We start from the raw sequence: 71,855 nt of genomic DNA, 5'->3' as shown, positions 1-71,855 counted from the left end.
TGATGGTCTCAGCCTGTGTGAACTGGTACCTCCCTCCCCCATCCCCAGAAAGCATGCTGTCTAGTAACTATCTCCCCCCACACTGTATTACCCCCCCCATTCAATCACTGTACCCCAGCAGCGCCCTATATAACCCCCAGCTAATAGGAAATGCTGATTTTAGCCATTATAGGGCAGATGGTAGGTGACTGCATACCCGCCCCCATCATGTCCGCTCAGAGAATTCTGCCTGAGAGAAGGTTGCTCCACATAGAAACCGCCAGACCGAAATTACCACCCGCCAGGAGGAAACATTCCAGACATTCATTGTGTCCACTAATCCCCTCCAATCCCCCCCCCCCCACTCTTCACCCCACCATTTCATTCCCCTGCAATATTTGTGCCACCTCTCTGTAATCCAGGAACATTCCTGAACCCCCTTTCCCTCTGATATTCAGAAACATTCCTGAACCCCCTTTCCCTCTGATATTCAGAAACATTCCTGAACCCCCTTTCCCTCTGATATTCAGAAACATTCCTGAACCCCCTTTCCCTCTGATATTCTAAAACATTCCTGAACCCCCTTCCCTCTGATATTCAGAAACATTCCTGAACCCCCTTTCCCTCTGATATTCAGAAACATTCCTGAACCCCCTTTTCCTCTGATATTCTAAAACATTCCTGAACCCCCTTTCCCTCTGATATTCAGAAACATTCCTGAACCCCCTTTTCCTCTGATATTCTAAAACATTCCTGAACCCCCTTTCCTTCTGATATTCTAAAACATTCCTGAACCCCCTTTCCCTCTGATATTCAGAAACATTTCTGAACCCCCTTTCCCTCTGATATTCTAAAACATTCCTGAACCCCCTTTCCCTCTGATAATCAGAAACATTCCTGAACCCCCTTTCCCTCTAATATTCTAAAACATTCCTGAACCCCCTTCCCTCTGATATTCAGAAACATTCCTGAACCCCCTTTCCCTCTGATATTCAGAAACATTCCTGAACCCCCTTTCCCTCTGATATTCAGAAACATTCCTGAACCCCCTTTCCCTCTGATATTCTAAAACATTCCTGAACCCCCTTCCCTCTGATATTCAGAAACATTCCTGAACCCCCTTTCCCTCTAATATTCTAAAACATTCCTGAACCCCCTTTCCCTCTGATATTCAGAAACATTCCTGAACCCCCTTTCCCTCTGATATTCTAAAACATTCCTGAACCCCCTTTCCTTCTGATATTCTAAAACATTCCTGAACCCCCTTTCCCTCTGATATTCAGAAACATTTCTGAACCCCCTTTCCCTCTGATAATCAGAAACATTCCTGAACCCCCTTTCCCTCATTTTCGGAAACATTCCTGAACCCCCTTTCCCTCTGATATTCAGAAACATTCCTGAACCCCCTTTCCCTCTGATATTCAGAAACATTGCTGAACCCCCTTTCCCTCTGATATTCGGAAACATCCCTGAACCCCCCTTTCCCTCCGATATTCAGAAACATTCCTGAACCCCCTTTTCCCTCTGATATTCAGAAACATTCCTGAACCCCCCTTTCCCTCCGATATTCAGAAACATTCCTGAACCCATTTTCCTCTGATATTCTAAAACATTCCTGAACCCCCTTTCCCTCTGATAATCAGAAACATTCCTGAACCCCCTTTCCCTCTGATATTCTAAAACATTGCTGAACTCCCTTCCCTCTGATATTCAGAAACATTCCTGAACCCCCTTTCCCTCTGATAATCAGAAACATTCCTGAACCCCCTTTCCCTCTGATATTCTAAAACATTGCTGAACTCCCTTCTCTCTGATATTCAGAAACATTCCTGAACCCCCTTTCCCTCCGATATTCAGAAACATTCCTGAACCCATTTTCCTCTGATATTCTAAAACATTCCTGAACCCCCTTTTCCCTCTGATATTCAGAAACATTGCTGAACCCCCTTTTCCCTCTGATAATCAGAAACATTCCTGAACCCCCTTCTCTCTGATATTCAGAAACATTCCTGAACCCCCTTTCCCTAATTTTCGGAAACATTCCTGAACCCCCTTTTCCCTCTGATAATCAGAAACATTCCTGAACCCCCTTCTCTCTGATATTCAGAAACATTCCTGAACCCCCTTCTCTCTGATATTCAGAAACATTCCTGAACCCCCTTTCCCTCATTTTCGGAAACATTCCTGAACCCCCTTTCCCTCTGATATTCGGGAACTTTCCTAAAGCCCCTTTCCCTCTGATATTTTGGAAGACTCCTGAACCCCCTTTCCCTCTGATATTCAGAAACATTCCTGAACCCCCTTTCCCTCTGATATTCAGAAACATTCCTGAACCCCCTTTCCCTCTGATATTCAGAAACATTCCTGAACCCCCCTTTCCCTCTGATAATCAGAAACATTCCTGAACCCCCTTTCCCTCTGATATTCAGAAACATTCCTGAACCCCCTTTCCCTCATTTTCGGAATCATTCCTGAACCCCCTTTTCCCTCTGATATTCGGGAACTTTCCTAAAGCCCCTTTCCCTCTGATATTTTGGAAGACTCCTGAACCCCCTTTCCCTCTGATATTCTGTAACATTCTTGAGGGGGGGGGGAGGCAACACACCCCAAGAACAAAACCAGGGGAACCCCGCTACAAACTGCCTTAAGACCTTCCATACAAAACTGCCAAAATAACACCGGAGACTTCAAATAAATTTCTCCAAAGACATTCAAGGAGCGATGAACCTTCTCCATAGGATTGGGATAGGAGGGCAGCGTTAGGTCCCAGGACACTCCGGGAGCCACGGACAGGCAGAAAGTTAACACCACAAACTGGTAGCGGCAATCCTCCCATACAAATCACACAACCGGCAGCAACAATCCTCCCATACAAATCACACAACCAGCAGCAACAATCCTCCCATACAAATCACACAACCGGCAGCAACAATCCTCCCATACAAATCACACAACCGGCAGCAACAATCCTCCCATACAAATCACACAACCGGCAGCAACAATCCTCCCATACAAATCACACAACCGGCAGCAACAATCCTCCCATACAAATCACACAACTGACAGCGGCAATCCTCCCATACAAATCACACAACCGGCAGCAACAATCCTCCCATACAAATCACACAACCGGCAGCAACAATCCTCCCATACAAATCACACAACTGACAGCGGCAATCCTCCCATACAAATCACACAACCGGCAGCAACAATCCTCCCATACAAATCACACAACCGGCAGCAACAATCCTCCCATACAAATCACACAACTGACAGCGGCAATCCTCCCATACAAATCACACAACCGGCAGCAACAATCCTCCCATACAAATCACACAACTGACAGCGGCAATCCTCCCATACAAATCACACAACCGGCAGCAACAATCCTCCCATACAAATCACACAACTGACAGCGGCAATCCTCCCATACAAATCACACAACCGGCAGCAACAATCCTCCCATACAAATCACACAACCGGCAGCAACAATCCTCCCATACAAATCACACAACTGACAGCGGCAATCCTCCCATACAAATCACACAACCGGCAGCAACAATCCTCCCATACAAATCACACAACTGGTAGCGGCAATCCTCCCATACAAATCACACAACCGGCAGCAACAATCCTCCCATACAAATCACACAACTGGTAGCGGCAATCCTCCCATACAAATCACACAACCGGCAGCAACAATCCTCCCATACAAATCACACAACTGGTAGCGGCAATCCTCCCATACAAATCACACAACCTGTTGGTGAAGAGGTAAAGTATGGAAGGGTTGGTAGGCATGCTTGATATGCACTGATGCCAGGAAATCACCTGATGAAGCAAAGCAATCACCCACTGGGTGAACGCCGTCCTGCATTTTTTTGTATTTCAGAAACTTTGGTAATACCTTTCTGGTCCAGAATAGACCTGACATCTCCGTTTGGCTTGGGAGATGAACATGGCCGGTCTTCACCGATCACAACTGGTGCACCCAGCAGGGCCTTGACTTTCCTCCATGGGAATCACTGCTCTGGACACATAGAGCACTCTGCCAGGGAGCGGACATAGAACGCTGTACCCAGTGCTGACTGGCAGGGTTACAGGCTGCCCCCGCTCTTGCATCCAGGTGTGGGCACAGTCCCTCTTGGCCTGCTAGTCGTAAAGGTAAATCTGGATAAAAAGCTCCTCTGCTCCATCAGGAGTGTGAAGAACAGGGCAGGGGCACAAGGTCCACAAGAGATCTTAAGAGACACACAGGGAGGCTTATCCATCACCTAGACCGGGGGAGGGGGTTCTCCAAACTCTCTAAACAAAGGGCCATTTTACTGTCCTTGAGACGTTAGAAGGGCCAGATTGTGGTCAGTTGGAATAGAAAAAGCGTAAGGCTTGGTGGTCAGCGGAAGTAAAATTACATAGCACCTGTGCGCAGTAGGAGGAGGAAAAGTGCCCCGTCCTTGGGCGTCAGTGGAAGCAATGGTACCCCGTCCTTGGGCGTCAGTGGAAGGAATAGTACCTGATGATACCCCACGTTGGGGCACTATTCCTCCCACTGACACCAAGGATGGGACATTATTCCTTCCACTGACACCAATGATGGGACACTATTCCTTCCACTGACACCAAGGATGGGACACTATTCCTCCCACTGATACCAAGGATGGGACACTATTCCTTCTGACACCCAAGGATGGGGCACTATTCCTCCCACTGACACCCAAGGATGGGGCACTATTCCTCCCACTGACACCCGACAATGGGGCCCTATTCCTCCCACTGACATCCAAGGATGGGGCACTATTCCTCCCACTGACACCCAGGATGGGACACTATTCCTCCCACTGACACCAATGATGGAAAACTTTTCCCCCTCACTGACACCAATGATGGAAAACTATTCCCCCCACTGACACCAATGATGGGACACTATTCCTCCCACTGACACCAATGATGGGGCACTATTCCTTCCACTGACACCCAAGGATGGGGCACTATTCCTCCCACTGACACCCAAGGGGAAGGGATAGTGCCCCATCAGGTGTCAGGGGAAGGGATAGTGCCCCATCAGGTGTCAGGGGAAGGAATAGTACCTATGACAGGAGTCACTTTGGTTGGGGGGCCCGTGGAACCCAGCTTGCCTTGGAGAGGTTGGGAAATCCATCTCTCAGCTCCACAGGTCCTAGCTGCAGTTCAAGGGCTCAGAAGAAGCCGTCTTTATTCCCCAGCCAAGGATCACAGATTAGATTCATTGACTTTTCATCAGAGGATGATATGAATAAGTCACCTGCCAAAGTGTTGGCACTGGGCCCAAGAGCCATCAGCCCGTGCCCTGGACTTTCAGCAAGTCCAGAGTCTAGGGATTTTATAGACTTTTCTGCTGATGAAGAACAACCTGGTTTAGCCTCTAGCAGAACAGCTGGCATCAGAGCCAAACATCACTGAGCTCTGCCCAACACCAACAGCAGCTTCAGCCTCCCTGAGAGAAGAGGCAGCCGGCCTTTCTCCTACACCACTGACAGGGACCTGGGATTTCCTGCCAGCAGCATCTGTGGAGTTACAAAAAACTTCTCCAGCTGAAGCGCTGATAACGGGACAGAGGGTCCAAGATGTCTGCCCCGCACCTGTGGCAGTTCCAGAGGCCCAGGGTGAGAAGGTGGCGGTCATTCCCCAGCAGCAGATCAGGATCCAGGGGGAGAAGGGAGAGTAGGTTGTCGTCCTCCCTCCCCAACAGTAAGAGCGGGGGAAATGGTCACTCCCCAATGGCAACTACACAGTGCAAAGAAGGTGATCATCCTTCCTCCCCAGGGAGAGATCCAGTCTGGGAGCAGAGAAAGACGGCCTCCTTCTCCAACAGGTAGCCGCAGCGGATTATGTGGAGTCCCCAGCAGAAGTGCTGGCACCAGGGCAGATTGCTACTTACCCCTGCCCAGCACCGGTAACAACTGAGGAATTCCAGGGAGTTGGGGCAGTCGGCTCCTCTCCCCAGCAACAAGCTGACATAGTGAAGCTTCCACAACCAGCTGAGGTGCTGGCAGCCGAACAGAGATTAGACGACTTCTGCCCCATACCCACTGACACAACCCCAAAAAGGTCTGGCATTGGGACAGGAGAATGTCAGCCTTTCTCTGCAAACACTGGGGGATTTTCATCTAGTAAAAGTGAATGGGACTGCAGTCTCCAACTGTATACAGCAGGGATTCCCAAACTACAGCCCTTCAGTTGTTCAGGAACTACAATTCCCATCACGCCTAGTCATGTCTGTAAATGTCAGAGTTTTACAATGCCTCATGGGATGTTTAGTTTTAAAACAGCTGCAGAGTCGTAGTTTGGGAATCCCTGCTATACACCAAGGATGCTGGGCAGTCAACCCAGATCCCCAACAGTATGACAAAGTGAGCCCAGCCACCCTGTCTTCGCTCCAACGGCTGAAAGGACTCCAGGGAGAAAGGCCAGTCCACGCTACACGCCGGGGGGGGGGGGGGGTATATTCTACAAGAGAGGCAGAGGTTTGCTAGGTGAGTAATTCTCTGTTCAGGAGAATTTGTTTGGGGTAGTGTATGGGTGTGGGCATTGGGAGACTGGAACTACAGTGAAAGTGCTATATGAATAAATCCGGCACACGAAAAGTCTTCTTCCATGTAAAATACTTTATTCCAACATGGATAGCGGTGACAACATGACAAATGCTGATGCGTTTCGGCTTTACGCCTTCCTCATAGCAAGGAACTTGGAAGAAGACTTTTCGTGTGCCGGCTTTATTCATATAACATTTGGTTTGGACGTTCAGCCTGAGCACCGACACTTAGCTTTTTATCTTCCCACAGTGCAGTGGAGCTAGGGTGAGTTACTGTTTATACAGTGAAAGTGCACTGTGGCAAGTGATTAAAGTGGAGTTCCGGGCAAAAACTTTTTTAGATAAAAATACCCCCAGGACAGTCAGGGCTAGTGCATTTAAGCAACGATAGCCTCTGAACTGTCCCTCGTTTAACTTACCTGTAAGAAGAAGAAATACTTACCTTGAAATTGTCCTGTCCAGCACTGCCATCTCAGGTGTGGGCAGCTAAAGCCGGGACGTCTTCTGCCGTAATGTCTGTGTCCCAAAATGCCCTGCTCGTCACTTCCAGTGCAGGCGCGTCATCCCGCAGCGGGTTTTGTGCATACCCAGAAGCTGTTCTAATCCATCGGCAGGGAATGACACGCCTGCACCGGAACTGACAAGGGACACCGGTGTAGGCGCATTGACTCCTGGTATTGATGCCACTCATCTCCCAGGAGTCAATGCAAAGGGAGAAGTGACATCAGGGGGCCGCGGCCGCAGAGGGAGGAAGTGGAAGGAAGGTAAGTTAATTTTCAGAAAAAATCAGGTAAGTGAAAAAAAAAAATAGTTATATATATATAACTATCCAATTCTTTTTCAGGATCGTTTAATCTAACGGAAGGTGCAAAGTGAAAAAATAGGGTGGAACTCCGCTTTAATAAGATGTTCTGTGTTTATACTTCGGATAATGTGTAATGTACTTTGTTTTAGCCTTGTTAACGGCGAGTCTGATCACCTAGGCTGGTTTAAGTGCTGAGTTAATTAGCATGTTATTATACATTGTCTAGGTGTGGATTCCCCTTCATCTATTGTTTCTGCTCAGATGGCTAGTTAATTGTATTTCTGTATACAATTTCATCTGCATATTATCAGGCTCACCTGACCTGGCGGGGTATATATTCTGTGTGCGTTTGTTCAATAAAGAGTTCCAGATCTCATACAAGCTATTCTCAGCTAGTCTTGTATATTGCGGCGATAATATTTGATATCTATGTTCAAGACTGGAGGAATCAGTATACTGTGGGTCAGTTCTGGCACAGTGCCCTTCTTGTTATAGTCAGGGGGTGGAATAGCGCTCAACTGCTTGTATTAGTAGAAGGAAAAATGTTTTGTATCAGTGAGAGGAATAGTGCCTCAAGGGCCAGAAAAAAGGCAAGCAAAGGGCCATAGTTTGGAGAAAACGGTTCTAAGGTATTGTGGCATTAAGGTCAAAATAGGATAACTAACACCTGAGTGGCTGCAATGTAGGGAAGGAAGGACACATAGGGTGAGGGTCCAGTAAAATCCCTCCAAGCTCTTAGCACAGTTGAGATACCTGGAAACCCAACAGCAAGAAACTTTAACCAAACAATGAACCAAGGCTGACACCACTTTGGTTCAGGCTAAGAATTGGTTGTGTTTTTCCTCATTTCCACATAGTACAGCCTGGTTTACGCAGGGTTTAGGTTATAGAAGGTCAGTGTGTGCAGCAAGATTTTACTAAACATTTGCTGAATTTTTAGCAAGCTTTGTTGAAGCTTCTAAAGCACTATTAGTTCAAGTTTGGGAATGTCCTAATAGCAGTGCTGACCATCTCTTTAGACAAGTTTCAGAACTACTTAATATTTGATGAAAGCCAGCTGAGGTGCACTAGCTGCTGGTTTTTAAGTGACATTTAGCCCTCTTCTAGAAGGGTTTGTGTGACATTCCATAACCGGGGACTGAAGGTTCCTTTAAGGCTTCAAAGCAGCTCAAAGCTTGCAGAAACTAATTCTGGGCCCTTTTGTGGCTATAAATTCATCAACAGAGTGTTAGACAACAAGCAGCACCTGACTCCAGGTACATCACCTACAAACAAACTGGCTGACCCGATTACACTTCATGGGGGCATGTATTAGAGAAGAGGAGCTCCAAGATCTCCAACCTCTTCAGGTGACCAGTGAGGAGGAGCTCCAAGATCTCCAACCTCTTCTGGTGACCAGTGAGGAGGAGCTCCAAGATCTCCAACCTCTTCTGGTGACCAGTGAGGAGGAGCTCCAAGATCTCCAACCTCTTCTGGTGACCAGTGAGGAGGAGCTCCAAGATCTCCAACCTCTTCTGGTGACCAGTGAGGAGGAGCTCCAAGATCTCCAACCTCTTCTGGTGACCAGTGAGGAGGAGCTCCAAGATCTCCAACCTCTTCTGGTGACCAGTGAGGAGGAGCTCCAAGATCTCCAACCTCTTCTGGTGACCAGTGAGGAGAAGCTCCAAGATCTCCAACCTCTTCTGGTGACCAGTGAGGAGAAGCTCCAAGATCTCCAATCTCTTCAGGTGACCAGTGAGGAGGAGCTCCAAGATCTCCAACCTCTTCTGGTGACCAGTGAGGAGGAGCTCCAAGATCTCCAACCTCTACAGGTGACCAGTGAGGAGGAGCTCCAAGATCTCCAACCTCTTCTGGTGACCAGTGAGGAGGAGCTCCAAGATCTCCAACCTCTTCTGGTGACCAGTGAGGAGGAGCTCCAAGATCTCCAACCTCTTCTGGTGACCAGTGAGGAGGAGCTCCAAGATCTCCAACCTCTTCAGGTGACCAGTGAGGAGGAGCTCCAAGATCTCCAACCTCTTCAGGTGACCAGTGAGGAGGAGCTCCAAGATCTCCAACCTCTTCAGGTGACCAGTGAGGAGGAGCTCCAAGATCTCCAACCTCTTCAGGTGACCAGTGAGGAGGAGCTCCAAGATCTCCAACCTCTTCTGGTGACCAGTGAGGAGGAGCTCCAAGATCTCCAACCTCTTCTGGTGACCAGTGAGGAGGAGCTCCAAGATCTCCAACCTCTTCAGGTGACCAGTGAGGAGGAGCTCCAAGATCTCCAACCTCTTCAGGTGACCAGTGAGGAGGAGCTCCAAGATCTCCAATCTCTTCAGGTGACCAGTGAGGAGGAGCTCCAAGATCTCCAACCTCTTCTGGTGACCAGTGAGGAGGAGCTCCAAGATCTCCAACCTCTTCTGGTGACCAGTGAGGAGGAGCTCCAAGATCTCCAACCTCTTCTGGTGACCAGTGAGGAGGAGCTCCAAGATGTCCAACCTCTTCTGGTGACCAGTGAGGAGGAGCTCCAAGATCTCCAACCTCTTCTGGTGACCAGTGAGGAGGAGCTCCAAGATCTCCAACCTCTTCTGGTGACCAGTGAGGAGGAGCTCCAAGATCTCCAACCTCTTCTGGTGACCAGTGAGGAGGAGCTCCAAGATCTCCAACCTCTTCAGGTGACCAGTGAGGAGGAGCTCCAAGATCTCCAACCTCTTCAGGTGACCAGTGAGGAGGAGCTCCAAGATCTCCAATCTCTTCAGGTGACCAGTGAGGAGGAGCTCGAAGATATCCAACCTCTTTAGTTCACCAATGAGGAAAAAACTCCCAAATCTACGAGCTCGCCAGCCAATCAGCAGGATCCCACTTTAGCTTTGACTGTTCCAGCTTCAAGGCAGCAAAGAAGGGGGACAGGACACCTTGCCCAGAATAAACCATCTCCCTTGCTACCTGCTAGTGCTCATCCTCCTAGTAAGACACACTTACTGGTTTTCAGATTAGCTCTAGTCAGCTATGATAGAGCAGGACTCAGTAAATCAAAGGGAACCTATCAGAATTATGAATCAGCAGCTTTTTCCTAGCCGAGTACAGAGCACTTCGCACACTTACAGCTTTTCTCCGTTTGCGGTCACAGAACTAAAGAGCTGCACCTACCTGACTTACAAGTCGATTACTAGTGCCAAAGCAATCGGCAATGCTGAGCAGGAACTTCACTGTCCTGGAACTATTCAAGGGCAGTGGCAGCCTCCATCAGAATGGCAAGTTTGCCTGATAACAGGTTCCCTTTAATGTGATACAATGAACAAGAGGCAGAATGAAGTCTGGCTGCGATTCTCAGCTCCTCCTCAAGGCTCATTGTGTGGGATAATCTTCACTTTTTAAAAGGCCAAGAAAAAAAAAAAAAAACAGCCGAGACACAGGAAGGCAATGGAGAAGTAAGGAGTGGGGTTGTCCTTTATGTTTACACACAACATATACAGAAACCAACTCCCCCCCCCCCTCCATCACAGACAGCATCAGCACATATGCATTTTCTTTCAGCCTGATTTATATACAAGTGTCACTTGTCTGGGGCAGCTCTTCTCTGCTTCTCCACCTCACAGACGATGTACTCGCTGTATAGATGGGGGTAGTAGAAGAGGCGGATGTACCACAAACATGGAGACAAGACATCTATCCTGAGAAGAGGGGAAAAGGTCTGTGTTCCCCATCGCAAACACATTCTGGATCTCATTTTCACTCATTCTTCATGGTGTAGGACAGGTTCTGGCATTGTCACCACGGTGGAGGCCTGAACAATGACAGTCACTGAGCTCTGAGGACGGCCTCCGTACCAATGGAGAATTTCTTGCCCGCTTTCACGTCAGTCGTAGGAACAGTTTAGTAAGGTGGATACAGAGAGCGCAGAAATCATTGGGCAAATCCGTTCCTCCACATAGTGTCCATGAAGATTCCCAGCAGCTTCTAGAAGAAATCTGAGGCCCGCGCTCTGGGGGTCACCGGACTCGGTGTTTTCAGGACGCCATGCTGCGGTCGCTGGTCGGGATTGAAGGCAACTCGGGATGAACCAGTTGGACTGACCAGAAGACTGCGATCCGTCCGCTTAAACTCTGAAAAAGAAAAAACAAAGAAGAATTAGTGACAAGACCCCATTTCAAACAACAGGTCACCTGACCAAACATGGTGAAGAGACCTCAACTCCTACAGGTCACCTGACCAAACATGGTGAAGAGACCTCAACTCCTACAGGTCATCTGACCAAACATGGTGAAGAGACCTCACCTGACCAAACATGGTGAAGAGACCTCACCTGACCAAACATGGTGAAGAGACCTCACCTGACCAAACATGGTGAAGAGACCTCACCTCCTACAGGTCACCTGACCAAACATGGTGAAGAGACCTCACCTCCTACAGGTCACCTGACCAAAACATGGTGACGAGACCTCACCTCCTACAGGACACCTGACCAAACATGGTGACGAGACCCCACCTTCTACAGGTCACCTGACCAAACATGGTGAAGAGACCTCACCTCCTACAGGTCACCTGACCAAACATGGTGACGAGACCCCACCTCCTACAGGTCACCTGACCAAACATGGTGACGAGACCCCACCTCCTACAGGTCACCTGACCAAACATGGTGAAGAGACCTCACCTCCTACAGGTCACCTGACCAAACATGGTGAAGAGACCTCACCTCCTACAGGTCACCTGACCAAACATGGTGAAGAGACCTCACCTCCTACAGGTCACCAGACCAAACATGGCAACATCATTTCATACAGGGCAGCAAACCAAAAGATGGCGGTGGGACCTTAAATCCGCTTAAACCAAACATGATAAAAGGATCCCATTTCAAACTGGTCATAGGACTAATCATCAAGCACCAATGTCGCCATACAGCCACAAAGTGTTAACTTTACCTCTGCAAGGTCCAGACCAGCGTGGGATGGAGGAACCCCCAATTCTTTCTCCAAGTGACCTAATTTTTGTTTTCTGTGCTACCCGTCTCTAGTCTCCACCCACCAGTCATACAGTTGGGCAAAAAAGTATTTAGTCAGCCACCAATTGTGGAAGTTCTCCTAAAGAAGAAGTTCAGGTCTGTGAGAGCCAGAAATCCTGATTGTTTGTAGGGGATTTGTATTTTACCGAGGAATTTACCAATTCATTCATTAGAAATCCTTCATGTGATTTCCTGGATTCCCCCCCCCCCCCATTACGTCTCTCATAGTTGAAGTGTTCCTATGATGAAAATTCCAGGCCTCTTACTTTGTAAGTGGGAGAACTTCCACAATTGGTTGCTGACTAAATACTTTTTTGCCCAACTGTATCTTCCACCTGTGTCTTGATAGGCTCCACCCACCACAGTCATACCCCTCCCACCTGATCATGCCCAGCCTTCCCAAATGTCAGCAGTGGGGCAATCTATAACTGCTGCAAGAAAGTACCACCAATACCAACCAATCAAATTCTCTCTAATCTAGTCTGCACTAGAAAGTGATAGTTGTATTCCTATTGGCTAAAACCAACATGTGACAACTGAATTAGTATCTGCTAATCATTGTAGTGACCTCCAACACCGACTGAGTTCCGGATTCTGCCTCACTTACCTGCTGTCATGTTCTTGTTCAGGCTAAAGGTGACTTTCTTCGAGTTGCAGTTTTGGCCTTTGCGGATCTGTGAAGGGAGAGAAGACGAGAGGTCACTCTTCTGGACTCAGATCATCCCTGAACGTAGATTTACTCCTCCTCACGGCGGACCCTGCCCAACCCCCCCCCCCCAAACAAATCTCACCGGCCTGGAGAACCTCCCCCTCCGCGTTTTACCTGCCTTCCTCCAGTTTTTGAGTTTTTCACATATAGAGGTTTTGGGGCCTCCGACTTGCGGAAAGCAACAAAGTCCGGGGCCGTGGAGGCGACTTTCGCTGGTGGGGTTACTGGTGGAGATACCGGAGGAGTAACTGAAGACGTCTCTGGTTTATTATTGACTATCTGCTGGAAGAAGGAAAAGTAAAGACTGTCAGAGGTTTTTCTCCTGGATCTGAAGAGATATTGTCAACCTGACCAGCAGCTTCCAGTAGAAGATGCGAGCCTCAGCCCTGACCAGCCCCTCCCAGTAGAAGATGCGAGCCTCAACCCTGATCAGCAGCTTCCAGTAGAACATGAGAGCCTCAGCCCTGACCAGCCCCTCCCAGTAGAAGATGCGAGCCTCAACCCTGACCAGCCCCTCCCAGTAGAAGATGCGAGCCTCAACCCTGACCAGCCCCTCCCAGTAGAAGATGCGAGCCTCAGCCCTGACCAGCCCCTCCTAGTAGAAGATGCGAGCCTCAACCCTGACCAGTCACTCCCAGTAGAAGATGCGAGCCTCAGCCCTGACCAGCCCCTCCCAGTAGAAGATGCGAGCCTCAGCCTTGACCAGCAGCTTCCAGTAGAAGATGCGAGCCTCAGCCCTGACCAGCCCCTCCCAGTAGAAGATGCGAGCCTCAGCCCTGACCAGCCCCTCCCAGTAGAAGATGCGAGCCTCAGCCCTGACCAGCCCCTCCCAGTAGAAGATGCGAGCCTCAGCCTTGACCAGCAGCTTCCAGTAGAAGATGCGAGCCTCAGCCTTGACCAGCAGCTTCCAGTAGAAGATGCGAGCCTCAGCCTTGACCAGCAGCTTCCAGTAGAAGATGCGAGCCTCAGCCCTGACCAGCCACTCCCAGTAGAAGATGCGAGCCTCAGCCCTGACCAGCCCCTCCCAGTAGAAGATGAGAGCCTCAGCCCTGACCAGCCCCTCCCAGTAGAAGATGCAAGCCTCAACCCTGACCAGCAGCTTCCAGTAGAACATGAGAGCCTCAGCCCTGACCAGCCCCTCCCAGTAGAAGATGCGAGCCTCAACCCTGACCAGCAGCTTCCAGTAGAAGATGCAAGCCTCAGCCCTGACCAGTCACTCCCAGTAGAAGATGCGAGCCTCAACCCTGACCAGCCCCTCCCAGTAGAAGATGCGAGCCTCAGCCTTGACCAGCAGCTTCCAGTAGAAGATGCAAGCCTCAGCCCTGACCAGTCACTCCCAGTAGAAGATGCGAGCCTCAACCCTGACCAGCCCCTCCCAGTAGAAGATGCGAGCCTCAGCCCTGACCAGCCCCTCCCAGTAGAAGATGCGAGCCTCAGCCCTGACCAGCCCCTCCCAGTAGAAGATGCGAGCCTCAGCCTTGACCAGCAGCTTCCAGTAGAAGATGCGAGCCTCAGCCCTGACCAGCCACTCCCAGTAGAAGATGCGAGCCTCAGCCCTGACCAGCCCCTCCCAGTAGAAGATGAGAGCCTCAGCCCTGACCAGCCCCTCCCAGTAGAAGATGCAAGCCTCAACCCTGACCAGCAGCTTCCAGTAGAACATGAGAGCCTCAGCCCTGACCAGCCCCTCCCAGTAGAAGATGCGAGCCTCAACCCTGACCAGCAGCTTCCAGTAGAAGATGCAAGCCTCAGCCCTGACCAGTCACTCCCAGTAGAAGATGCGAGCCTCAACCCTGACCAGCCCCTCCCAGTAGAAGATGCGAGCCTCAGCCCTGACCAGCCCCTCCCAGTAGAAGATGCGAGCCTCAGCCCTGACCAGCCCCTCCCAGTAGAAGATGCGAGCCTCAGCCTTGACCAGCAGCTTCCAGTAGAAGATAAGAGCCTCAGCCCTGACCAGCCCCTCCCAGTAGAAGATGCGAGCCTCAACCCTGACCAGCAGCTTCCAGCAGAAGATGCAAGCCTCAGCCCTGACCAGTCACTCCCAGTAGAAGATGCGAGCCTCAACCCTGACCAGCCCCTCCCAGTAGAAGATGCGAGCCTCAGCCCTGACCAGCCCCTCCCAGTAGAAGATGCGAGCCTCAGCCCTGACCAGCCCCTCCCAGTAGAAGATGCGAGCCTCAGCCTTGACCAGCAGCTTCCAGTAGAAGATGCGAGCCTCAGCCCTGACCAGCCACTCCCAGTAGAAGATGCGAGCCTCAGCCCTGACCAGCCCCTCCCAGTAGAAGATGAGAGCCTCAGCCCTGACCAGCCCCTCCCAGTAGAAGATGAGAGCCTCAGCCCTGACCAGCCACACCGAGTAGAAGATACGAGCCTCGGCCCTGACCAGCCACTCCCAGTAGAAGATGCGAGCCTCGGCCCTGACCAGTCACTCCCAGTAGAAAATGCGAGCCTCAGCCCTGACCAGTCACTCCCAGTAGAAAATGCGAGCCTCAGCCCTGACCAGTCACTCCCAGTAGAAAATGCGAGCCTCAGCCCTGACCAGTCACTCCCAGTAGAAGATGAGAGCCTCAGCCCTGACCAGCCCCTCCCAGTAGAAGAGGAGAGCCTCAGCCCTGACCAGCCCCTCCCAGTAGAAGATGAGAGCCTCAGCCCTGACCAGCCCCTCCCAGTAGAAGATGAGAGCCTCAGCCCTGACCAGCCCCTCCCAGTAGAAGATGAGAGCCTCAGCCCTGACCAGTCACTCCCAGTAGAAGATGCAAGCCTCAGCCCTGACCAGCCACTCCCAGTAGAAGATGCAAACCTCAGCCTTGACCAGCCCCTCCCAGTAGAAGATGCAAGCCTCAGCCTTGACCAGCCCCTCCCAGTAGAAGATGCAAGCCTCAGCCTTGACCAGCCCCTCCCAGTAGAAGATGCAAGCCTCAGCCCTGACCAGTCACTACCAGTAGAAGATGGAAGCCTCAGCCCTGACCAGTCACTACCAGTAGAAGATGCAAGCCTCAGCCTTGACCAGCCACTCCCAGTAGAAGATGCGAGCCTCAGCCTTGACAAGCCACTCCCAGTAGAAGATGCGAGCCTCAGCCCTGACCAGTCACTCCCAGTAGAAGATGCGAGCCTCAGCCCTGACCCAGCCACTCCCAGTAGAAGATGCGAGCCTCAGCCTTGACCAGTCACTCCCAGTAGAAGATGCGAGCCTCAGCCTTGACCAGCCACTCCCAGTAGAAGATGCAAACCTCAGCCCTGACCCAGCCACTCCCAGTAGAAGATGCCAGCCTCAGCCCTGACCAGCCACTCCCAGTAGAAGATGCAAACCCAGCCCTGATCCAGCCACTCCCAGTAGAAGATGCCAGCCTCAGCCCTGACCAGCCACTCCCAGTAGAAGATGCAAACCTTAGCCCTGACCGAGCCACTCCCAGTAGAAGATGTGAGCCTCAGCCTTGACCAGCCACTCCCAGTAGAAGATGCGAGCCTCAGCCCTGACCAGTCACTCCCAGTAGAAGATGAGAGCCTCAGCCCTGACCAGTCACTCCCAGTAGAAGATGAGAGCCTCAGCCCTGACCAGTCACTCCCAGTAGAAGATGCGAGCCTCAGCCCTGACCAGTCACTCCCAGTAGAAAATGCGAGCCTCAGCCCTGACCAGTCACTCCCAGTAGAAGATGCAAGCCTCAGCCCTGACCAGCCACTCCCAGTAGAAGATGAGAGCCTCAGCCCTGACCAGCCACTCCCAGTAGAAGATGCGAGCCTCAGCCGTGACCAGCCACTCTCAGTAGAAGATGCGAGCCTCAGCCGTGACCAGCCACTCCCAGTAGAAGATGCGAGCCTCAGCCGTGACCAGCCACTCTCAGTAGAAGATGCGAGCCTCAGCCATGACCAGCCACTCCCAGTAGAAGATGAGAGCCTCAGCCGTGACCAGCCACTCTCAGTAGAAGATGCGAGCCTCAGCCGTGACCAGCCACTCCTAGTAGAAGATGCGAGCCTCAGCCTCCACCAGCAACCGCAGGCCTCAGCCCCGACCAGCCGCTCCTAGTAGAAGATCCGAGCCTCAGTCACAACCAGCCCCTTCCAGTAGAAGATTCAAGCCTTAGCCCTGACCAGTCATTTACAGCAGCAACTGCAGGCCAGAGCCTCGACCCTCTGCCCTGAGCAGCCGCTTGCAGCAGTCACAGGCCTCAGCCCCGACCAGCTGCTTCCAGTAGAAGACGCAAGCCTCAGCCCCAATCAGCCATTTGCAGCAGCAGTCGCAGGCCTCAGCCTTGACAGCCGCTCCCAGAAGACGACCCGAGCCTCAGCCCCTCCAAATAGAAGACGCAAGCTTTAGCCCCAACCAGCCCCTCATAGTAGCAGACTGCAGCCCCGACCAGCCCCTCCTAGTAGAAGACCCGACCAGCAGTTTGCAGCAGCAACTGTAAGCCTCAGCCCTGACCAGCCGCTCCCATTAGAAGATGCAAGCCTCAGCCCCTCCAAGTAGAAGACACAAGCTTTAGCCCCAACCAGCCGCACACAGCAGCAGGCTGCAGCCTCCTCCTAGTAGAAGACCCAACCAGCAGTTTGCAGTAGCAACTGTAGGCCTCAGCCCTGACCAGCCCCTCCTAGAAGACCAGAGCTTCAGCTCGACTGGTCGCTTGCAGCAACCACAGGCCTCAGTCTAGACCAGCCGCTCCCAGTAGCAGATGCAGTCCTCCTCCCCCGTTCTCATTAGATGGGAATCTCAGCCCTAGCCAGTGGCTTTAAGCAGATCCAAATCTCAGTCCAGATAAGTTGTTCTAAGTAGATGCGAGCCTCAGCCTATGGAAGTCTCAGCCCAGATCAGCTGCCCTCAAACAATGCAAGTCTCCCTACTGACCCCAAAACACAGCGTGGAAGCCACCAGGACTGAATGCAACAAATACATACATTATATATATATATATATATATATATATATATATATATATATATATATATATACATATATATACATACACACACCTTCTGAGAGATTCCACATTCTCAGAGTTCTATACTACAGCCTGACCGGTCCCTAATACACACCTTACACATATTCCAGGGGCTTCAGGAGCACCTCCCCCTCTACTTTGATCAGCTGCTGATCTGTCCCCATACCTTTACTCCTATCACCATCTGCCCCTCTCCCCCAGGGTCCTGCTCTGCCCTCATATCCTTCTACCCAATCATCTCCTGCCCTGCCACCATGACCTTTACTTCTATCACCATCTGCCCCTCTCCCCCAGGGTCCTGCTCCGCCCCCATATCCTTCTACCCAATCATCTCCTGCCATGCCACAATACCCTTTACTCCTATCACCATCTGCCCCTCTCCCCCAGGGTCCTGCTCCACCCCCATATCCTTCTACTCAATCATCTCCTGCTCTGCCCATATACCCTTCACACCAATCACCATCTGCCCCTCTCTCCCAGGGTCCTGCTCCACCCCCATATCCTTCTACCCAATCATCTCCTGCCCTGCCCACATACCCTTTACTCCTATCACCATCTGCCCCTCTCCCCCAGGATCCTTGCTCCGCCCCACATCCTTCTACCCAATCAGCTTCTGCTCTTCCCCATTACCCTTGCCCCCTCATGTGTCCAGCTAGAACACTCATTGGTCAGTAAGAAGTCTTCTAAAAGCCCATTTAGCCCAAAGAGTGGCACATTTTTACTATTCTGGTTGGGTGGAGGTGGGGGTGGGTGGTGGTGGGGGGGTTGGTTGGTGGTGGAAGGGGTGGATTGGTTGGTGGTGGGGGTGGGTGGTTGGTTGGTTGGTGGTGGAAGGGGTGGATTGGTTGGTGGTGGAAGGGGTGGATTGGTTGGTGGTGGGGATGGGTGGTTGGTGGTGGGGTTTGCAGACACTTTTTGACTGTAAAGAACTACAAGGGGTGGTACTGTGGACCTGTTGGAGGTCACCATGGTGAGCCATGGCTTCAATGAATCGAGGACCTGACCTACAAGAATGCAGTTTGAAAGTTCTGATTTCACTTGCTGCATGCTTGACCCAGGAGAGTACTGGAGGCAGTCAGTCACTGCCAGCCTCTGCACTGGGTGTCCACTAAACCGATCAGGGTGGTACACCCCTAATCTCAGAATTGGGGTGACGCAGCATTGGGGCCCCTGCAGACATCGCCAATGATAAACATTGGAGCTCTTCCGAATATACGACCTTTATAAGCCCCCAACTGTACCAATATTTTCATTTTAGAGCTGACTCCCCATGGGGTGTCCCCTAACCCCTCCCCCCAAGGTGTGGACACTCACCCGACTCCTCCCGAGAGCCCGCCTCCGCCTCATCAGCGACACCCCTCGAAGAGGCAGAACACTAAGGCTGAGCCGCAGCAGCCGGCTTCTCCTCTTCTTCACACGGGCCTTAGCAGTTGGCGTGTCAGCGGTGTGGGCGGGGTCATCACATAGGGACCGAGCTGCCTTGGCGGGGCGCTCTTTGCTCTTGGTGTCCTCAGTTTTCTCAGTAGGGGGCGACTCTGCCCTCCCATTGAGCTGCGAGTGGTCCGTCTCCTTGGGGTGGGAAGCTTTCCTCTTCTTCTTCTTACATTTCTTCTTAGCTGGCGGTCCGTCTGCCTTTCCCGGCTCCTCCGAAGGATCTCCAGGTGCTGAACCCACCTGACGACGTTTCCTCTTCTTCTTCTCCGGCTCAGGAATGAAGCCGTGCTTCTCTGAAGAGAGATGGAGTGACCATTAATCGGGATCCGCCCATAGGGACCACCGGACAGTGAAAAGATGGCATGATCTCCTCCCCCCCAAGTCCCCTCTCCCTTTAAAATAGATTACTCCCAATTACCTGCAGACTTCCATCTCCACAAGATGCACTTACATCTCATTGCATCTCCCACCAGCATCCCCCCCACCACCACAACCATCTCCTCCCCACCACCACCATCCCCATCTCCTCCCCACCACCACCATCCCCATCTCCCACCACCACCACCACCCCCTCCCACCAACAGCATCCCCATCTCCTACCACCACAACCTCCCACCACCATCTCCCCCACCAACATATCCTCCCCACCATCTCCCACCCTATCCCCATCACCCCCTCCTATCTCCACCACCATCTCCCCCACAACCATCTACCCCACCACCATCATCATCCCCCTCTTCACCAACCATCTCCCACCACCAGCATCTCAACAATGGAAGGTATTTCATGTGTACACAATACTTGAACACTCCTGAAGAAGACTTAAAAAAAAAAAAAAAAAAAAAGGATTTGTAAAGGCAGAAGGTGCATTCTATGCATGAAGATAAATAGCCTTCTGTGTGCCCCTCCGCCCCAATACTTATCTGAGCCCCATCTTCATCCAGCGATGTCCATGAATGCCTCGGCTGTTCAGGATGCCTCTCCTTCCTGATTGGCTGAGACAGCAGCGGCACCATTGGTTCCCACTGCTGTCAAACTCAGTTAGCCAATGAGGAGGGGGGGGTGGGAAGGGCCGAACCACAGCTCCTGATCTTAACCATTGGGTTATACTTCCCTCTACAGGAGTAGGACACTAGGCAGGAAAAAGTCAGGCTACGCCTATGGGCGGTCCCAGGAGGTATACTCCCTCCCCCTGCTATAGGCACTCAGATTTGATACAAGCAGTGTCAGAATTATAACTCCACAGAGGGGCGGAGCTGTGTCCATCAATGGACATCAGAGAAATGGATTTTACGGGAAGTCAGAAATCCCATTTTCTCTTTCGTTCATTGATGGACACAGCTCCTGATCTTCATAGCCATCGGGACGTCCCAAAGCAGTGTTAAACATGAGGGGAGGGAACAGCAAAAAAATTCCCAAGGCTACACAGCAGCCAACCAGGCAACAGGAGCTCAACCAATACAAATGGAGTTCACCTGAAAAACAATACACCCTCAAAGAGGATCAGGCCCTTTCAACAGCAGCCTGCAAAACCTTGGGGGCAAAAGAAGGATCCTCAGATGCCAACACATCCACTTCATAGAACTTTGCGACAGTGTTCACCGACGACCAACCTGCGTCACTGACCCCTGATGGAAGGCCCGGGAGGCACTGAGTGCCAGGGTAGAGTGCACCTTGACAGGGGAAGGAGGAACCTGACCCTTGATGGAATTGGCCTGAATCACCGGCTGTCTGATCCATCTGGAAATGGTGGCAGAGGAAGCGGACAACCCTTTCTGAAGCCCATCCATGAGCACAAATAGGGAGTCTGATTTCCTGAAAGACTCCATAGCTGCCAGGTTCACCCTGATCACATCCAAGACAATTCCTTCAGATGTTTAGGCCTGGGGCACAGAGAAGGCAACACAAGGTCTTCATTCAAATGAAAATCAGAGACAACCTTTGGAAGTAACAACGGACAGGGACAAAGAACCACCAAGTAAGGTGAACGACAGGATAACACCGCCAATTCAGACACCCTGCGCACAGAGGCGATAGCCACCAAAAAGGCCACCTTCTGGGACAGCTTAAAGCGGAGTTCCACCCTGGGACAGTCAGGGCTAGTGCACAATGGATAGCCTCTGAACTGTCCCGGGTTGCACTTACCTTTTAGAAGAAATACTTACCTTGAAAATGTATTGTCCAGCGCTGCCATCCCAGGTGTGGGCAGCTTGAAGCCAGCGCGATCCTCTCTTCTTCGGTCCCACGATGCACTGCACCGGCCCCGTCACTTCCGGTGCCGCAGCGTCATCCCTGCACAGCTTCTGGGCATTCACAGAAGCTGTTTAAGCAAGGTATGATGGCGCCTGCACCGGTACTGACGTCGGGGCCGGTGCAGGCGCATTGATTCCTGGGAGCGATGACATTCAGCTCCCAGGAATCATTGCAAGTCAGAAAGTGACGAATCACCGTGGCCGCCGAGGGGAGGAAGAGGAAGTAAGGCAAGTATATTATCTTCTAAACCAGGTAAGTAAAAAAAAAAAAAATTGCGATTATCCATTTGTTTTTCTGGTGACCCGGAGCAAGAAGATGGAGGCAAGTATCATTTTAGGGTGGAACTCCGCTTTAAAGCAGGGGAATCTCCCGAAGATTCCCAAAAAGGAGACTTCTGGAGGACAGAGCATCAAACTGAAGCCCCAAGGCGGCAACAGAGATCACACTGGAGGGACCAAGTGCCTAACTCCCTAAAGAAATGTACGCACCAAGGAGTGGCCAAGGGCCGTTGAAATAAGACCACAAAATGCCGACACCGGACCCTTGATAGTACTTAAGGCCAGTTTCTGCTCAACCCACCGAGAAAGAGCAAGGATGAACCTCAAGAGACTCGCACCAGCAATGTACGACTTCCAAGTATGATGGTAGATCTTCCTAGAAGTAGATTTTTTTAGCTTTTATTAGTGTTGGAATCACCGACTCCGACAAACCTCTATCCATCAGCACCTGGCATTCAACAGCCATGCCATCAAAGCCAGCGACTGTAAAGCAGTGGGATCGGTCCTTAGGACAGCAGATCCTCCGAGAGGAAGCTTCCAAGGAACGTCGGTGACCAGCCGCACCAGATCAGCGTACCAAGCCCGGCCAGGCCAGTCCAGGGCCACTAAATGACCCGAATCCCTTCTGCCTCAATCCTACGTAGAAGTCTTGGCAGAAGCTTGAGAGGAGGGAAGGCATAAATCATACGATACTGACCCCATGGGGCCACTGATGAAACCCCTCCAGATGAAGGGACCACTCCCCTTGGTCCAACGCCTACCAACTAGGGTAATTCGCCAGCCAGTTTTCCACCCGGGGAATGTGTACGGCGGGGACGGCTGAAAGGAACCGTTCTGTCCACCTTAGAATACCGGCTACCTCCAGAGCCCCCAGGACACTTGTGCCCCCCGGTGACTAATATAAGCCACAGCTGTGGCATTGTCGGATTGAATGCGCACTGGAAATCCCTGAAGACAATCCGTCCAATGGTCCAGGCACAGTCTGATCACTCGGATTTCGAAGACATCGATCGGTAGTCTGGAGTCTTCCAGTGTCCAGAGCCCCTGAGCAGAATGTTTACTGAGGACGCCTCCCCAGCCGGACAGGCTGGCATCTGTGATGATCACTGTCCAATACGGGGGGGTAGATTTGCCCAGCAGAAGCTCCAGAGAACGAAGCCACCATATCAGGGACACCTTCGTTCCCCGACTAAGCCGGATCTGATGATTGTCCAGAGACTTGTCCCATTTGGCCAGAATCTCCCTTCGCAGTGACCTCGTATGGAACTGTGCAAACAGAACCACCGCCTCAAAAAAGGTAGACACCATCAGGCCCAGCACCTGCATGCAAGTCCGGAGGGATGACCATCTGCTGGACAGCAGGAGACAAACTGCAGCCTGCAATTTCTGGAGTTTGTCCAGAGGAAGGAGCACTCTGGCAAAGGCCGAATTGAGAGTCAGGCCCAGATAGTCCAGCTTTGTGGACGGAACCAGAGTAGACTTCTGAAAATTCAGAATCCAGCCAACACCTGCAGAGTTTGTATGGCGATTTCCAGGTTTTCCACAGAGCAGGAGACTCTGCTCACACAAGGAGATAATCCAAGAAGCCCAGTACCGCGATCCCCTGTTGGCGTTACAAAGCTAGCATCGGGGGCCAAAACTTCTGTGAAGATCCGAGGAGCAGAAGCGAGCCCAAAGGGTAATGCCACGAATTTCTTCGCTCCAAAGACTCCATGAGTCACCAGGGGGGACCCAACAAAAAGTGAAAAACACTGTAAAAAAAAAAAAGGGAAAACCCCCACCGGCGCTGGCAGCACCACCTGGTTGCCAGGCACAAAGCACCAAGCGATCCTTAGCAGAGGAGGGAGAGAACTCCACCAGACTCCCCACCCGCAGAAACCAGGCACTGCAACCACCAGGATAATCTACACTCCACGTGCGGCGGTCAGAAAGTGAAAGGATCCAGGAGTCAGCACCAGGGGCTCCCACCACTGAAATCACCGTCCACAGGGCTCCACTATCATGGCCACCGCTATTTTTAATGCGAAACTACACAAACATGGCCGCCGTGCATAGAGCACCACGAGGTTCCCATGGACCCAGGAGGGATCCAAAGGCCTCAAGGACAGGCCCAGGAGGTAGACCAGACCACCCACACAGCCAGAGCATAAATAGAGGGGGGGAGTAGGATGGGACAGAGGAAATGCCTGACGGGAAGGAGGGGAACCCGGTGGGTCCAACCATCCGGAGGGGGAAGGGGGCCAGCTACTCACCCTACCAGTAACCTGGCGGGCACCGCTCCAGAGAGAACCTTTTTACCATCGAAATGGGGGGCTGTCGACCAGGAGGAACGCTGCAAAACGTTTAACTCGCAGGCCAGCCCCCGTCCGGTGTCGCTATGTTGTGGCTGTGGTGCGGAGAGGAGGTCTGCATGTGTGCTCACTGGCCAGACTGGGGTGACCCCCGAATCTAGATCATCCAGCCCGTCCCCCAGTCCGGCAGGTGATTGGAGATCTCACAGGAAGAAACCAGGAGAAAAAAAGTTTGATCTAAAAAGAAAAAAAATTGCCAGGACCAGAGATCCCAGCAAGGAACAAGGGCCTTACTCCTGACTAGACAGGGGAGGGGGGGGGGGTGGAGTATACCACCTGGGACCGCCCATAGGCGTAGCCAGATACCTTTTCTGCCTGGTGTCCTACTCCTGTAAGGGGCAGTATAACCCAAAGGTTATGGAGATCAGAAGCTGTGTCCGTCAATGAACGAAAGAGAAAATGGCCTGGTCTTTAAAGGGGGGGGGGGGGGGGGGAATCTTCCAGGGCTAAAATGGTTAATAGGAGAAAAAAAAAAAAAAAAAAAAAAAAAAAAAAAAAAAAAAAGAAGAAGAAGAACTTTACAATCACTTCACTTTTCCCATTTTATCCACATTTTGGATATAAAGCATCACAAGAATATGTCCTACCCGGATTAATGTCCCTGAACCCACCAACCCATGTGGGATAAAACTGTCTGCATTCCGGCAGTGGTGATCACCAGAACAGGTTACAGTCAGCGGGGCGCCCCCTGCTGGTAGGGGAAGGTCACTACTTACCCATCATCAACCTCTCTTCAAACTTTTTCTGCCTTTTGCGGAATCTCCAACTACTGAACTCATCATCATCTTCATCCGTGGAGACCTCCTCCGGGAAGTCATCATGTGGGAATACACCTGGAGGGAGCCAGAGAACAAAATTAGCAAATATGAGGGTTGGTCCAGAGGAGGAGAAGAGGACTTGTACAAGGATTGGGGGGGGGGGGGTGGGGGAGGACATACACAAATGCAGACACTAGGGGAGCCGGAATGGGGAAGGTGATAGAGAAGGGGACAGATACCGGGGGGCGCGGCAGGGAAGGGGAACAGGCAAGGGGGGGGGGGGGGGGGTGTAAAAAGTTACACAAGTAAAAGACTGGGAGGCAGCTCTTACTGCAGATAATCCTGACGGGGGGGGGGGGGGGGGGGGGGGGGTGTGGCCAGGGTAATGGGACTGGCCATGGTTGGATTGAGGGGGGGGGGGGGGGGGGTGGAACAGAGCGCTCACTTACCTTCTGCAAGATCTTTAAACCTGGAAAATGACATAAAAAATATGATTAGGTCCTCCTGTGTAGGGAAATATCCCACAATCCCCCAGCACAGGCCACACCCACCTTTTCACCAGCCGGTAGAGACACTTGCGGTTGCGGGAAGGGATGTTTTGCCGACTTGCGAGGCCGAAGAGTCGATCCGAAACGGCTTGATAGTCAAACTGAGAGAAAAAACGGGCAATCTTATCACTGCCTGAAATAAGAACTGTCTGAGGTGCTGCAGAACTGACATTTACTCTCATGTTTAAACTGGAAACAAATGACACGAGGACCGGAGGCCTGAGATTGGCTCCTAAGGAGCAATACAGACAGTGCAGTGTTCAGGCAGAAATACACAGAGCAATGGGGGGAGGGGGTCACTGTGCTCCTCTCTGATATTGGGGACAATCTCTGTCCTCCATGTGAGCCGCCTCCAGCATATTGCATACATTGTGTGATCCTCACCCCCCCCCCCCCCCCCATACACAGGACCTCTCATCTGCACCAGAAACCCGTCAGAAGTAATGCGATTGGTTGTGTAAGAAGGCCCCACCTTCCCTGTATGGATATTCCTATACTGTAGGAGGGATCTCACCTGCAGGACGGGTCCAATGTCTTCCTCATCGTGAGTTGGATGTCCCACCGACCCGGAACCACCATCTGCCAGAGGAAACCCAGAGAGTGAACCAAACGGCGGTAGGCAGAGGGGGGAGGAGGGAAGAGGCAGTAGGCAGAGGGGGGAGGAGGGAAGAGGCGCCAAAGACAGACAAGGGGTTGCACAGCAGGGCCATGGAAGCCAGAGGAATAATGGCAAGATGAGGGAAGAAGAGAGCCACAGGAGTCAGAGGAAGAGGTGAACAGAGAGGGGGAGGTTGCAGGAGCCAAGGGAAAGGGGTAGAGGGGAGGGGAGAAAGGAGTAGAAGTCAGAAGAAGACAACAGAAGGGAGGAGGGGGAGGCAGTCAGAGAAGGCAATGGAGAGATACTCACCACCAGCCGTCTCCTCATTGGTCGGGTCATGTCCCAGTTCTTTCATGAGTTCCTCAATAGCAAAAGGAGCCTGATCCAGAATTATCTGAAATATCCCATTCACCACCGACTGCTGGAGGATTCCACTGCCAAACAAACAGAGTGCAAATAAGTCAGAGAACATCGAGAGAGGAGATAAGGCAAGAGGAGAGAATAGGAGATCGGCCACTGCCTCCTTGGGGTTAAAGAAGACAATGGGGGCAGGGCAGAGAGAAGGGCGCGGTGGGCAGTGGAAATAGAAGACCATCAAAAACTGTAAAAGGAGACAGACGGGACCATCTAGAGAGGAAAGAGACAGACGGGATCATCTAGAGAGGAAAGAGACAGACGGGACCATCTAGAGAGGAAAGAGACAGACGGGACCATCTAGAGAGGAAAGAGACAGACGGGACCATCTAGAGAGGAAAGAGACAGACGGGATCATCTAGAGAGGAAAGAGACAGACGGGACCATCTAGAGAGGAAAGAGACAGACGGGACCATCTAGAGAGGAAAGAGACAGACGGGACCATCTAGAGAGGAAAGAGACAGACGGGACCATCTAGAGAGGAAAGAGACAGACGGGACCATCTAGAGAGGAAAGAGACAGACGGGACCATCTAGAGAGGAAAGAGACAGACGGGACCATCTAGAGAGGAAAGAGACAGACGGGACCATCTAGAGAGGAAAGAGACAGACGGGACCTTCTAGAGAGGAAGGAGACAGACGGGACCTTCTAGAGAGGAAGGAGACAGACGGGACCATCTAGAGAGGAAGGAGACAGACGGGACCATCTAGAGAGGAAGGAGACAGACGGGACCATCTAGAGAGGAAAGAGACAGACGGGACCATCTAGAGAGGAAAGAGACAGACGGGACCATCTAGAGAGGAAAGAGACAGACGGGACCATCCAGAGAGGAAAGAGACAGACGGGACCATCCAGAGAGGAAGGAGACAGACGGGACCATCTAGAGAGGAAGGAGACAGACGGGACCTTCTAGAGAGGAAAGAGACAGACGGGACCTTCTAGAGAGGAAGGAGACAGACGGGACCTTCTAGAGAGGAAGGAGACAGACGGGACCTTCTAGAGAGGAAGAGACAGACGGGACCATCTAGAGAGGAAGGAGACAGACGGGACCTTCTAGTGAGGAAGGAGACAGACGGGACCTTCTAGAGAGGAAGGAGACAGAAGGGACCATCTAGAGAGGAAAGAGACAGACGGGACCTTCTAGAGAGGAAAGAGACAGACGGGACCTTCTAGAGAGGAAGGAGACAGACGGGACCTTCTAGAGAGGAAGGAGACAGACGGGACCTTCTAGAGAGGAAGGAGACAGACGGGACCTTCTAGAGAGGAAAGAGACAGACGGGACCTTCTAGAGAGGAAAGAGACAGACGGGACCTTCTAGAGAGGAAGGAGACAGACGGGACCTTCTAGAGAGGAAAGAGACAGACGGGACCATCTAGAGAGGAAGGAGACAGACGGGACCTTCTAGTGAGGAAGGAGACAGACGGGACCTTCTAGTGAGGAAGGAGACAGACGGGACCTTCTAGAGAGGAAGGAGACAGAAGGGACCATCTAGAGAGGAAAGAGACAGACGGGACCTTCTAGAGAGGAAAGAGACAGACGGGACCTTCTAGAGAGGAAGGAGACAGACGGGACCATCTAGAGAGGAAAGAGACAGACGGGACCATCTAGAGAGGAAAGAGACAGACGGGACCATCTAGAGAGGAAAGAGACAGACGGGACCATCTAGAGAGGAAAGAGACAGACGGGACCATCTAGAGAGGAAAGAGACAGACGGGACCATCTAGAGAGGAAAGAGACAGACGGGACCATCTAGAGAGGAAAGAGACAGACGGGACCATCTAGAGAGGAAAGAGACAGACGGGACCATCTAGAGAGGAAAGAGACAGACGGGACCTTCTAGAGAGGAAGGAGACAGACGGGACCTTCTAGAGAGGAAAGAGACAGACGGGACCTTCTAGAGAGGAAGGAGACAGACGGGACCATCTAGAGAGGAAAGAGACAGACGGGACCATCTAGAGAGGAAAGAGACAGACGGGACCATCTAGAGAGGAAAGAGACAGACGGGACCATCTAGAGAGGAAGGAGACAGACGGGACCTTCTAGAGAGGAAGGAGACAGACGGGACCTTCTAGAGAGGAAAGAGACAGACGGGACCTTCTAGAGAGGAAGGAGACAGACGGGACCTTCTAGAGAGGAAAGAGACAGACGGGACCATCTAGAGAGGAAGGAGACAGACGGGACCTTCTAGTGAGGAAGGAGACAGACGGGACCTTCTAGAGAGGAAGGAGACAGAAGGGACCATCTAGAGAGGAAAGAGACAGACGGGACCTTCTAGAGAGGAAGGAGACAGACGGGACCTTCTAGTGAGGAAGGAGACAGACGGGACCTTCTAGTGAGGAAGGAGACAGACGGGACCTTCTAGAGAGGAAGGAGACAGACGGGACCTTCTAGAGAGGAAGGAGACAGACGGGACCTTCTAGAGAGGAAGGAGAAAGGTGACAGACGGGACCATCTAGAGCAGGGGTGTCAAGCTCCATTTCATTGTGGGCTGCATCAGCATTATGGTTGCCCTCAAAGGGCCAGTTATATATGTAGGATTAAAAAAGAATAGTGCGCAAATGCAAAAGAAATTACTACCAAATCTGAAGACAATCCATAAATAAAAATGGGGGTTTGGTCCCACCATATGGCCATATCGTGCTCAAGCCCACTACTGCGTCAGAGTACCCCATTATCAGTGGGTCCTACACTATCCATGAAAAAGAGATGAATCCAGCCATTCTAACCCTTGGAGATAATACTCCTTGCTGGGAAAGATGTGCAAATGCACTACAGGGGACTCCTCCTATATCCACTTGATGGTGGACACTGATTGAGTACAGGTGTGTGTGTGGGGGGTGGGGAGGGTTGCTCAACCTCGATAGTCTGGTCAGACCGAATACATAATAAACAGGCAAAAAATTTGGGGGAGCATACCCATGTATTTCCAAAGCTGCTGCAGCTATGAACCAAAAGACATGTATATTAAAAAAGAATAGCGCGCAAATGCTCCCCCAAATTTTTTGCCTGTTTATTATGTATTCGGTCTGACCAGACTATCGAGGTTGAGCAACCCTCCCCACCCCCCCACACACACCTGTACTCTATCAGAGTCCACTATCAATAGATATAGGAGGAGTCCCCTGTAGTGCATTTGCACATTTTTCCCAGCAAGGAGTGTTATCTCCAAGGGTTAGAATGGCTGGATTCATCTCTTTTTCATGGATAGTGTAGGGCCCACTGATAATGGGGTACTTTGACGCAGTAGTGGGCTTGAGCACGATATGGCCATATGGTGGAACCAAACCCCCATTTTTATTTATGGATTGTCTTCAGATTTGGTAGTTATTTCTTTTGCATTTGCGCACTATTCTTTTTTAATATACATGTCTTTTGGTTCATAGCTGCAGCAGCTTTAGAAATACATGGGTATGCTCCCCCCAATTTTTTGCCTATATCTGTAGGATTAAATGTCCAGAGCACCCCATGTCCTGGGGGGGGAGGGGCAAAGAGGAGCCTATCTACAGCTGCATAGAGGAGTGCAGGATCTGGCAAAGGAGTTCTGTCCTCTCTGCTGTTGACTACAGAGACAAGGGGGGTGCTGCAGCTGCAGGAGAGATGCGAGGGCCACATGAAATGGCCTTGGGGGCCGCATTCGGCCCGTGGGCCTTGTGTTTGACACCTGTGATCTAGAGGAAGGACCGGCCGCCATTCACAGTGGCAAGCAGAGGATTAGTCCCCCACCTGCTGCGGCTCTACACCCCCTCCCCCAATCATACTCACTCCTTGCTCTTAGCGGCAATCTTGCAAAACGGTTCGATGAGTTTCAAGTTCACATCAGCCGTCAGCTACAAGACAGAAAGTCCATCAGACGATGACAAATAGAATGGCACAGCGCTACTGACACATAATTTACTGACACATAATTTACTGACACATAATTTACCACACGTGTGCAAAATAAGGAAAACTATGAAGTGCATGCAATGTATTAAAGTGCTAAAAAAATGTGCGACAAGGTGTAAAGGAAACACTCAAAGTGCACAAATTATTAAATGTCCACATAAAATGCATCAACAACTCATAAATATTTCTTCACTTCCAAAAAGGTGCAAAACTTGGCAAAAAAAAGTGCTTAAAAAGTGCTCAGTGCTCCCTCCACCACATAAAGATTCACTCATAAAAATCAGCACATAACACTGTGCGGGCGCTCCTCATGTGTCATGTATCGGTATTAGCAGCTGCCGGCCGAGTCCCGTCTACCTGAACATCTCCACCCCCCTACGTGTTACGTCCTACGTCCAACACGATGACTTCTTCAGTTCCTATACTGTAGGAGGGCTGAACTTCGTATTTTTACAACAAATGAATGGATTTTATGCAGAGATCCCCGGATATCTCCCTCTAGAGCTCGGCACGCACTTTATAGCTTTGCTTATTTTGCACATGTGGAAGGTAAGTTATGAAGAATAGCGCTGTACTGAAATTTGTGGACAAGCAGTGATCAGCAGAGGCTGGAATAGCGGTTACTTCTATTTATAGATCCCTTTTACTCTTAGAGATACATTTAGTTTGCGCAGATTGTGTATCTTTCCATTTTTTGATAAATAGAAGGGGCCCCACAGGTAACGGGCCCCCCCCCCCACAGGTAACGGGGCCCAGTCTTACCTCTGCAGAGCCAATCTTCGCCAACTCCTCCAAATAGATGTCTATGACATGGTGCTGGACTCCCCGCGATGCCTCTGTCTTCAGAACTTCCTCCACCAGAATGGACAGAAACTCCTCCACCATGCTGGAGACAACATCTACCATCAGATCAAGCCACCAACCCCTCCCCCAACTCAGCATATTACATCCCCTCCCCCACCACTCCCCAACTCAGCATATTACATCCCCTCCCCCACCACTCCCCCAAACTTCACTGGTGTGAGCCAATGCATCACCAGTTCTGGACTCCCAAATTCCCCTCTCCCTCCTCCACCATACACCCCCCCCCCCCATTTACCATATACAGATGTGCCTATATAAAACATATAAAGATCCACACAAAGCCGTGCAGATATAACCCCACCCCCACCAAACTCCCCATGTAAAGGTATACCTCACCCCCTTTCCTATGTACAAGTATACCTATATCCCATATGACCCCCCCCCTCCATAAAACACCTATATCCCATATAACCCCCCCCCCATGAACACCTATATCCCATATACCCAGCCCCAATGAACACCTATATCCCATATACCCAGCCCCAATGAACACCTATATCCCACATAACCCCCCCCCAATGAACACCTATATCCCATATACCACCCCCCCCCCCATGAACACCTATATCCCATATACCACCCCCCCCCCCATGAACACCTATATCCCATATACCACCCCCCCCCCCATGAACACCTATATCTCAAATAACCCCCCCCCCCCCCCCATGAACACCTATATCCCACAAAGGACACCCATACCCCCGGCACTCACCTCTCCTCCCAGTCCGCCTGTTGGACCAGTTGTGCTGATTGGTTCAGAACGAATCGGACCAACTGCAGGAGACAGAAAACAGACTATCAGTGATTGGGGGTAATATTTATCAGGGAGACAGGAATCCGTACCAATCCCAATCCGGGGTCAGGGCTGGACCATTGCGGGAGAGGGGAGATGGGAATCCGTACCAATCCCAATCCGGGGTCAGGACTGGACCATTACGGGAGATGGTACAGTACCAATCCCTGTGACGAGAGTCACTTTGGGCATGGGGGTTGTGGACCCCAAATTCCTTTAGAGAGGTTGGGGGGCACCATGCCCAGTCTTATGGGGCTCTCTTATGTTTAAATCACCCTGCATCTGTTATGGATGCAGGGTGACCAGGAGGGTGGCGAACACTGAAAATATGGTTTGGACTACTACAAATAGGTTGAATTGCTTCATATTTGTCAGCAAGGTCAATTGTTCCCTTGGCCATGAGGTTTCTGAGCAGGAAGTGCATTCCTATTATGGTCATCCCAGGAAGTTCTGAAGAGACGGTCGGTCAGAAAAGGACTTCCGTCTAACTTTTAACCCCTGGAGGGATTTCTATGATTTTTGGTTATGTTTGCAATTGAAGTATGGTGATTCTGAAAATGTAAGTTTTATTTGAATGTTATTCATATTTTAGAAGTTATGAAAATGTTGCTTACTGTCTGAGGTGGCTATTGTCAGGTGTGCTAATGACCTCACCTGTTGTCTGCTAAGGGGGGTATTGACACAGAGTAATGTGTATTGAGGGCTCGTTAGGGAACCATTGTTCTGTGTCTGACTATTATGTACATTGACTGCCCCCTGGGGCTTCTGTCTCCTTGCATTGGTCAAAGTTATCTGACCAATCACTACTGACTCATTTTCAAGCCCTCATTTGCATTGGTCAAAGCTATCTGACCAATCCCTGTTGACTAATTTCAAGCCCTCATTTGCATGGATATTACACTTTCTGTATAAAGTGTGCTGTGTTCTTCCAATAAATGGTCTTCCTGCTTGAACTTACATACAGCCTGCTTGGTGTTTTGTTCTAATGGATTCCGAACGGCACATAGCTGTAGTTCGGATCCCGGATCCTTGGTTGACCGAACCATCAGACGATGCGATCTGCAAGCTGACTGACTAGAAACAGAGGAGTGTCGGGAGAGCGGACAGAGCGAGCAAGGGTCTCGTCACATTGGTTGGCAGCGGTGGGATTTGCTCTCCAGTTACCAGGACACTCCAGACCACCACGGTCAATGACCAGCTATGCAGCATGCAGGAGAGCCACACTGAAAAACTTACTTGAGAGCTGCAGAGGGACCAGTGGGACAAAGAACAAGGCCACCCTGATCAGTGAGCTAGCCGAGATGGATCAGAGGGGTGGTGATGCAGGACCCTGGTCAGTTGAAGACTTGTTTCAGCAACGAGTTCGAGAGCGGTTGGCATTATATGGTGCTAACCCGTCAGAGACCGCCATACAGAATGCCATTAGAGACATCCAGCTGCAGGATGAGCGACAAGAGAAAGAACGAGAACGACAAGAGAAAGAACGAGAACGACAAGAGAGGGAACGAGAGCGGCAGCATGAGCAGAGAATGGCAGAAATACAGCAATTGGAGAAAACGCCTAAAGATGCAGCGTCCCCATATGAGGAGGAGTTTCTCTGGAGGTTGCAGCAACACTTGGTCCAACAGGATGAGCCTGGATCAGAGGAAGCCATACTGGACTGGAGAGATTTCACTCGAAAGGAAATGTGGTATGAGGCTTTAGAGGATGTGCAGTGGAGGCGGAGAGAGAACCTTCCCAGCGAAGAACAGCGGTTCCAGGTATACGTTGCCCTGCGGTTACCTTTCCTAGGAGAACAACCCCGGGATGAGTGGGTGACGGAGCTAAGGAACCTGATTTGGAAGGAGATGTGGCTGGATGAAGCTTACCGGGCACTAAAGTGGTATGCCACCAGCTACAACCACTGGATGGCTGATGACAATATGCCGGAAGGTGAGGACTATAGTGGCCCGGGCTTGCTGTGGAAGGCCTTTGAGGAGAGGGACTTTGGATGTCCAGCAGAGTTCCGGCGCTGGGAAATCCAGGACACCAGGGAAGCCCTACTGGGTTTCCCCAAAGCGAATGACCTGGGGTCAGACCTGATTAATCTGGTCAGAATGGAGTGGGAACTGGAGCAGGACTACCAACGCCTGCTCTGCTCCATTCCACCCCAATCTACCCTGCAAGCAGAGCCGGAGTCCTGGGTGGCAGAGCCAGACCCACAACCCTTCAGTTGGAGAGACAGTACAGACTGGGGGTACTGTGAAGACCCACCGATGGCAGGTGGAGATGGGACCGAGGTCTCTCTACCGGCCTTACAGGGAGGCTGGGCAGCCGGCCCAGGTCCCCAGCTACAGCAGGAGTTACCGGGAGCCGAAGGTGTCATCTTTCCTTCAGAGCAGCAGTGTACCTTCCAGGGAGAGGAGACAACTAATCCTTCTCTCCAACCACAGGGAGATAACAGCCCTGATCCCAATGGTGCAGATGGGACCGCAGTCTCTGCACCAGACCTACAGGGATGCTGGACGGCTGGTCCAGATCCCCAACCTGCCCCACAGGAATACCAGGAGGAGGAGGTAGGCGATCCCTCCTCTCTACAGCAGACCCCCAACCAGGTCCTGGGGGTAGTATTCGCCAACCCCAACCCAGCGGAAGGGCTGGCAACAAAGCAGAGCGCTGCTGGCCTCTACCCTCAACTTACAAAGGATGGATTTCCTGAGAAGGTGGATGATACTACAATCTCCACTTGTTTACCCCAGGAATGCTGGGCAGTCGGCCCAGATCCCCAACAGCATGAGGAAGTGAGCCCAGCCACCCTGTCCTCCCTCCAGCAGCTGAAAGGAATCCTGGGAGAAGGGCCAGTTCATGCTTTTCCCCCACAGAGGAGATGTTCTACAAGAGAGGCAGAGGTTGGCTGGGTGAGTGAAGTTCTGTCCCGGACAATTTGTTTGGGGTACTTTGTGGGTGCAGACATTGGAGGACTTGAACTATGGACTAACTTCGAAGTAAACCCGGTTAGGGTCTCCTTCTGTGTTAGTCTCCTGCCGAAGGGGGAGAAATGTGACGAGAGTCACTTTGGGCATGGGGGTTGTGGACCCCAAATTCCTTTAGAGAGGTTGGGGGGCACCATGCCCAGTCTTATGGGGCTCTCTTATGTTTAAATCACCCTGCATCTGTTATGGATGCAGGGTGACCAGGAGGGTGGCGAACACTGAAAATATGGTTTGGACTACTACAAATAGGTTGAATTGCTTCATATTTGTCAGCAAGGTCAATTGTTCCCTTGGCCATGAGGTTTCTGAGCAGGAAGTGCATTCCTATTATGGTCATCCCAGGAAGTTCTGAAGAGACGGTCGGTCAGAAAAGGACTTCCGTCTAACTTTTAACCCCTGGAGGGATTTCTATGATTTTTGGTTATGTTTGCAATTGAAGTATGGTGATTCTGAAAATGTAAGTTTTATTTGAATGTTATTCATATTTTAGAAGTTATGAAAATGTTGCTTACTGTCTGAGGTGGCTATTGTCAGGTGTGCTAATGACCACACCTGTTGTCTGCTAAGGGGGGTATTGACACAGAGTAATGTGTATTGAGGGCTCGTTAGGGAACCATTGTTCTGTGTCTGACTATTATGTACATTGACTGCCCCCTGGGGCTTCTGTCTCCTTGCATTGGTCAAAGTTATCTGACCAATCACTACTGACTCATTTTCAAGCCCTCATTTGCATTGGTCAAAGCTATCTGACCAATCCCTGTTGACTAATTTCAAGCCCTCATTTGCATGGATATTACACTTTCTGTATAAAGTGTGCTGTGTTCTTCCAATAAATGGTCTTCCTGCTTGAACTTACATACAGCCTGCTTGGTGTTTTGTTCTAATGGATTCCGAACGGCACATAGCTGTAGTTCGGATCCCGGATCCTTGGTTGACCGAACCATCAGACGATGCTATCTGCAAGCTGACTGACTAGAAACAGAGGAGTGTCGGGAGAGCGGACAGGGCGAGCAAGGGTCTCGTCACAATCCCAATCCGGGGTCAGGGCTGGACCATTGCAGGAGAGGGGAGATGGAGGTTGGTACTGTTCCTGGGGAAGGAGGAGACAGGGCTGTACTATTCTAGGAAAGGAGGTTGGTACAGTTCCTGGAGGAGGGAACAGGACTATCATTCTGGGAGAGGAGGTTGGTACTGTTCCTGGAGAAGGAGACAGGGCTGTACCATTCTAGGAGAGGAGGTTGGTACCGTTCCTGGGGAAGGAGGAGACAGGGCTGTACCATTCTGGGAGAGGAGGTTGGTATGGTTCCTGGAGGAGGGAATGGGACTGTACCATTCTGGGAGAGGAGGTTGGTATGGTTCCTGGAGGAGGGAATGGGACTGTACCATTCTGGGAGAGGAGGTTGGTACCGTTCCTGGAGGAGGAGGGAACAGGAATGTACCATTCTTGGAGAAAACGTGACATCATGGAATCACTGACAAAATCTAGTAAGGCCGAAAGTGAGGAGACCCAACATGGTGACATGGCACCCCGATAGAAGAGCCATCAACACCCCCAACACTGACACATCGTCTGCATTAATGTTATATAATCACCGAAGCGTTCACTACTCCCCCACCCCCTCCCTGCTACTATCCTTACCCAACCCGCTACCCTGCAGCTCCATTCCTCCCCCACCCCGCTCCCTGCTACTCTCCTTACCAAACCCGCTACCCTGCAGCTCCATTCCTCCCCCACCCCGCTCCCTGCTACTATCCTTACCAAACCTGCAGCTCCATTCCTCCCCACTCCCTGCTACTATCCTTACCAAACCTGCTACCCTGCAGCTCCATTCCTCCCCCACCCCACTCCCTGCTACTCTCCTTACCAAACCCGCTACCCTGCAGCTCCATTCCTCCCACACCCCGCTCCCTGCTACTATCCTTACCAAACCTGCTACCCTGCAGCTCCATTCCTCCCCCACCCCACTCCCTGCTACTCTCCTTACCAAACCCGCTACCCTGCAGCTCCATTCCTCCCACACCCCGCTCCCTGCTACTATCCTTACCAAACCTGCTACCCTGCAGTTCCATTCCTCCCCCACCCCCCTCCCTGCTACTCTTCTTACCAAACCCGCTACCCTGCAGCTCCATTCCTCCCCACTCCCTGCTACTCTCCTTACCAAACCCCCTACCCTGCAGCTCCATTCCTCCCCCACCCCACTCCCTGCTACTATCCTTACCAAATCCGCTACCCTGCAGCTCCATTCCTCCCCCACCCCCTTCCCTGCTACTATCCTTACCAAACCTGCTACCCTGCAGCTCCATTCCTCCCCCACCCCCCTCCCTGCTACTATCCTTACCCAACCCACTACCCTGCAGCACCATTCCTCCCCCACCCTGCTACTCTCCTTACCAAACCCACTACCTTGCTGCTCTCCATCCCCCCCCCCCCAACTCTTACCGTGTAAAACTTATCCAGGCGGAGGCGATCAATTCCATCCCACTCCCGGTTCAGGGTCTGCCAGAACGCTCGGAGGAAGAGATTTCCTGAGAGGGGAGAAGAGAGCGCTCAGGATAACAAAGATCCCGGGACTGTAGGGGGGGGGGGGGGCTGATGCAGGTCAGGACACACGACTGTGGGGGGATGCAGGTCAGGACACACACACTACTGTGGGGGGTTGTCAGGATTATTGGGGAGATTAAAGAAGAATGGAATTATATAAAAGCCATGTATATTCAGTTCTATATAGAGATTTTGAGCAGTGTGGCATCCATTTTGTTAGGGGTGATTGAAAGTTCATATGTTCTTTTGAACAAAAGGTCTCTAACAAAAGGGTCTAACAATGAACAACAGTTTAGTGTATTCTAATAGATTTAAACTAAGTTCTAAAGATACATTATAATCATGTGTGAGAAAATATTAGCAATAATTATGCGTGTGTGTAAAATATATACATATATATTTAGGAATGCTTTGTATACTATATTTTGGTTTTATATTCTTGCCAAGTAATAATCTTACTTAGGTGAAGCTAATTACTTCATTTTAGAAAGGTTTATGTAAGGTCTTGTAAAGTTTTATGACCGCCATAGATCTTCCATTCTTGCCAAAGAGTCTGAAGCGTTTGACAGGATTTTGGTAATTTAAGCTTTTTACCCAGCCTAAAGTCAAAGGGTTATCTGTGGGAAAATAATGCAATTATATGCTATATAGCAAATCTAATAGTAATACAACACTGCCCTCTGGCGATTGTTAATTTTTAGATTCAGGCAGGGCTTGACAAATTTTCCTGAAATCTAGGAGCCAGCTAAAAAAGTTAGGAGCCAGTTTTTTTTTTTTTTTTTTAACTAACAACCAAGCTTTATTTAATAAAACAGATACTAAATTTACACATAAATACGACTAGAACCCCACTCTCCTCTAGCGCAATTGTATGAAAACAGACTGTCTGTCTCTTTCCATCCAATGCCATCTGATCCGATCCACGGGATGGATAGAAAATAGAACCACCATCCGTCTGTTTTTGGCGGACAGGATCAGATGGCGGCAGATTACTGCTCCATAGAGGAGAATGAAGGGTCCGATCAGGTCTGCCTGAAATACTGACAGGCGGACCCGATCAGACAGCCCGTGTGAAAGGGGCCTTCGGCTGTGGCATGGCGATGAGGAAAAAAAAAAAAAAAAATTAAAAAGAAAAATTTAGTTTTTACATTTAAAAAATAAATTAAATTAATAATAACCACACTCCCTGTCAAAGGTAACTAACTGGACAGGGAGATGGTAATGCATTGTGAACAATCAGGCAGTGGAAACAGTAATTACAACAGTCATTACTCCCGGCCACCACAAGAGGGCGCCAGTTGCCCATTGGAAGCCTCTCATCTCAAGTAGGCCGAAAAGCCGTGTGTAACGTGAGAATTACCTACCCCGTGAGAATTACCTACCCCTCGTCATTTCCGGCCAGAAAGAGCTGAGCAGCGCAGCAGTGCGCATGCTCAGAGCCGCGGATACGTAATGGAAGAACAGAGGAGCTTACTAGTGCGCATGCGCACTAGTATGAAACTATCACGGTGTACCGTGAGAAAAACCTACCGACGCGGCACTTACCTAAAACAGCTGTGCGGCAATACGAATCATCTCCACTCCTGTCCCGGTCACTTCCCTGCTGTCGGCAAGTAAATATAAAAGCAGCTTTCGGCTCCGTGATTTATCTTTTCATACAGCCGCTGCCGCTTTTATATTTACTATCCGAGATCAGGGAAGTGACCGGGACAGGAGCGGAGATGATTCGTATTGCAGCCCAGCTGTTTTAATGTACCCGCTGCATTACATACAGTGCCGAGTACCGGAAGTGACAAGGGGTAGGTTTTTCTCACGGGTAGGTAATTCTCACGAAACACGGGGCCTCAATTTTCGGACGGCCCGGAAGTCCGTGCACTCCGTGCGCGGAAGTCCATTCAAAAGGGACAGGACACATTCTGCAGGGCACCCCAGGCGCCAGGTTGCTAATGCGATCTGGCGCCCGGGTTTTGTCAAGGCCTGGATTCAGGTATTAATCAGAAATCAGATCCTTTTAGTGATGTAGAATTTATCTGGTAATTAGATCCCCACCCACACTGCTGGGGGGCATAAAAGTTCTTGTCAGCTAGAGAGAGGAGGACTGAGAACTGGAGAAGGGAAGAGATCGTGAGAGGGATGGATGCTTTGAAGGGAAGAGATCGTGAGAGGGATGGATGCTTTGAAGGGAAGAGATCGTGAGAGGGATGGATGCTTTGAAGGGAAGAGATCGTGAGAGGGATGGATGCTTTGAAGGGAAGAGATCGTGAGAGGGATGGATGCTTTGAAGGGAAGAGATCGTGAGAGGGATGGATGCTTTGAAGGGAAGAGATCGTGAGAGGGATGGATGCTTTGAAGGGAAGAGATCGTGAGAGGGATGGATGCTTTGAAGGGAAGAGATCGCGAGAGGGATGGATGCTTTGAAGGGAAGAGATCGCGAGAGGGATGGATGCTTTGAAGGGAAGAGATCGCGAGAGGGATGGATGCTTTGAAGGGAAGAGATCGCGAGAGGGATGGATGCTTTGAAGGGAAGAGATCGCGAGAGGGATGGATGCTTTGAAGGGAAGAGATCGCGAGAGGGATGGATGCTTTGAAGGGAAGAGATCGCGAGAGGGATGGATGCTTTGAAGGGAAGAGATCGTGAGAGGGATGGATGCTTTGAAGGGAAGAGATCGTGAGAGGGATGGATGCTTTGAAGGGAAGAGATCGTGAGAGGGATGGATGCTTTGAAGGGAAGAGATCGTGAGAGGGATGGATGCTTTGAAGGGAAGAGATCGTGAGAGGGATGGATGCTTTGAAGGGAAGAGATCGTGAGAGGGATGGATGCTTTGAAGGGAAGAGATCGCGAGAGGGATGGATGCTTTGAAGGAAGCTCTGACACTGATGGGTGACATTTGATCCTGAAAGCCAGGACTGCGATATCTCATTCAACAGACTCTTCAGAGTTTGGTAAAGTATAACTTCTGTATTGCCTTATACATATAATCCTAATTGACCCATTCTCACACCTAATTTGTTAGCATCAAGATTTGAATTTGAATCAGTCTAACTGCAGTATGATTGGTTTAATTCTTATCTTGGGATCTGAAGCTAATCTTGGCTTTAAGCAAATGGTTCATTTATGATGATATTCTTTGTAGCAGATTAACTAAATAGAGACTTTCAATAAGTCTCAGTGCATGGTATAACAATTTATATCCATGTAACTTTATTTAAAATATTGGAATGATGAATATCTGTCACATATTGGTTGCCATCTTTTATGTCTTCATGGTAGACTGTTCATCTTTGATTATGATCATTTTATTATTCTGAAATAATATTCTTTGATTTTATTCTCATATTACCTGTGTGATATATTTTATTGCATTTTATGTTTATCACCAATTACATTGACATTTTTTTTTGCACTGATTTAATAAATATAAATATTTTTGCACAGAATTGTATTCTCCTTATCTTCAGTTTAGCGTCACTTAAAACGATCTTGCATTTTGTTGATTTATGGAAATAAATTGAGAATCTCCTGACTTACAGATCTTTGCTTATTTGCATAAATAGACTCTGTTATATCAGATATCAGAGCAGTATAAATATTCTGGTAGGGTGCCGGTCAGGACACACACGACTGTGGGGGGGGGGGGGGGGGGGGGGGGGTTGCAGGCAGGTCAGGGCACACACAACTGTTTGCAGGTCAGGACACACACACAACTGTTGGGGGGGGGGGGGGGTTTGCAGGTCAGGACACACACCACTGTTGGGGGGGGGGGGTTTGCAGGTCAGGACACACAACTGTGGGGGGGTGGGGGGTGGTGCAGGTCAGGACACACACGACTGTTGGGGGGGGGGGGGTGATAAAACATACGTGACTCTCTGGTGTGCAGGGAGTGGACGAGCTGGGAGATGTTTTTTGCCAATTCTTCCTGCAGCAAAGAGAAGGTAAGAAGGAGAGTTATATCCCCTCCCCCATCCAGAGCCACAAGACCCCCCTTGCCACAAGACTACCCCGCCCCCTCCCAGAGTGATGAGAAGACTCCCCCGCCCCCCTCCCAGAGTGATGAAAAGACCCCCGCCCCCCTCCCAGAGTGATGAAAAGACCCCCGCCCCCCTCCCAGAGTGATGAAAAGACCCCCGCCCCCCTCCCAGAGTGATGAAAAGACCCCCGCCCCCCTCCCAGAGTGATGAGAAGACCCCCGCCCCCCTCTCAGTGATGAGAAGACCCCCGCCCCCCTCTCAGTGATGAGAAGACCCCCGCCCCCCTCTCAGTGATGAGAAGACCCCCGCCCCCCTCTCAGTGATGAGAAGACCCCCGCCCCCCTCTCAGTGATGAGAAGACCCCCGCCCCCCTCTCAGTGATGAGAAGACCCCCGCCCCCCTCTCAGTGATGAGAAGACCCCCGCCCCCCTCTCAGTGATGAGAAGACCCCCGCCCCCCTCTCAGTGATGAGAAGACCCCCGCCCCATGCCAGAATAAGACTCCCGCCCCCTCCCAGAATGATGAGAAGACTCCCCGCCCCCTCCCAGAATGATGAGAAGACTCCCCGCCCCCTCCCAGAATGATAAGACTCCCGCCCCCTCCCAGAATGATGAGAAGACTCCCCGCCCCCTCCCAGAATGATGAGAAGACTCCCCGCCCCCTCCCAGAATGATGAGAAGACTCCCCGCCCCCTCCCAGAATGATGAGAAGACTCCCCGCCCCCTCCCAGAATGATGAGAAGACTCCCCGCCCCCTTTTTACCTGCTGCAGCGGTTTGTCCTGCATCCACATACAGTAGAAGAGACCCTTCCAGATCTTACAGAACTCCTCCCCCGAGAACTCCCCTGAGAACAAACAAAGTGTCAGCATAGGAAAATACATCCCTCCCCCCCCCCCCCCCCCCACACAACTATATTAACCCCCGCACAGCTTTATCTCCTATATAGAGAGGTAACTTTCTAAGTTATGTCCACTAATAATGATTTCTGTATTTTATTATCAGTGGGGGGGGGGGGGGGGGGGGGTCAGGTAGGCTAAATGGGGGCCCCGTGAATTACAGCAGCACCATAAACACCGGCTAGGCACACATTTAACCCTTTGATCATTGTTTCCCAGCCAGTGTCATTAGTACAGTGACAGTGCATATTATTAGCCCTGATCTCTGTATTGGGGTCTCCGCTCCCCACAAACTCTCCAATAGTTTTTTCTTTTATATTTTTATTGGAATTTTAATTTAAGAATTTCATCAATAATATTTCCAATTATTTGTTACTTCTGACTGATTGCTGTACATGGAACAACGGATAGGAGAATGAAGAAAATGACAGGAGTACAAAATAATAAAATAAAACAGCGCGTCCAATCCGCCTTCCCCCAATGGGAAGGATCTGTAAGCGGATTGGTTGCTGTGTCCAATCCGCCTTCCCCCAATGGGAAGGATCTGTAAGCGGATTGGTTGCTGTGTCCAATCCGCCTCCCCCAATGGGAAGGATCTGTAAGCGGATTGGTTGCTGTGTCCAATCCGCCTTCCCCCAATGGGAAGGATCTGTAAGCGGATTGGTTGCTGTGTCCAATCCGCCTTCCCCCAATGGGAAGGATCTGTAAGCGGATTGGTTGCCGTGTTCTGAGGGACATTGTATCCGATTGATCTTCAGTATAATGGAGATGACATTTCTTTAGGTAGAAGCTGTCGGGTTCTTCCACCCTAAATTTATACTTACCTCCATCTTCATGCCGGGGTCACCTGAAAAACAAACGGATAATCCCAATTTTTATTTATTTTTTACTTACCTGGTTTAGAAGAAAATATCCTCACCTCACTTCCCCTTCCTCCCCTCGGCGGCCACGGTGATTCGTCACTTCCTGGCTTTGCAATGATTCCTGGGAGCTGAACGTCATCCCTCCCAGGAATCAATGCGCCTGCCCCGCCCCCGACGTCAGTTCCGGTGCAGGCGCCATCATACCTTGCAAAACAGCTTCTGGGCATGCCCAGAAGCTGTGCATGGATAACGCTGCAGCACCGGAAGTGACGTCGGGGCCGGTGCAGTGCATTGTGGGACAGAAGAGGACACAGAAGAGGATCGCGCTGGCTTCAACCTGCCCACACCTGAGATGGCAGCGCTGGACAATACATTTCAAGGTAAATATTTCTTGTAAAAGGTAAGTGCGACCCGGGACAGATCAGAGGCATCCATTGTGGAAGTACTAAATGTTATTAAAAAAAAAAAAAACGTTCCCAGGGTGGAACTCCGCTTTAAGCCCCGGAGGATTTTGCTGCTCAAAGACCAGGGCCTATTTTGCGATTCGGCACTGCGTGATTTTAACGGACAATTGCGCGGTCGTGCGACGCTGTACCCAAACGAATTTGGCGTCCTTTTTTACCCACAAACAGAGCTTTCTTTTGGTGGTATTTGATCCCCTCTGCGATTTTTTGATCATGCGCTATAAACAAAAAAAAAAAAAAAAAGAGCGACAATTCTGCAAAAATAACAATATTTTTCACAATTTTTTATATGAAATTCCCCCCCAAAAAAATTTAAAAATCAAAATTTAACATTTTAGGGCAATTTGGTTTCTGCTACAAATGTTTGGTAAAAAATCACAATAAGTGTATTCTGATTGGTTTGTGCAAAAGTTATCGCGTTTACTAACTAAGGGAAAGATTTCTGTCATTTTTAACGAGTAATGGCGGCGATCTGCGATTTTTTTGCGGGACTGTGACATTGCGGCGGACAGATCGGACCCCTGACTGACATTTTGACACTTTTGGGGGTACCAGTGACATCACTACAGTAATCAGTGCTATACATATGCACTGTCACTGTACTAATGACACTGGCAGGGAAGGGGTTAATTTTATTAGAGATCCAGGGGTTAAAGCGGAGTTCCAGCCATTTCACTCACCTGTCCAATGGTCCAGCGATGCGGCCGCCGGAAGCCTCGATCCTCTCCCTCGGCGCCGGCATCACTGCTGTGGGCACCCGGCTGTTACAGTTTACGGCTTCACAGCCGGGTACCCACTGCGCATGCGCGAGTCGCGCCGTGATTGGCCGGCAATCTTCTGGGACCTCTGACGTGTCCCAGAAGATTGCAGGGAGGGAGGGGGAGAGGAGAACTTCCGTTCAGGGCGCCGCGGCGCTCCGAGCGGAAGTGGGAGCGGGTACCTGTCAAAACTAGGTACCCGCTCCCCCCCCCAAAAAATGACATGCCAAATGTGGCATGTCGGGGGGTCAGGACTCCCTAAAGCGGAAGTTCCATTTTTGGGTGGAACTCCGCTTTAAATGTGTCCCTAGGGGTGTGATTCTAACTGTGGGGGTGTGGCTTGTGATGTAACCACAGAGACATACGATCCTATATAGCAGGATCACATGATCTCTGCAGTTACACCAGGGAGAATGACAGTTGGTTGTGGTTACATCAGCCGCCTGCCTTTCTCCCTCTCCAGCGGGAGATCGCAGAGTGACCGGGGGACATCGGAGACGCCGGTCACACGCGTGGGGATGTAGGGGAACGAGAGGGGGCGGGAGCATGGCTCCAGAGGTGTGCGCTCGCCCCCCTCCCCCCCCCCAGAGGCTCGTGGGTGAGTGATGTACTGATGGGGGGGGGGGGGGGGGCTGACTGCTGCAGTATTTGTACCTGCAGTGGTCGGCAAGCGGTTAACCAAACTTGCGGTTTCTTATGAAATATGAGGAGAATCTCATGCTGTGATCGTAGATTCAGTCCGGTGACGGTGGATCGGTCGGGGGGAGTCGGTGGATCGGTTGGGAGATTCGGTGGATCGGTCGGGGGAGTCGGTGGATCGGTTGGGGGAGTCGGTGGATCGGTTGGGGGAGTCGGTGGAGTCGGTGGATCGGTCGGGGGAGTCGGTGGATCGGTTGGGGGGAGTCGGTGGATCGGTCGGGGGAGTCGGTGGATCGGTCGGGGGAGTCGGTGGATCGGTCGGGGGAGTCGGTGGATCGGTCGGGGGAGATTCGGTGGATCGGTCGGGGGAGATTCGGTGGATCGGTCGGGGGAGTCGGTGGATCGGTCGGGGGAGTCGGTGGATCGGTCGGGGGAGTCGGTGGATCGGTCGGGGGAGTCGGTGGATCGGTCGGGGGAGTCGGTGGATCGGTCGGGGGAGTCGGTGGATCGGTCGGGGGAGTCGGTGGATCGGTCGGGGGAGTCGGTGGATCGGTCGGGGGAGTCGGTGGATCGGTCGGGGGAGTCGGTGGATCGGTCGGGGGGAGTTGGTGGATCGGTCGGGGGGAGTTGGTGGATCGGTCGGGGGGAGTTGGTGGATCGGTCGGGGGGAGTTGGTGGATCGGTCGGGGGAGTCGGTGGATCGGTTGGGAGAGTCGGTGGATCGGTTGGGGGAGTCGGTGGATCGGTTGGGGGAGTCGGTGGATCGGTTGGGGGAGTCGGTGGATCGGTTGGGGGAGTCGGTGGATCGGTTGGGGGGAGTCGGTGGATCGGTTGGGGGGAGTCGGTGGAGTCGGTGGATCGGTTGGGGGAGTCGGTGGATCGGTTGGGGGAGTCGGTGGATCGGTTGGGGGGAGTCGGTGGATCGGTCGGGGGAGTCGGTGGATCGGTCGGGGGAGTCGGTGGATCGGTTGGGGGAGATCGGTGGATCGGTTGGGGGAGATCGGTGGATCGGTTGGGGGAGATCGGTGGATCGGTTGGGGGAGATCGGTGGATCGGTTGGGGGGAGTCGGTGGATCGGTTGGGGGGAGTCGGTGGATCGGTTGGGGGGAGTCGGTGGATCGGTTGGGGGATCGGTGGATTTCCCCATATTAGTAATAGTAAATCTTCCAGCCATAGAGCCATGGCAGGGCTGAGATCTGGGATTTCCGCTGTCAGGATTGGCCGATATTTTATAGAATGTAAATTTTCTAATTTTCAGAATTTTCGCTCTTTTTTTGTTGATAGAGCAAAAAATAAAAATAGCACCGGGGATGAAATTCCACCAATAGAAATCTCTGTTTGTGGGGGAAAGGAAATCAATTTTGGGTGCAGCGTCACATGACTGCACAATTGTCAGTTAAAGTCACGCAGTGCCGAATCACAAAATACCCCCTGGTCTTTATGGAGGGGGGTAAATCATTCCAGGGGGGGTGAAGGCGGAGGGAAGAGTATAAATCTTCCAGGGGTGAAGGTGGGGGGGGGGGTAAATCACTCCAGGGGGGTGAAGGTGGGGGGGGGGTAAATCTTCCAGAGGTGAAGGTGGGGGGGGTAAATCACTCCAGGGGGGTGAAGGTGGGGGGGGTAAATCTTCCAGAGGTGAAGGTGGGGGGGGTAAATCACTCCAGGGGGGTGAAGGTGGGGGGGGGGGTAAATCTTCCAGAGGTGAAGGTGGGGGGGGGGGAGGTAAATCACTCCAGGGGGTGAAGGTGGTGGGGGGGGGGTAAATCTTCCAGGGGTGAAGGTGGGGGGGGGGGTAAATCTTCCAGGGGTGAAGGTGGGGGGGGGGGGGTAAATCTTCCAGGGGTGAAGGTGGGGGGGTAAATCTTCCAGGGGTGAAGGTGGGGGGGGTAAATCTTCCAGGGGTGAAGGTGGGGGGGTAAATCTTCCAGGGGTGAAGGTGGGGGGGTAAATCACTCCAGGGGGTGAAGGTGGGGGGGGGGGGTAAATCTTCCAGGGGTGAAGGTGGGGGGGTAAATCTTCCAGGGGTGAAGGTGGGGGGGTAAATCTTCCAGGGGTGAAGGTGGTGGGGGGGGGGTAAATCACTCCAGGGGGTGAAGGTGGGGGGGGGGGGGGGTAAATCTTCCAGGGGTGAAGGTGGGGGGGTAAATCTTCCAGGGGTGAAGGTGGGGGGGTAAATCTTCCAGGGGTGAAGGTGGGGGGGTAAATCTTCCAGGGGTGAAGGTGGTGGGGGGGTAAATCTTCCAGGGGTGAAGGTGGGGGGGGGGTAAATCTTCCAGGGGTGAATAGTAATAGGGGAGCGGTACGAGGAGCAGCCTGATAGATATTACAGCAGGAGGAGTGAGACTCACCCTCCCGGCTCCTCTCCCTCAGGTAGGCCCGCAGTTTCCTCAGTGCCCGGTCCCGGCTTTTCTTCTCATTCCCGGCCAATCTCTGCGCCAGCAGCACACACGGGTCCGCCATGCTGCGCTCACGTTGGCCGCTGATAGTCGCCGGAGAATGACGTCATATAGTTTCCTCTCACACCTCTCCCGCTCTACATGTCTCCACCCAGCCGCCATTGTTCCTAAGACATTCCTCATTACCAATCATAGATAATGGTCTCCGGAAACATGGCGGCCATGTTAAAACCACAGGAGACAAATCCGATACGCGAGAGATTTGAGCGCTGGAAGAAAGACTGAGGTGTGTCAGGTGATCTACTGCTCCAGTCTGTACTACAGAACACCCCCTCCCCCATACACAGTGTGTTAGGTGATCTACTGCTCTGTACTACAGAACACCCCCCTCCCCCATACACAGTGTACCATGTGATCTGTACTACAGAACACCCCCCTCCCCCATACACAGTGTGTCATGTGATCTGTACTACAGAACACCCCCCTCCCCCATACACAGTGTGTCATGTGATCTGTACTACAGAACACCCCCTCCCCCATACACAGTGTGTCATGTGATCTGTACTACAGAACACCCCCCTCCCCCATACACAGTGTGTCATGTGATCTGTAGATGGAGGTACTGGTATTGGTCTGGGATGATGGTGGAGGAAGGGCAAACTTTCCATAATTGTTCTCATTGATGGAACCCTGGGATCCCTGACCACAGAGGAAAAATGGGAATGCTTTAGGAACATATTAAGCAAAGGCATCTTGCAGTGCATTCCTATGGGAAATAAATTTAGAAGAGACAAAGCCAAACCTGGCTGGCTAAACCGTAGCGTCAAAAAACTTATTAGGGGAAAAAAATTGGCCTTCAAGAAATATAAATCAGAAGGCACAGTATCGACTTTCCAGCAATACAAGGAGGAAAATAAGAAAAGTAAACAAGAAATCAAGATGGCTAAAATCAACTTTGAGAGACAAATAGCGGAGGATAGTAAAAAAAACCCAAAGAAATTCTTTAAATATATCAACAGCAAAAAACTAAGGCAGAGCATATTGCACACATAATTAGCGATGATGGGAGGATGGTTACAGAGGACACTGAAAAAGCAACCGTCAGTCTTTACACAGGAAAAGGAGGGGTACACTGACCATGACTGTATGGAGTACACTGACCATGACTGTATGGGGTACACTGACCATGACTGTATGGGGGTACACTGACCATGACTGTATGGAGTACACTGACCATGACTGTATGGGGTACACTGACCATGACTGTATGAGGTACACTGACCATGACTGTATGGGGTACACTGACCATGACTGTATGGAGTACACTGACCATGACTGTATGGGGGTACACTGACCATGACTGTATGGGGTACACTGACCATGACTGTATGGGGGTACACTGACCATGACTGTATGGGGTACACCGACCATGACTGTATGGGGGTACACTGACCATGACTGTATGGGGGTACACTGACCATGACTGTATGGAGTACACTGACCATGACTGTATGGGGGTACACTGACCATGACTGTATGGGGTACACTGACCATGACTGTATGGAGTACACTGACCATGACTGTATGGGGTACACTGACCATGACTGTATGGGGGTACACTGACCATGACTGTATGGAGTACACTGACCATGACTGTATGGGGGTACACTGACCATGACTGTATGGAGTACACTGACCATGACTGTATGGGGGTACACTGACCATGACTGTATGGAGTACACTGACCATGACTGTATGGGGTACACTGACCATGACTGTATGGAGTACACTGACCATGACTGTATGGAGTACACTGACATGACTGTATGGGGGTACACTGACCATGACTGTATGGGGGTACACTGACCATGACTGTATGGAGTACACTGACCATGACTGTATGGGGGTACACTGACCATGACTGTATGGGGTACACTGACCATGACTGTATGGGGTACACTGACCATGACTGTATGGAGTACACTGACCATGACTGTTTGGTGTACACTGACCATGACTGTATGGAGTACACTGACCATGACTGTATGGGGTACACTGACCATGACTGTATGGAGTACACTGACCATGACTGTATGGGGTACACTGACCATGACTGTATGGAGTACACTGACCATGACTGTATGGGGTACACTGACCATGACTGTATGGGGTACACTGACCATGACTGTATGGAGTACACTGACCATGACTGTATGGGGTACACTGACCATGACTGTATGGAGTACACTGACCATGACTGTATGGGGTACACTGACCATGACTGTATGGGGTACACTGACCATGACTGTATGGGGTACACTGACCATGACTGTATGGTGTACACTGACCATGACTGTATGGTGTACACTGACCATGACTGTATGGGGGTACACTGACCATGACTGTATGGGGGTACACTGACCATGACTGTATGGAGTACACTGACCATGACTGTATGGGGGTACACTGACCATGACTGTATGGTGTACACTGACCATGACTGTATGGGGTACACTGACCATGACTGTATGGGGTACACTGACCATGACTGTATGGTGTACACTGACCATGACTGTATGGGGGTACACTGACCATGACTGTATGGGGTACACTGACCATGACTGTATGGGGTACACTGACCATGACTGTATGGAGTACACTGACCATGACTGTATGGGGGTACACTGACCATGACTGTATGGAGTACACTGACCATGACTGTATGGGGTACACTGACCATGACTGTATGGAGTACACTGACCATGACTGTATGGAGTACACTGACATGACTGTATGGGGGTACACTGACCATGACTGTATGGGGGTACACTGACCATGACTGTATGGAGTACACTGACCATGACTGTATGGGGTACACTGACCATGACTGTATGGGGTACACTGACCATGACTGTATGGAGTACACTGACCATGACTGTATGGAGTACACTGACCATGACTGTATGGAGTACACTGACCATGACTGTATGGGGTACACTGACCATGACTGTATGGAGTACACTGACCATGACTGTATGGAGTACACTGACATGACTGTATGGGGGTACACTGACCATGACTGTATGGGGGTACACTGACCATGACTGTATGGAGTACACTGACCATGACTGTATGGGGTACACTGACCATGACTGTATGGGGTACACTGACCATGACTGTATGGAGTACACTGACCATGACTGTATGGAGTACACTGACCATGACTGTATGGGGGTACACTGACCATGACTGTATGGGGTACACTGATCATGACTGTATGGGGGTACACTGACCATGGCTGTATGGGGTACACTGACCATGACTGTATGGGGTACACTGACCATGACTGTATGGGGTAAACTGACCATGACTGTATGGAGTACACTGACCATGACTGTATGGGGTACACTGACCATGACTGTTTGGTGTACACTGACCATGACTGTATGGAGTACACTGACCATGACTGTATGGGGTACACTGACCATGACTGTATGGGGTACACTGACCATGGCTGTATGGGAGTACACTGACCATGACTGTATGGAGTACACTGACCATGACTGTATGGGGTACACTGACCATGACTGTATGGAGTACACTGACCATGACTGTATGGGGTACACTGACCATGACTGTATGGAGTACACTGACCATGACTGTATGGGGAACACTGACCATGACTGTATGGAGTACACTGACCATGACTGTATGGGATACACTGACCATGACTGTATGGGGTACACTGACCATGACTGTATGGGGGTACACTGACCATGACTGTATGGAGTACACTGACCATGACTGTATGGAGTACACTGACCATGACTGTATGGGGTACACTGACCATGACTGTATGGGGTACACTGACCATGACTGTATGGGGGTACACTGACCATGGCTGTATGGGGTACACTGACCATGACTGTATGGTGTACACTGACCATGACTGTATGGGGTACACTGACCATGACTGTATGGGGTACACTGACCATGACTGTATGTAGTACACTGACCATGACTGTATGGGGTACACTGACCATGACTGTATGGGGTACACTGACCATGACTGTATGGGTACACTGACCATGACTGTATGGAGTACACTGACCATGACTGTATGGGGTACACTGACCATGACTGTATGGGGTACACTGACCATGACTGTATGGGGGTACACTGACCATGGCTGTATGGGGTACACTGACCATGACTGTATGGGGTACACTGACCATGACTGTATGGAGTACACTGACCATGACTGTATGAGGTACACTGACCATGACTGTATGGAGTACACTGACCATGACTGTATGGGGTACACTGACCATGACTGTATGGGGTACACTGACCATGACTGTATGGGGTACACTGACCATGACTGTATGGGGTACACTGACCATGACTGTATGGGGGTACACTGACCATGGCTGTATGGGGTACACTGACCATGACTGTATGGTGTACACTGACCATGACTGTATGGTGTACACTGACCATGACTGTATGGGGTACACTGACCATGACTGTATGGGGTACACTGACCATGACTGTATGTAGTACACTGACCATGACTGTATGGGGTACACTGACCATGACTGTATGGGGGTACACTGACCATGACTGTATGGGTACACTGACCATGACTGTATGGAGTACACTGACCATGACTGTATGGAGTACACTGACCATGACTGTATGGGGTACACTGACCATGACTGTTTGGTGTACACTGACCATGACTGTATGAGGTACACTGACCATGACTGTATGGGGTACACTGACCATGACTGTATGGGGTACACTGACCATGACTGTATGGGGTACACTGACCATGACTGTATGGAGTACACTGACCATGACTGTATGGGGTACACTGACCATGACTGTATGGAGTACACTGACCATGACTGTATGGAGTACACTGACCATGACTGTATGGGGTACACTGACCATGACTGTATGGGGGTACACTGACCATGACTGTTTGGTGTACACTGACCATGACTGTATGAGGTACACTGACCATGACTGTATGGGGTACACTGACCATGACTGTATGGGGTACACTGACCATGACTGTATGGGGTACACTGACCATGACTGTATGGAGTACACTGACCATGACTGTATGGGGTACACTGACCATGACTGTATGGAGTACACTGACCATGACTGTATGGGGTACACTGACCATGACTGTATGGAGTACACTGACCATGACTGTATGGAGTACACTGACCATGACTGTATGGGGTACACTGACCATGACTGTATGGAGTACACTGACCATGACTGTATGGGGTACACTGACCATGACTGTATGGGGGTACACTGACCATGACTGTATGGGGGTACACTGACCATGACTGTATGGGGGTACACTGACCATGACTGTATGGTTAGTAGTAATACACAGGACTTGCCACTATGGCTAACAGAGGGTGAAATCAGGGAAAGGCTGGATAAAATTAACACCAACAAATCACCAGGACCGGATGGCGTACATCCGAGAGTACTCAAGGAACTCAGTATGGTTATATCTAGACCACTGTTCCTGATCTTTGCTGACAGTATTAGGACAGGAGATGTACCAGGGGATTGGAGGAAAGCAAACGTGATACCGATATTCAAAAAGGGCCAGAGGCATATCCCGGGAAATTATAGGCCTGTCAGTCTGACATCGATAGTATGTAAACTTCTGGAGGGGATGATAAGGGACTATATCGTAGAGTTTGCTAAAGACAACAACATCATCAGCAGTAATCAGCACGGGTTTACAAATGGGCGTTCTTGTCAAACCAATCTCTTAGCATTCTACGAGGAGGTGAGCTGTGAGCTAGATAGGGGGAGACCAGTGGATGTGGGGTACCTGGATAGGGGGAGACCAGTGGATGTGGGGTACCTAGATAGGGGGAGACCAGTGGATGTGGTGTACTTGGATTTCGCTAAGGCGTTTGATACAGTTCCCCACAAGCGCTTAATTTATAATAAAAGGTCTGCAGGTATCGATAGCAGGGTTTGCTCTTGGATACGGAATTGGCTAAAAAGGCGTGTCCAAAGGGTGGTAATAAACAGCGCATACTCAGACTGGTCTGGGGTGGTAAGTGGGGTCCCCCAAGGCTCAGTCCTGGGACCAACCTTGTTCAATTTATTCATAAACAGCATTGAGGTCGGGATCAGGAGTTCGATATCAGTTTTTGCAGATGACACAAAATTGGGCAGGGCAATAACTGCACAGCATGAAGCAGATATCCTACAGAATGACCTGGACAAAATAACAGAGTGGGCAACGACATGGCAAATGAGGTTTAATGTGGAGAAGTGTAAGGTTTTGCACTTGGGGACTAAAAACATAAAAGCACAATACACGTTAGGAGGGGGAACCCTTGGGGGAATCAAAAATGGAGAAAGATCTGGGAGTCTTGGTTGATGATAGATTAGGTAACAGCATGCAATGTCAAGCGGCAGCTGCCAAAGCCAGCAGAATATTAGCATGCATAAAGAAAGGGATGTATTCCAGAGATAAGACTATAATCCTTCCACTTTATAAAACTCTGGTCCGACCGCATCTGGAGTATTCTGTCCAGTTCTGGTCGCCAGTCCTCAGGAGGGATGTGTTGGAGCTGGAGAGAGTCCAGAGAAGGGCAACTAAACTGATTAGGGGATTGGAGGACCTTAATTATGAAGAGCGGCTGCAATCGCTTGATTTATTCTCCCTGGAGAAGAGACGCCTGAGAGGGGACATGATAGCAATTTATAAATATCTCAATGGGGATCTCAGCTTAGAAAAAAAGCTGTTCATTCGAAGGGATTGCATGAGGACTCGAGGGCATACAATGCGATTAGAGGAGAAGCGTTTTAACCTCAGGCAACGAGGGGGGTTCTTTACTGTTAGGGCTACAAGATTGTGGAATTCTCTACCACAAGAGGTGGTTTCTGCGGGAAGTATGGTGGCTTTCAAAAGACTCTTAGACTTACATCTCAAGGATCAGGAGATTCAGGGGTATGAGAGATGATTACAGCCACACACACCTACACAGGGTGAACTGGATGGACTATTGTCTTTTTTCAACCTCACCTACAATGTAACTATGTAGCTATGTACTGGTATTCACACCGCCCTCCAGATGTCCTCCTGGTATTGGTCTGGGATGATGGTAGATGGAGGTACTGGTATTCACACCGCCCTCCAGATGTCCTCCTGGTATTGGTCTGTGATGACGGTAGATGGAGGTACTGGTATTCCCACTGCTCTTCGGGTGTCCTCCAGATATTGGTCTGGAACCAGTCTGCCCATTCTCCTCTGACCTCAACAAGGCACTTTCCCCTATACAACTACTGCTCACTGGAATTTTCCTCTTTTTCCCACCATTCGCTGTAATCCAGAAAGATAGTTGTGTGTGAAAATCCCAGAAATGCTGAGACTAGAGCGTCTGCCACCACCAACCATGCCCCATTCAAAATCACGTAAACCCCTCTTCTTCCCTTCGAACTTCAGCAAGTCGTCTCCCCTACGTCTAGCTGCCTAAATGCATTGAGTTGCTGCCATGTGATTGGCTAATTAGCAATTTGTGTTACCACGCAATTGAACAGGTGTAGCTAATAAAGTGGCCGGTGAGTGGATATGAGATTATTGATCTGGTCAGAAGATCTCCAGGAGTTGAATGAAAGATGATTGTAGTGATCTGTGTCTGGTGGGGCCCTTTGTGCATCTTGGGATCTCCTGACAGTAGAGGGCGATATTCACCATCCATCTCTTCTGCTCCTCATGTCCCCACCACCACAGGATTGTCTTGGTCTTAGCCCAGCAGAGCCACCACCTCGGATTGGTCACAATCTTCTCCATCATACAGCACACTCCTTCATCTTATAGCACTTGGTTGGACTGTTCTGTCCGATCTCCCACTTTTAGACCTATTAGAAATTCTCCTTCGTAGGTTTTCCTCCTCCTCACATAATATGTTGTTCACAGATACGATCGTCCTACACAAACTGCCTGTATAACTGCTGGACCAGATGTCAAGTTCCTCAGAGGTGGAGTTTGTCCTGGTGAGGAGGCGGGACTTGGAGCGTCTGACCACTGAGGTGATGCAGATGAGGGAATTCCTGCCACAGATTGTGAACTCTGAGCTGGTGGAGAATGTGCAGAGATTGGAGTCCGCGGAAAACGGTGAGTCACATGACTACTCCTCAACCTCTGCTCATTGGTTGGGATTTGGGAGGGAATGTCAGTGTTGGGACCGGTTGGCGTTGTACCCCGGCTCTGGAATATTGGGGGAGTTTGGTTTTAGAACTTCTCTAAGAAGTTTCATTTTCTCCCCCAGCTCTGGGGGATAAGGAGCAGGACTGCGAGCACATCCGGGCCCGTCTGGAGGCGTCCCAAGGAGAATATCTGAGGGCCAAAGAGGTGAGAAAACATCAACAACCCAGAACCCTCTTCTACCCCCTTCTTCCTCACTCATCCCTCCTCTGTCCTCATACTTCACTCTTCTATCCTCTCCTCTGTCCTCATACTTCACTCTTCTATCCCATCATCTGTCCTCATACTTCACTCTTCTATCCTCTCCTCTGTCCTCATACTTCACTCTTCTTTCCCCTCCTCTGTCCTCATACTTCACTCTTCTATCCTCTCCTCTGTCCTCATACTGCGCTCTTCTATCCTCTCCTCTGTCCTCATACTTCACTCTTCTATCCTCTCCTCTGTCCTCATACTGCGCTCTTCTATCCTCTCCTCTGTCCTCATACTTCACTCTTCTATCCTCTCCTCTGTCCTCATACTTCACTCTTCTATCCCCTCCTCTATCCTCATACTTCACTCTTCTATCCCCTCCTCTGTCCTCATACTTCACTCTTCTATCCTCTCCTCCCTCTGTCCTCATACTTCACTCTTCTATCCTCTCCTCTGTCCTCATACTTCACTCTTCTTTCCCCTCCTCTGTCCTCATACTTCACTCTTCTATCCTCTCCTCTGTCCTCATACTTCACTCTTCTATCCTCTCCTCTGTCCTCATACTGCGCTCTTCTATCCTCTCCTCTGTCCTCATACTTCACTCTTCTATCCTCTCCTCTGTCCTCATACTTCACTCTTCTATCCTCTCCTCTGTCCTCATACTTCACTCTTCTATCCTCTCCTCTGTCCTCATACTTCACTCTTCTTTCCCCTCCTCTGTCCTCATACTTCACTCTTCTATCCTCTCCTCTGTCCTCATACTGCACTCTTCTATCCTCTCCTCTGTCCTCATACTTCACTCTTCTTTCCCCTCCTCTGTCCTCATACTTCACTCTTCTATCCTCTCCTCTGTCCTCATACTTCACTCTTCTATCCCCTCCTCTGTCCTCATACTTCACTCTTCTATCCTCTCCTCTGTCCTCATACTTCACTCTTCTTTCCCATCCTCTGTCCTCATACTTCACTCTTCTATCCTCTCCTCTGTCCTCATACTTCACTCTTCTATCCTCTCCTCTGTCCTCATACTTCACTCTTCTTTCCCCTCCTCTGTCCTCATACTTCACTCTTCTATCCCCTCCTCTGTCCTCATACTTCACTCTTCTATCCTCTCCTCTGTCCTCATACTTCACTCTTCTATCCCCTCCTCTGTCCTCATACTTCACTCTTCTATCCTCTCCTCTGTCCTCATACTGCACTCTTCTATCCCCTCCTCTGTCCTCATACTTCACTCTTCTATCCCCTCCTCTGTCCTCATACTTCACTCTTCTATCCTCTCCTCTGTCCTCATACTTCACTCTTCTATCCTCTCCTCTGTCCTCATACTTCACTCTTCTATCCTCTCCTCTGTCCTCATACTGCGCTCTTCTATCCTCTCCTCTGTCCTCATACTGCACTCTTCTATCCTCTCCTCTGTCCTCATACTGCGCTCTTCTATCCCCTCCTCTGTCCTCATACTGCGCTCTTCTATCCTCTCCTCTGTCCTCATACTTCACTCTTCTTTCCCCTCCTCTGTCCTCATACTTCACTCTTCTATCCTCTCCTCTGTCCTCATACTTCACTCTTCTATCCTCTCCTCTGTCCTCATACTTCACTCTTCTATCCTCTCCTCTGTCCTCATACTTCACTCTTCTATCCCCTCCTCTGTCCTCATACTTCACTCTTCTATCCTCTCCTCTGTCCTCATACTTCACTCTTCTTTCCCCTCCTCTGTCCTCATACTTCACTCTTCTATCCTCTCCTCTGTCCTCATACTTCACTCTTCTATCCTCTCCTCTGTCCTCATACTTCACTCTTCTTTCCCCTCCTCTGTCCTCATACTTCACTCTTCTATCCCCTCCTCTGTCCTCATACTTCACTCTTCTATCCTCTCCTCTGTCCTCATACTTCACTCTTCTATCCCCTCCTCTGTCCTCATACTTCACTCTTCTATCCTCTCCTCTGTCCTCATACTGCACTCTTCTATCCCCTCCTCTGTCCTCATACTTCACTCTTCTATCCCCTCCTCTGTCCTCATACTTCACTCTTCTATCCTCTCCTCTGTCCTCATACTTCACTCTTCTATCCTCTCCTCTGTCCTCATACTTCACTCTTCTATCCTCTCCTCTGTCCTCATACTGCGCTCTTCTATCCTCTCCTCTGTCCTCATACTGCACTCTTCTATCCTCTCCTCTGTCCTCATACTGCGCTCTTCTATCTCCTCCTCTGTCCTCATACTGCGCTCTTCTATCCTCTCCTCTGTCCTCATACTTCACTCTTCTTTCCCCTCCTCTGTCCTCATACTTCACTCTTCTATCCTCTCCTCTGTCCTCATACTGCGCTCTTCTATCCTCTCCTCTGTCCTCATACTGCACTCTTCTATCCTCTCCTCTGTCCTCATACTGCGCTCTTCTATCCCCTCCTCTGTCCTCATACTGCACTCTTCTATTCTCTCCTCTGTCCTCATACTTCACTCTTCTTTCCCCTCCTCTGTCCTCATACTGCACTCTTCTATCCTCTCCTCTGTCCTCATACTTCACTCTTCTATCCTCTCCTCTGTCCTCATACTGCGCTCTTCTATCCCCTCCTCTGTCCTCATACTGCGCTCTTCTATCCTCTCCTCTGTCCTCATACTTCACTCTTCTTTCCCCTCCTCTGTCCTCATACTTCACTCTTCTATCCTCTCCTCTGTCCTCATACTGCGCTCTTCTATCCCCTCCTCTGTCCTCATACTGCACTCTTCTATCCTCTCCTCTGTCCTCATACTTCACTCTTCTATCCTCTCCTCTGTCCTCATACTTCACTCTTCTTTCCCCTCCTCTGTCCTCATACTTCACTCTTCTATCCTCTCCTCTGTCCTCATACTGCGCTCTTCTATCCTCTCCTCTGTCCTCATATTTCACTCTTCTATCCTCTCCTCTGTCCTCATACTGCACTCTTCTATCCTCTCCTCTGTCCTCATACTTCACTCTTCTATCCTCTCCTCTGTCCTCATACTTCACTCTTCTTTCCCCTCCTCTGTCCTCATACTTCACTCTTCTATCCTCTCCTCTGTCCTCATACTGCGCTCTTCTATCCTCTCCTCTGTCCTCATACTTCACTCTTCTATCCCCTCCTCTGTCCTCATACTGCACTCTTCTATCCTCTCCTCTGTCCTCATACTTCACTCTTCTATCCTCTCCTCTGTCCTCATACTTCACTCTTCTTTCCCCTCCTCTGTCCTCATACTTCACTCTTCTATCCTCTCCTCTGTCCTCATACTGCGCTCTTCTATCCTCTCCTCTGTCCTCATATTTCACTCTTCTATCCTCTCCTCTGTCCTCATACTTCACTCTTCTATCCCCTCCTCTATCCTCATACTTCACTCTTCTATCCTCTCCTCTGTCCTCATACTGCGCTCTTCTATCCTCTCCTCTGTCCTCATACTTCACTCTTCTATCCTCTCCTCTGTCCTCATACTTCACTCTTCTATCCTCTCCTCTGTCCTCATACTTCACTCTTCTATCCCCTCCTCTGTCCTCATACTTCACTCTTCTATCCCCTCCTCTGTCCTCATACTTCACTCTTCTATCCTCTCCTCTGTCCTCATACTTCACTCTTCTTTCCCCTCCTCTGTCCTCATACTTCACTCTTCTATCCCCTCCTCTGTCCTCATACTTCACTCTTCTATCCTCTCCTCTGTCCTCATACTTCACTCTTCTATCCTCTCCTCTGTCCTCATACTTCACTCTTCTATCCTCTCCTCTGTCCTCATACTTCACTCTTCTATCCCCTCCTCTGTCCTCATACTGCACTCTTCTATCCCCTCCTCTGTCCTCATACTTCACTCTTCTATCTTCTCCTCTGTCGCATACTTCACTCTTCTATCCTCTCCTCTATCCTCATACTTCAGTCTTCTGTCTTCTCCTCTGTCCTCATACTTCACTCTTCTATCCCCTCCTCTGTCCTCATACTTCACTCTTCTATCCTCTCCTCTGTCCTCATACTTCACTCTTCTATCCCCTCCTCTGTCCTCATACTGCACTCTTCTATCCTCTCCTCTGTTCTCATACTTCACTCTCCTGTCTCCTCCTCTGTCCTCATACTTCACTCTTCTATCCCCTCCTCTGTCCTCATACTTCACTCTTCTATCCTCTCCTCTGTCCCCATGTTATATATTATAGAGGGACACCGTATCCCCTGTGTTCTATGAATATGAGGAGGACTTTTCCCCCAGTAGTAGAGTATACATTGTGAGCCACATGGGACCTCTTTGTCCTTGTATTGGTACAGGAGAATCTGTCTCTGCTGGTCCAGCTGTCCACCTTAAGGGAGAAATCTGTCCAACCGTCCGACTTCTGCGCTCACATGGGATCTGCACTCTGCACGTTACTCTGGAGCGTCTCAAACAGAGAGGAGACGGTGAAGAGCATTCTGGGAATGGTGAGTGATGGAGCTACATTGTGAGCCGGATGGGGGAGGGATATAATCTGGGGCACAACTCAACTACAGTCCTAGCTATTCCCGGGTCACATGACACCCCATCTACAGTCCTAGCCATTCCCAGTTCACATGACACCCCATCTACAGTCCTAGCTATCCAGGTCACATGACACCCCAATTGTAGTCCTAGCTATCCAGGTCACATGACACCCTGTGATGGTGGCGGGTATCAGACCCCTGGCCTTCTCATCCCACTCGTGGCCAAAGACCAGGCAATCTCACACCCTGCCGTCACTTGCGTAACAATGCCACTCTCAGCTGCACCCGGCACACAAATTGTCCAGCTTGCGGGACCACAATCTAGATGCCAGCAGGCTGAGAGCAATTGTCACCGGGCTAATTAAACCATTAACCCTTTCTCTGCCACCACCTCTACGTTATGATGAGCCCAGAGGACACTTGTAATCTTAGAAATACCAATTATGACTTAAGAATAATTGTCTGTAACACACCCTGTCACCTCAGACAGGAGTGCCCAGAAGATTTATTCTATACAGTAGCGTTTTTCAAGAGGCAGGTTCTTTGGTTAGTTTGCATTAAGAGTTTAGAGACAAAATTAAGACTTTTCAAAATAAGGTTTAATTATAAAAAGGGTTAAAATTGGTGCAAATAAAAATATTTACAGAAAAATGGGTTACAAAGAAATAGAGACACAATACAGCAATTTAAAAGAATAGATAAGAATTAGAAATGAAATACTTGCAGCCAAGGTCCTGGTATTATCAGAGTTCCAGAAGCTGAACATGTGTGATCGGTCTCCAATGGATAGATGTTCCTTTCCTTGATGTTACATGAGACCCAGAGCTCCATCAGCTCCTCTCTTTTTCTCTGACCCGCAGGGGGTGTCACCAGAAATCCTTGACCAATAAACACTGGGGCCATGGGCGGCCCCGGGGGCTCATAAACTGCTAAGGGACCTCCCGTTTAGACAGATTTTACAACAGAATTCATATCTTGAAATATGTAATGGTTACATTCATGAAACTGATATATTCTTGTGCAGTATTGAATTCTATTTTCATAGACACCAAACATAGGTTATCTCCTAATAATCTCTGACCCGTAAGGCATCTGACAGCTAGCTTGTCTTCCATAGGATCGAACGTGATGATGTGTGATCTTAATACGATCAGTATTTTATGTGGCATTCAAATGTACAGTATACTTTGTTTTAATGTGTCATGTTCCTGTCTTCATTTATGAAATGGGTTTAAATTGTTAGATGTATGTGTTAAATTCTAATTAACAATTTGCCTTGTGGAATTTACAAAGCAGCCTCACTGGACATCTGCTCAGACCTCTGTCTGCGTTTTGAGATAAGGTCTGCTTCATTATGACCCGGCCAGGATGTGCTTGAGATAAGACTTCCTTTTGAAGCTCGCATGTTAATTAGAATAAGGTGGAGGCTAATTAGTCTGAGGGAGAGAGAGAGGGGGGAAGGAAAATATCTCTGAGTCAGTGGTCTCTGGTCTACCCGTCATGGCTGCTTTAAACAAAATGGTTGCTTTCGTATCCCAGCGCAGGATATCCGGTGTGCGATACCATTACACACCCCATCTACAGTCCTAGCTATCCAGGTCACATGACACCCCAATTGTAGTCCTAGCTATCCACGTCACCTAACACCCCATTAGTAGTCCTGATTGTTTCCGGGTCACCTGACACCCCATCTGTAGTCCTGATTGTTTCCGGGTCACATGACACCCCATCTGTAGTCCTTGTTGTTCCCGGTGTTCCGTGAGAATTACCTACCCGTGAGAAAAACCTACCCTCGTCACTTCCGGTTGCACGGCACTGTATGTAACACGAGCAGTTACATTAAAACAGCTGTGTTGCAATATCACTCATCTCCGCTCCTGTCCCTGTCCCTTCCCTGCTCTCGCCTAGTAAATATAAAAGTGGCGGCGGCTGTATGAAAAGATAAATCACGGAGCCGCCAGCCGCTTTAATATTTAATAGCCGAGAGCAGGGAAGTGACTGGGACAGGAGCGGAGATGAGTGATATTGCAGCACAGCTGTTTTTGTAACCCCCGCGTAGGTAGGTTTTTTTCACGGACACCGTGCTCGTTTCATACTAGTGCGCATGCGCACTAATCAGGTCCTCAGCTCTTTCATTAGGTATCCGGGGCTCTGAGCATGCGCACTGCTGCGCTGCTCAGCTGTTCCTCGCCGGAAGTGACGAGGGTAGGTTTTTCTCACGGGGTAGGTAATTCTCACGTTACACCGGGTCACATGACACCCCATTTGTAGTCCTAGTTGTTCCCGAGTCACATGACACCCCATCTGTAGTCCTAGTTGTTCCCGGGTCACATGACACCCGTTCTGTAGTCCTAGTCTTTCCAGGTCACATGTCACCCCATCTGTAGTCCTTGTTGTTTCCGGGTCACATGACACCCCATCTGTAGTCCTACCTGTTCCTGGGTCACATGACACCCCATCTGTAGTCCTAGTTGTTCCCGGGTCACATGACACCCGTTCTGTAGTCCTAGTCTTTCCAGGTCACATGACACCCCATCTGTAGTCCTTGTTGTTTCCGGGTCACATGTCACCCCATCTGTAGTCCTAGCTGTTCCCGAGTCACATGACACCCCATCTGTAGTCCTTGTTGTTTCCGGGTCACATGACACCCCATCTGTAGTCCTAGCTGTTCCCGGGTCACATGACACCCCATCTGTATTCCTAGCTGTTCCCGGGTCACATGACACCCCATTTGTAGTCCTATTTGTTCCCAGAAGACGTAACACCCCATCAGTGGTCCTAGTTGTCCAGGGTCAAATTTTGTGTTATCTACAGTCCTAGTTGTCCAAGCTGGAATGACATCTCGTCATCTATGGTCCAAGGTCACAGGATGCCCCATGTACAGTCTGAGTTGTTCCAAGGTCACATGATGCCCTGTTTACAGTCCTAGATGTCCAGGGTCACATAATGTCCTGTCTACAGTCCTCAATGTCCAGGGTCACATAATGTCCTGTCTACAGTCCTCAATGTCCAGGGTCACATAATGTCCTGTCTACAGTCTTGGATGTCCAGGGTCACATAATGTCCTGTCTACAGTCTTGGATGTCCAGGGTCACATAATGCCCTGTCTACAGTCCTAGATGTCCAGGGTCACATAATGTCCTGTCTACAGTCCTAGATGTCCAGGGTCACATAATGTCCTGTCTACAGTCCTAGATGTCCAGGGTCACATAATGTCCTGTCTACAGTCCTAGATGTCCAGGGTCACATAATGTCCTGTCTACAGTCCTAGATGTCCAGGGTCACATAATGTCCTGTCTACAGTCCTAGATGTCCAGGGTCACATAATGTCCTGTCTACAGTCCTAGATGTCCAGGGTCACATAATGCCCTGTCTACAGTCCTAGATGTCCAGGGTCACATAATGCCCTGTCTACAGTCTTGGATGTCCAGGGTCACATAATGTCCTGTCTACAGTCCTAGATGTCCAGGGTCAGATAATGCCCTGTCTACAGTCCTAGATGTCCAGGGTCACATAATGTCCTGTCTACAGTCCTAGATGTCCAGGGTCACATAATGCCCTGTCTACAGTCTTGGATGTCCAGGGTCACATAATGTCCTGTCTACAGTCCTCAATGTCCAGGGTCACATAATGTCCTGTCTACAGTCCTAGATGTCCAGGGTCAGATAATGCCCTGTCTACAGTCCTAGATGTCCAGGGTCACATAATGTCCTGTCTACAGTCCTCAATGTCCAGGGTCACATAATGTCCTGTCTAGAGTCCTAGATGTCCAGGGTCACATAATGTCCTGTCTACAGTCCTTGATGTCCAGGTTCACATAATGTCCTGTCTACAGTCCTAGATGTCCAGGGTCACATAATGCCCTGTCTACAGTCCTAGATGTCCAGGGTCACATAATGTCCTCTCTAGAGTCCTAGATGTCCAGGGTCACATAATGCCCTGTCTACAGTCCTAGATGTCCAGGGTCACATAATGTCCTGTCTACAGTCTTGGATGTCCAGGGTCACATAATGTCCTGTGTGCCGTCCTAGATGTCCAGGGTCACATAATGTCCTGTCTACAGTCCTAGATATCCAGAGTCACATAATGTCCTGTCTACAGTCCTTGATGTCCAGGGTCACATAATGTCCTTTCTACAGTCCTAGATGTCCAGGGTCACATAATGTCCTGTCTACAGTCCTAGATGTCCAGGGTCACATAATGTCCCGTCTACAGTCCAAGATATCCAGGGTCACATAATGTCCTGTCTACAGTCCTAGATGTCCAGGGTCACATAATGTCCTGTCTACAGTCCTAGATGTCCAGGGTCACATAATGTCCTGTCTACAGTCCTAGATGTCCAGGGTCACATAATGTTCTGTCTACAGTCCTAGATGTCCAGGGTCACATAATGTCCTGTCTACAGTCCTAGATATCCAGAGTCACATAATGTCCTGTCTACAGTCCTCGATGTCCAGGGTCACATAATGTCCCGTCTACAGTCCTAGATGTCCAGGGTCACATAATGTCCTGTCTACAGTCCTAGATGTCCAGGGTCACATAATGTCCTGTCTACAGTCCTAGATGTCCAGGGTCACATAATGTCCTGTCTACAGTCCTAGATGTCCAGGGTCACATAATGTCCTGTCTACAGTCCTAGATGTCCAGGGTCACATAATGTCCTGTCTACAGTCCTAGATATCCAGAGTCACATAATGTCCTGTCTACAGTCCTCGATGTCCAGGGTCACATAATGTCCTGTCTACAGTCCTAGATGTCCAGGGTCACATAATGTCCTGTCTACAGTCCTTGATGTCCAGGGTCACATAATGTCCTGTCTAAAGTCCTCGATGTCCAGGGTCACATAATGTCCTGTCTACAGTCCTAGATGTCCAGGGTCACATAATGTCCTGTCTAGAGTCCTAGATGTCCAGGGTCACATAATGTCCTGTCTACAGTCCTAGATGTCCAGGGTCACATAATGTCCTGTCTACAGTCCTAGATGTCCAGGGTCACATAATGTCCTGTCTACAGTCCTAGATGTCCAGGGTCACATAATGTCCTGTCTACAGTCCTAGATGTCCAGGGTCACATAATGTCCTGTCTACAGTCCTAGATATCCAGAGTCACATAATGTCCTGTCTACAGTCCTCGATGTCCAGGGTCACATAATGTCCTGTCTACAGTCCTAGATGTCCAGGGTCACATAATGTCCTGTCTACAGTCCTTGATGTCCAGGGTCACATAATGTCCTGTCTAAAGTCCTCGATGTCCAGGGTCACATAATGTCCTGTCTACAGTCCTAGATGTCCAGGGTCACATAATGTCCTGTCTAGAGTCCTAGATGTCCAGAGTCACATAATGTCCTGTCTACAGTCCTCGATGCCCAGGGTCACATAATGTCCTGTCTACAGTCCTTGATGTCCAGGGTCACATAATGTCCTGTCTACAGTCCTAGATGTCCAGGGTCACATAATGTCCTGTCTACAGTCCTAGATGTCCATGGTCACATAATGTCCTGTGTGCCGTCCTAGATGTCCAGGGTCACATAATGTCCTGTCTACAGTCCTAGATATCCAGAGTCACATAATGTCCTGTCTACAGTCCTTGATGTCCAGGGTCACATAATGTCCTTTCTACAGTCCTAGATGTCCAGGGTCACATAATGTCCTGTCTACAGTCCTAGATATCCAGAGTCACATAATGTCCTGTCTACAGTCCTAGATGTCCAGGGTCACATAATGTCCTGTCTACAGTCCTAGATGTCCAGGGTCACATAATGTCCTGTCTACAGTCCTAGATGTCCAGGGTCACATAATGTCCTGTCTACAGTCCTAGATGTCCAGGGTCACATAATGTCCTGTCTACAGTCCTAGATATCCAGAGTCACATAATGTCCTGTCTACAGTCCTCGATGTCCAGGGTCACATAATGTCCTGTCTACAGTCCTAGATGTCCAGGGTCACATAATGTCCTGTCTACAGTCCTTGATGTCCAGGGTCACATAATGTCCTGTCTACAGTCCTCGATGTCCAGGGTCACATAATGTCCTGTCTACAGTCCTAGATGTCCAGGGTCACATAATGTCCTGTCTACAGTCCTAGATGTCCAGGGTCACATAATGTCCTGTCTACAGTCCTAGATATCCAGAGTCACATAATGTCCTGTCTACAGTCCTCGATGCCCAGGGTCACATAATGTCCTGTCTACAGTCCTTGATGTCCAGGGTCACATAATGTCCTGTCTACAGTCCTAGATATCCAGGGTCACATAATGTCCTGTCTACAGTCCTAGATGTCCAGGGTCACATAATGTCCTGTCTACAGTCCTAGATGTCCAGAGTCACATAATGTCCTGTCTACAGTCCTCGATGTCCAGGGTCACATAATGTCCTGTCTACAGTCCTTGATGTCCAGGGTCACATAATGTCCTGTCTACAGTCCTTGATGTCCAGGGTCACATAATGTCCTGTCTACAGTCCTAGATGTCCAGGGTCACATAATGTCCTGTCTACAGTCCTAGATGTCCAGGGTCACATAATGTCCTGTCTACAGTCCTCGATGTCCAGGGTCACATAATGTCCTGTCTACAGTCCTTGATGTCCAGGGTCACATAATGTCCTGTCTACAGTCCTTGATGTCCAGGGTCACATAATGTCCTGTGTACAGTCCTTGATGTCCATGGTCACATAATGTCCTGTGTACAGTCCTTGATGTCCATGGTCTCCCTTATCCTCTGCCTCTCCTTCCAGGATAAATGTGTGGAGTTCTTCATGTTGGTGTCCCAGGCGGTGACCAGGTTTGTGGATGCTCTGGGTGAGAAGCCTCCGGATGACGATGATGAAGATGGCTGCTATGTGATTGGACTTGCCGGGATTGTAACCAGTGAGTAGCCGGGGATCCTGGGAAATGATGGGGATGGAATAGACTGGGACTGTCTGAGAGAGGTCAGATGTCACCAGGGCCTGAGGCATGGAATGAGTATCAAAGAGACAGAGACAGTACAGGGACAGCACAGAGACAGTACAGAGACAGTACAGAGACTGTACAGAGACTGTGACAGAGACAGTACAGAGACTGTGACAGAGACAGTACAGAGACAGTACAGAGACAGCACAGAGACTGTACAGAGACTGTACAGAGACAATACAGAGACAGCACAGAGACTGTACAGAGACTGTACAGAGACAGTACAGAGACTGTACAGAGACAATACAGAGACAGCACAGAGACTGTACAGAGACAGTACAGAGACTGTACAGAGACAGCACAGAGACAGTACAGAGACAGCACAGAGACAGTACAGAGACTGTACAGAGACTGTACAGAGACAGTACAGAGACAGTACAGAGACAGTACAGAGACTGTACAGAGACAATACAGAGACAGCACAGAGACTGTACAGAGACTGTACAGAGACAGTACAGAGACTGTACAGAGACAATACAGAGACAGCACAGAGACTGTACAGAGACAGTACAGAGACTGTACAGAGACAGCACAGAGACAGTACAGAGACTGTACAGAGACTGTACAGAGACAGTACAGAGACAGCACAGAGACTGTACAGAGACAGTACAGAGACAGCACAGAGACTGTACAGAGACAGTACAGAGACAGCACAGAGACTGTACAGAGACAGTACAGAGACTGTACAGAGACTGTACAGAGACAGTACAGAGACAGCACAGAGACTGTACAGAGACAGTACAGAGACAGCACAGAGACTGTACAGAGACTGTACAGAGACAGTACAGAGACAGCACAGAGACTGTACAGAGACAGTACAGAGACAGTACAGAGACTGTACAGAGACAGCACAGAGACAGTACAGAGACAGTACAGAGACAGTACAGAGACAGCACAGAGACTGTACAGAGACAGTACAGAGACAGCACAGAGACTGTACAGAGACAGTACAGAGACAGTACAGAGACAGCACAGAGACTGTACAGAGACAGTACAGAGACAGCACAGAGACAGTACAGAGACAGTACAGAGACAGCACAGAGACTGTACAGAGACTGTACAGAGACAGTACAGAGACAGTACAGAGACAGCACAGAGACAGTACAGAGACAGTACAGAGACAATAAAGAGACAGTACAGAGACAGTACAGAGACAGCACAGAGACAGTACAGAGACAGTACAGAGACAGCACAGAGACAGTACAGAGACAGTACAGAGACTGTACAGAGACAGCACAGAGACTGTACAGAGACAGTACAGAGACAGCACAGAGACTGTACAGAGACAGTACAGAGACAGTACAGAGACAGTACAGAGACTGTACAGAGACAGTACAGAGACTGTACAGAGACAGCACAGAGACAGCACAGAGACTGTACAGAGACAGTACAGAGACTGTACAGAGACTGTACAGAGACAGTACAGAGACAGCACAGAGACAGTACAGAGACTGTACAGAGACTGTACAGAGACAGCACAGAGACAGCACAGAGACAGCACAGAGACTGTACAGAGACAGTACAGAGACTGTACAGAGACAGCACAGAGACAGCACAGAGACTGTACAGAGACAGTACAGAGACTGTACAGAGACTGTACAGAGACAGTACAGAGACAGCACAGAGACAGTACAGAGACTGTACAGAGACTGTACAGAGACAGCACAGAGACAGCACAGAGACTGTACAGAGACAGTACAGAGACAGCACAGAGACAGTACAGAGACAGTACAGAGACAGTACAGAGACTGTACAGAGACAGTACAGAGACAGCACAGAGACAGCACAGAGACAGTACAGAGACAGTACAGAGACAGTACAGAGACTGTACAGAGACTGTACAGAGACAGCACAGAGACAGCACAGAGACAGTACAGAGACAGTACAGAGACAGCACAGAGACAGTACAGAGAGTGTCAGAGTGCAGTAGGGGTTCTGTGACCAGTGCAGAGTACAGTGATGGGTCTGATATAAAGATCGATATAGAGGAATCAGGACCTTCCATCCTCCTGCTGGTGACTATATAGAGATATAAAGATCTACAGGATCTGACAGAAGTAAGTACACCCCTCCCATGTGACAACACTGAAGAAATGAGACTTTGCTACAATGTAAAGTAGTGAGTGTACAGCTTGTATAACAGTGTAAATTTACTGTCCCCTCAAAATAACTCAACACACAGCCATTAATGTCTAAACCGCTGGCAACAAAAGTCAGTACACCCCTAAGGGACAATCTCCAAATTGGGCCCAAAGTGTCAATATTTTGTGTGGCCGCCATTATTTTCCAGCACTGCCTTAACCCTCTTGGGCATGGAGTTCACCAGAGCTTCACAGGTTGTCACTGGAGTCCTCTTCCCCTCCCCCATGATGACATCACAGAGCTGGTGGATGTTAGAGACCTTCCCCTCCTCCACCTTCTGTTTGAGGATCCCCACAGATGCCCAATAGGGTTTAGGTCTGGAGACGCTTGGCCAGTCCATCACCTTTACCCTCAGCTTCTTTAGCAAGGCAGTGGTCATCTTGGAGGTGTTTGGGGTCGTTATGTTGGAATATTGCCCTGCCCCCCAGTCTCTGAAGGGAGGGGATCATGCTCTGCTTCAGTATGTCACAGTACATGTTGGCATTCATGGTTCCCTCAATGAACTGTAGCTCCCCAGTGCCGGCAGCACTCATGCAGCCCCAGACCATGACACTCCCACCACCATGCCTGACTATAGGAAGACACACTTGTCTTTGTACTCCTCACCTGGTTGCCCCCACACACGCCTGACACCATCTGACACCAAATAAGTTTATCTTGGTCTCATCAGAGCACAGGAGATGGTTCCAGTAATCCATGTCCTTAGTCTGCTTGTCTTCAGCAAACTGTTTGTGGGCTTTCTTGTCCATCATCTTTAGAAGAGGCTTCCTTCTGGGATGACAGCCATGCAGACCAATTTGATGCAGTGTGCGGCGTATGGTCTGAGCATTGACAGGCTGACCCCTCCCCCACCCCTTCAACCTCTGCAGCAATGCTGGCAGCACTCATACCTCTATTTCCCAAAGACAACCTCTGGATATGACGCTGAGCACGGCACTCAACTTCTTTGGTGGACCATGGTGAGGCCTGTTCTGAGTGGAACCTGTCCTGTTATACCGCTGTATGGTCTTGGCCACCGTGCTGCAGCTCAGTTTCAGGGTCTTGGCAATCTTCTTATAGCCTGGGCCATCTTTATGTAGAGCAACAATTCTTTATTTCAGATCCTCAGAGAGTTCTTTGCCATGAGGTGCCATGTAGAACTTCCAGTGACCAGTATGAGAGAGTGAGAGCGATAACACCAAATATAACACACCTCCCCCATTCACACCTGAGACCTTGTAACACTAACGAGTCACATGACACCGGGGAGGGAAAATGGCTAATTGGGCCCAATTTGGAGATTGTCACTTAGGGGTGTACTGACTTTTGTTGCCAGTGGTTTAGACATTAATGGCTGTGTGTTGAGTTATTTTGAGGGGACAGCAAATTTACACTGTTATACAAGCTGTACACTCACTACTTTACATTGTAGCAAAGTCTCATTTCTTCAGTGTCGTCACATGGAAAGATCGAATGGAAGGGGCGTACTTACTTTTGTCAGATACTGTATATAGAGGAATGGGGACCTCCTTCCTCCTGCTGGGGACCCCTCTAGTGATATAAAGATCTATATAGAGGAATCAGGACCTTCCATCCTCCTGCTGGGGACCCCTCTAGTGATATAAAGATCTATATAGAGGAATGGGGACCTCCTTCCTCCTGCTGGGGACCCCTCTAGTGATAAAAAGATCTATATAGAGGAATCAGGACCTCCTTCCTCCTGCTGGGGACCCCTCTAGTGATATAAAGATCTATATAGAGGAATCAGGACCCCCTTCCTCCTGCTGGGGACCCCTCTAGTGATATAAAGATCTATATAGAGGAATCAGGACCTTCCATCCTCCTGCTGGTGATCCCTCTAGTGATATAAAGATCTATATAGAGAAATCAGGACCTTCCATCCTCCTGCTGGTGATCCCTCTAGTGATATAAAGATCTATATAGAGGAATCAGGACCTCCTTCCTCCTGCTGGGGACCCCTCTAGAGATATAAAGATCTATATAGAGGAATCAGGACCTCCTTCCTCCTGCTGGGGACCCCTCTAGTGATATAAAGATCTATATAGAGGAATGGGGACCTCCTTCCTCCTGCTGGGGACCCCTCTAGTGATATAAAGATCTATATAGAGGAATCAGGACCCCCTTCCTCCTGCTGGGGACCCCTCTAGTGATATAAAGATCTATATAGAGGAATCAGGACTTCCATCCTCCTGCTGGGGACCCCTCTAGTGATATAAAGATCTATA

The 71,855-nt window shown here is 50.1% G+C and overlaps 2 protein-coding genes across 2 annotated transcripts in view; one reads left to right on the top strand and one right to left on the bottom strand.

The window, feature by feature from the left end:
- Positions 1–11,143: 11,143 nt before the first annotated feature.
- On the bottom strand, positions 11,144–47,758 carry LOC309547341 (ribosomal RNA processing protein 1 homolog A-like). The gene is made up of 16 exons (XM_082247178.1): positions 47,605–47,758; positions 42,398–42,480; positions 41,526–41,583; positions 37,565–37,650; positions 32,072–32,133; positions 31,258–31,381; positions 30,373–30,437; positions 26,509–26,630; positions 26,113–26,177; positions 25,602–25,699; positions 25,500–25,519; positions 25,009–25,125; positions 19,287–19,703; positions 13,160–13,320; positions 12,944–13,010; positions 11,144–11,437 (listed from the first exon to the last, which is right to left on the bottom strand). Exons 1-16 carry the CDS (start codon positions 47,714–47,716, stop codon positions 11,292–11,294), a joined length of 1,803 nt encoding a protein of 600 aa, XP_082103304.1. The 5' UTR covers positions 47,717–47,758; the 3' UTR covers positions 11,144–11,291.
- Positions 47,759–55,631: 7,873 nt separating this feature from the next.
- Positions 55,632–71,855, top strand: part of HSF2BP (heat shock transcription factor 2 binding protein) — a 27,461-nt gene continuing 11,237 nt past the window's right edge. Inside the window, exons 1-4 of the mRNA XM_082244695.1 lie at positions 55,632–55,825; positions 55,980–56,062; positions 60,353–60,502; positions 67,272–67,404. Coding sequence (XP_082100821.1) covers positions 55,672–55,825; positions 55,980–56,062; positions 60,353–60,502; positions 67,272–67,404 — 520 coding nt within the window. The 5' untranslated portion in view covers positions 55,632–55,671. The remainder of the gene's footprint in view (positions 55,826–55,979; positions 56,063–60,352; positions 60,503–67,271; positions 67,405–71,855) is intronic.

Source organism: Pelophylax lessonae (genome assembly GCF_965119305.1).
Source record: "Pelophylax lessonae genome assembly, chromosome: 2".
Lineage (NCBI taxonomy): Eukaryota > Metazoa > Chordata > Amphibia > Anura > Ranidae > Pelophylax > Pelophylax lessonae.
This window is presented reverse-complemented; position numbering and strand designations above follow the sequence as displayed.

Bases quoted from the DNA above. Each gene is read 5' to 3' on its own strand.
- LOC309547341 (XM_082247178.1), bottom strand. From the start codon at position 47,716: ATGGCGGACCCGTGTGTGCTGCTGGCGCAGAGATTGGCCGGGAATGAG. The intron at 30,438-31,257 runs GTAAGACTGGGC...TCTGTCTTGTAG, and splicing joins CGAAGATTGGCTCTGCAGAG to CTGACGGCTGATGTGAACTT. The intron at 25,700-26,112 runs GTGAGATCCCTC...TTTTTCTCTCAG, and splicing joins ACATTGGACCCGTCCTGCAG to TTTGACTATCAAGCCGTTTC.